Genomic DNA, 72,089 nt, shown 5'->3' on the forward strand with positions numbered 1-72,089 from the left:
TAGGCATCTCTTCTTGAAAATGGCCAAGCCAACCTTTGTCTACCTTTTTCCATTGGTTTGGCATCTTTCCCATGGTCTAACAATGACATATGTCCTCTATCAAAATCCCCATCGCCACACAATCCGCTCATCGTATTTATTCTTTTCACACTTCATGCTTCATTTCCTTTCTCCACGGGGTATTTACGCCAGTAGAATGCATCCACTGTAGGGATGATGTGAACATGTTCAGGCCAACAAATTTGAATTCTATGCATAGCACAACAAGCTTGTTGTCATTAAGGCTTCAACCACCATCCACTATTAGATTAAAAAAATTGTCCATATACACATGGTAGTCAATTGGAGGTGGTGCATCGTGACACTTGTTTATGAGCCCCACCAAGAGTTCCTGGTGCCTTTGGTATATGTCCATGAAATCATTCATATCATTCTCGGTGACCCCATGGATATCATTCTTCCATTTTTGTGCCACCCTTTGGAATATTTAACCAAACTAAACCCTACAATTACTTTATGATTCTGCGAAATTGCTTGCTTTATCTTTACTTTCATCCAATTGGTAAATTATACACATGCTCCACACATCCCAATAATTATAACGAAATCAACTATGATATGTCACCTCATTATCCAACAATTAAATACATATATGTTGGCCTTTCCCATGGATATCATTCTTCCATTTTTGTGCCACCCTTTGGAATATTTAACCAAACTAAACCCTACAATTACTTTATGATTCTGCGAAATTGCTTGCTTTATCTTTACTTTCATCCAATTGGTAAATTATACACATGCTCCACACATCCCAATAATTATAACGAAATCAACTATGATATGTCACCTCATTATCCAACAATTAAATACATATATGTTGGCCTTTCCAATAATGTAACGAAATCAATTAGAACACGTCATCCCCACTTGCATGTTAGCCATGCTCACCTCACGAGGAATGTTATCCCACCCTTTTAGTCTTATCCTCCAACTTGATTCCTTTATTTATTGGACTTTTCCAAGAGGGATCCAAAGAAAAATTTCCCCAAAAGAGGAAGGTATGGGATTTGATGTTTCATAGTGTATTCTTTAGTAACACGTTAATTGAAATTGCATTGATATTGAGATTTTGATGATGGTAGTAATAATTCGATCGAAGAAATTATATCAAACAAATTAACTTAATAATTATTTGTTTTAAATATAAATTGTAAGTTAATTGTATTCATACAGAGGGTAATGTTTATGGTCATTTTTATTTTATTTTATTTTATATAATACAATGGCTCAAGCCCCAAGGGTTAGCTCAATCGGTCAAGCCGGGGCCTCGCCAATGGGAGGTCATAGGGTCGAAACCCGAAAGCTCTTGGGGTTAGTTCTGTGATGGCCGAGGGGTGTGACCCCCTTCGGGTGGGGTCCACCCTAGAGACTTCCGATCCTGGACGTAGCAGACCACTGACCATGGTATCCGTGAACCAGAAGTGAAAAAAAAAAAAATACAATGGCTCAATAAAAATTATCATTTAATTTTATATAATATAATGACTCAATAATTTAAAATAAGGTTATGGTTTAATGATAGAGATATAACATTTGAGTTTATTTATTATTAGTCTATATTTATCTTGATGGAATTTAGAGGGATCAAAACTCTTTAGATGTGAATTTCTTCCCAATATAAAATTTGAGGAAAGGTTTACATATATAAATATTTGATATCGGTTTGATCCCTTTCAACACATGGATCTAGAACTAACATGAATCTAAACTAATTCGCATTTTAAACTATAAGTTTTTATAATTTCCTTTCAATATTGAACAATTAATATTTATTCTCTTTTATTTTTCTTAAATTAAATTACAACTACATAATAAACAAATTATAATAGTATAGTATTTTATTGTTGAAATATGTTTGCTATGTTGAGTTGTAATAAATAGAACGTCCATATGAGTAAAAGGGATCTTAACTTCTCATTTTTGTATCTATATCCTTAAATCCCAAGATTACAACAAACCAACATGGATCCATCTTAACCTGGATGGGGCCACACAGGTTAGAGTGTTATCAACTCTAGCTTTATATGTTCTCTTGAAGTGGAATTATAAAAGGGTTGTTTGTCATGTTTTCTAAGGATACAAGCCTAACATTACTTCAAGGTCCTTGGACCAATGGTGGGCAAGCCAAAAGCACCATGTTTATTCATCACATGAAGACTATCATAATTGATGTGCCCAAATCTAGCATGCCACAAGAGATTAGAAGACATTGTACCTTCATCAAGGTGTGAAAAATATGTAGAATTATGTACCTATCTATATGTCCCTTTCAACTTCAATATTTTCTCATCCTCCCATCTTGTCAAGATGACCAACCAATGGTGGGCAAGCCAAAAGCACCATTTTTATTCATCACATGAAGACCATCATAATTTATGTGCCCAAATATAGCATGCCACACGAGATGAGAAGACAGTGTACCTTCATCAAGGTGTGAAAAATATGCAAAGTTATGTACTTATCTAGATGTCCCTTTCAACTTCAATATTTTCTCATCCTCCCATCTTGTCAAGATGACCAACCAATGGTAGGCAAGCCAAAAGCACCATTTTTATTCATCACATGAAGAATGTAAGTGGTTAAATATAGCATGCTAGAAGAGATTAGAAGGCATTGTACCTTCATCAAAGGTGTGAAAAATATGCAAAATTATGTGCCTATCTAGATGTCCTTTTAAACTTCAATATTTTCTCATCCTCCCATCTTGTCAATATGACCATGTTGTTGGAATAAATCCTTATTTCAACTTTCCATCAAACATGTGAATGGAATGGCCTTGTTATTGGATATGCGTTACAGACAACAAGTTCCTCCATAACTTAGGAAGACAAATAACATTATGCTAAATAAAGTTTGGGAATCCATAAAATTTGAGCCTAATGGTGCTACTTTATGTAGGTTTAATACTAGAGCTATAAGCATAATTTACTACACCATTTACATTGTCATTGAATTCTTCAAAATGGTCACTTTGAAAGGTCATGTGGAAAGTTGCACTAGTGTTAGGAAAACAAGCATCTTTCCAAGAAGTAAATGAAGTTTTGAACTAATACTGTTCGGTGTATCATTTTATAAACATGGATCAATATGCATGTATTTTAACATTTTGTGGATTCATAGAAGGAGAAAAACCAAGGAAAAAGTTATTCCATGAATGTAACTCTGACTATGGTGCAACCATGATTCGAACTTCAATTGGATATCCACTGGAAATAGTGGTTGTTTGAGCTCCCCTTTATTCCTGACTTCCATAAGTTCATTCGTAATTTTATCCTATTCACTAATTTGATGGTGGCATGGTATTGTATATTTTTGTCTTTTTACTATTGATTATACAATTTATACTTTTGACTATACATTTTAGACGTATTTCATAGATCTTTCGATGTCTTTATATTTGTAAATTCAATCCTTTATGCTTTATGCACAGAAACAACATTTAGTTTTATTTGAATTCATGAGATTTTCATATGATATGATGATTGAAGTTGGAGCTTAGGTTGCAGATTGGTTGTACATTGGTAAGTACATATAATGTCCCACACTTATTGGGTCCTTCAAAAGATAATGGGAATTTTCTAGCACTAAGGAAATGGAGCGGGTAAATTTTAAAACGATAAGCCCAAGCCATAACCACCTACTTTTTTTACAGATATAGCTTCTAAATGTTAAATTTAGATTATGATTTCTTATCCTTGTGCTATTTTTATCAAGGTTCTTGCTAAGAAAACATTTTTCGTTACCAATAACTAAACAACAGTTTGATGGATGTGTTGGATGTCTATTGATATGTATAAGCTAAATTAATGTCTTTCCCTTGAGTTTTTGATGGTGTTCTAGACATGAAGTTGACCCATATATTAAGTTCTTAATTCTCATGTGGTAATTCAAGAGACAATCAAAATTTGTGCATGATTTATAGATAGAAATGATAAGCCAAGAATAGTTCCAAATCAAGAGCTTATCTTTCAGGGAAGAATTATTGATTATCAACCCTGGAAGGAATGATCAATTCCTAGTGAATTAATGTTATACCATGCGATCAACATCAAGGTAATGTTGTTATTCAAATTTTGTGGGGAGTTACACAAAGGTTGTCTCTTTTACCTATATTGATGAGTATCTCTCAAGACTCTTTTTCAATGAATGTTATTTTCTTCTAGCCAGCCACAAGGCAAGCACACGAAAGCATGTGCTTTTTCTAAATATCCCTTTCTTTCACACTTTCTTGAATTGTGTCTTTGTTGAACAATTAATTCCATATTATGCGACACCGAGACCAACACCATCAGAATGCTAAATCCATTATATTTAATTGATTCCTTAGTATATATGGTCAGTGTTTAGAATTTATTTTTTCCAAGTGTAAGTCATCAATGATATCCAATGTTTCCTAATGCCCACAAAACACTCATGCAAAGGGTTCTTCAATTTCTTCGATTGAAAAAATTTGTTTTGCCCATAGATTTTCTATTATGCTCCCTGGTATTTACTTATGTTTCCATCATCAAATACAGGGATTTGAAGAAGATAAATGCTTCAAGATCCTTGAATATAACTACATTGCAAAGGTTGGAATTCACCCCTCATAGTTGCAATCATTTGGTGTATTTTGCAACAATTTATGTCTTGTTGTGCATTTATTCTTATGGGTATAGGACGAATTTGTGCAAAATAAAATCTTCCTTAGAAGCACTTGCCTGATTTCCTTGTGCATATTGTCAAGGGTACAAATAAATGCATATTCAATGTCTCCTCCTCGACAACAATTAATGAACTATTGAAAGTAAGGGATAAATCATTTGCATTGATTGCACTCTATGGTTTTGAAGAAGGTAATTGAGTGTGTTTGCCTTGTTGTTGAATGGATGTGTATTGAATGTGTGAATAAAGTATTTTGTTTAGGTAATTTTGATTACAAAAGACCACAACAACTAAAGTATTTTCATATAACTAAAATGTTTAAAGAAAACTAGTTGTTTAATTAACACTTTTATTTTTTCATGTTCCAAACTACAAGATAACCAAAGTCAATTTTTTGTTTGTGCTATTGTTTTTCTAATCTTATCCATTAATTTTTTTTTTGGAATATAAGCAATTTTGAACTAGTAAATTGATCATTTTGTCATTCAAATCTTCATCCTACCAAGATTTCCAAATATACTATACTAAATTTGTTATGCAACCAACTCACAAATAGATAGATCAATGCCTTAAAAATTATCCTCTTCGAGGGGGAAACCTCCTTTACATTACATAAATGAAAAAATATTGGATTATTCAAATGAAAAATCCTCATTTCTATATATAGGAGTCCAAGGGGTCATAATATAATCAAAGCCGACATAACAATAATAATGTAAGGGCACAACAATAACAATAGTGGACTTCTATGAGGCATAGTAATAATAATGTGGGGACTACGTGGGAACAATAATAGCAATAAGGGGGCTATACTAACAATAAAAATGAGGGAATACACTAGTATTATAGGGACCTAATATGTCCCTCTCCTTCAAAAAAGTGTTCCCCTCAACGTTTGAGTAGTTATGGATGCTTCTGTATAAATTTTTCATCCTCCCATGTGGAATCTTCAGCAAGTAAGTTCTTCCACTTGATGAGATGCTCTAAAATTGATTGATTTCATAGCTGTCAATTTCTTATTTTCATGACTACTTCAGGTTCCAATATGTTTTTTCCTTCTTCGTCAAGTTCTGGCAATATTCTTTGAACTGGGAGCTTGCCACCAATAACCTTCTTTAAGCATGAACATGGAAAACTAGGTTCACTTGAGAAGATGTAGGAAGCTCCAATTTGTATGCTATAGTACTAATCTTTTGCAACACCTTGTAAGGACCATAATACTTTGGTGATAATTTATTATCCTTCTTAGCTTTCTTGAGGGACATTTGTTTGTATGGTTGTAGCTGTAAAAATACCCAGTCACCTACATCAAAACTTCTTTCGCTATGATGTTGATATACCTATTGTTTCATTCTATTATGCATCAAATTGAGTTTATCCTTTAAGAGTTGGAGAACTTGTTGTTGATGCTCGATGTGATATTCCAATGCTTGAACCTTAAAATTTTCTCTTAAAGATGATGTGTTGGACAGTGGATGATATCCATAAAGTACCATAAATGGGGTCATTTTTGCTAGAGTATGGAAGGAAGTGTTATACCACCATTTAGCCAGAGGTAACCACTTGACCTATTGTGTGTTTTTATCAGATACAAAGAAATGAAGATATTCTTCCAAACATGTGTTCACTATCTCAGTTTGCTCATCAGATTGAGGATGATAATATGAGCTATGAGTTAATTGAGTAGTCAGAAAAGAAAATAATTTCGTCCAAAAATTTCTAGTGAAAATGGGATCTCTATCACTTACAATAATCTTTGGGTTTCCATGTAGCTTTTGAATTATTTCCATAAATGTAGTAGCAATTGTACTCTCTTTAAATGGACGAGATAATGCAAAAAAGTGTGCATACTTGGTAAGTCTATCAACTACCACCATGATGACACTCTTTCTTTCAGACTTGGGTAAACTTATGATAAAATCCACTGAAACCTCCTCCCATCATTGATTTGGAATTGAAAATCCATTGAAACCTCCTCCCATCATTGACTTGAAATGGATAAAGTTTGTAACATACCCGACGTCTTAATTATCTCAACTTTATTTTGTTGGAAAACCAAACATTTCGCCACAAACTTTTGAATATCAGATTTAGGGCCATCCCAAAAAAATTCCTTCTTAACCCTGTGGTAAGTTTTTAAAAATCTTGAGTGCCCTCCTAAGGGAAATGTGTGCAATTCTAGAAGAATCTTTTGTTTGAGTTGGGAATTCTTACAAAGGAATAAGCAATCTTTGTACCATAATGAATCATATTTCTAGCCAAATGTATCAGATGTACTGGGATCTTGTTGCGGCTATTGAATGAGTACCCACACTTCTTTGTCATTCTTCCATTCATCCTTTACTTCATTTATCCAATCTAGTTAGATAATAGAAATGGCACAAAGCAATGCTTTCACATCCTCATCCTTTCTTGAGAGTGCATCTGCAACAACATTTTTCTTCCCTTTTTTGTAGATGATTTCAAAGTCATAACCCAACATCTTTGTGACCCATTTTTGTTTCTCTTATGAAGATAATCTTTCTTCCAAAAAGTATTTAAGGCTATCATGATTCGTTTTTACCTTGAAGTGTCTTCCCATTAGGTAAGGTCAACATTTCTTAAGTGCATGTAGTATTGCTAACATTTCCTTCTCATAAATAGCTTTATGTAAATACTTTCCTTTGATTACATGACTTTCAAAAGAAATGGGTCTTCCTTATTTCATTAAAACAACACTGATTCCATTTCCTAAGGCATCACATTCCACAATAAAGGATTTTGTGAAGTGTGGCATAGATAGGACCGGTGCTTGGCACATTTCCTCTTTAATATGTTAAAAGGCCTTAGTTTCTTCTTGAGTCTAAGAAAATGCATCTTTATTTAGTAATGTTATTAGAGGTGCCACTATTCTCCCATAATTCTTAACAAACTTGTGATAATACCCTAGTAACCTGAGAAATCCTTGTAGATTCTTTATGGATGTGGGGATTTTCCATTCCTTAATGGCTCTAATTTTGTTAGGGTCTACCTTAACACCCTCATGAGATACAATATGACCCAAATATTCCACCTCTTGTACTCCAAAGAAACATTTGGAGGTTTTTGCATATAATTGTGTCTCCTCCAATAGTTTGAGCACCCTATCCACATGTTAAACATGATCCTTCCAAGACTTGTTGTAGATTAGTATATCATCAAAAAATACTAACACAATTTTTCTAAGGAAGGGTTTGAAAATGGAATTCATCAAATCTTGAAATGTAGAAGGTGCATTGGTAAGGCTAAAAGGCATGACTAAAAATTCATAATGACCCTCATGAGTTCTAAATGTTGTTTTCAGAATGTCTTCAGTCTTCTTTCTTATTTGATGATATCCTAAACGAAGATCCAACTTGGTGAAGTAAATTGGTCCATGTAATTCATCCAATAATTCATCAATGATAGGAATGAGAAATTTATATTTAATAGTGAGCTTGTTGAGCTCCCTATAATCTAGACACATGCACCATGATCCATCCTTCTTGTGCACCAATACTATTGGAGAAGAGAAAGAACTTTGACTAGGTTGAATTATACCAGCCTCTAGCATTTCTGCAACCATACGTTGAATTTCACTCTTTTGGGCATAAGGATAACTGTAAGGTCTGATGTTTGGAGGAACACTTCCTGGAATCAAGTGAATCACATGATCATGATCACGAATAGGTGGGAGGCCTTTGGAATTCTCAAACACCTTGGAATGATTGTTCAATACTTTTTGGATATTTGGAGAAATAGTTGATTTCAATGTTTGAACCCCTAGTGAGCATAATTGTGCAATTATACCCCGTTGTTCTTTATTCATAATATTTGTCATGCCATTAGAGCTAATTATATTTCTTGATTTCTTGCGATACCCCTTAATTCAACTTCCTTTCCTTCCTAAAAAAATTCAAGAAAAGTTCTTGAAAATTGAAAGTTATCATCCCCGAAGATTTTAACCATTGGACTCCTATTACAACATCAGCACCACCCATTAGAATGGAAATCATTAAACTATTCAATACATATTCCCCCATGATTATCTTGATATTATGGCACTTTCAAAAGCAATTTATATTTCCTCCATTTGCAACCATCACTTGACACTTTGGAGTTGGATATAGGAAGCAATTCAATCCTTGGATATCTCACAATGAATAAAATTATGGGTACTACCCGAATCAATCAACATTATTACCTTTTTCTTCTTGATATACCCTTCTATATTGAGAGTTTGAGGAGTAGTAATTCCTGCCAATGAATTACAAGATATGGTCATATTCATTTCTTCTTTCTTTGGGGTTGGTTCCTGGTATGTATCCTACTCTTTTGATGTTTCTTGTTCCTTTTCTTCCTCCTCTTCACAATCTATGTAGAATAATTTCTTCTCATCACACTTACAACCTTTAGTGCATTTGATATCACAACTTTAACAAAGCCCTTTTACTCTTTTTTCCTCCAATTTTTGTTGTGTCAACCTTGTAGGTTGTGGAAGACTAGGATTCGCAACACTTCCATCTTTATAGTTGTGAGTGATAGACTTCCTTATTTCCATAATTTTGCTTTCAACTTTTCTTGCCACCTTGAATTCCTTCTCCAATGAATCAGGTTCCCAGAGGCGAACCTCATGTTGGATGTTATCTTTTAAAGTCCCTATGAAAACATTTTTCTTATGCCCCTCTAGAATATTGGTTACCCTAATATTCAATTTTTGGAAGTCTTCAATCAGCTTTTCCATTCAACCCTTTTGTTTGATATTTGTCAATTTTCTAAAGAAGGTGTTGCTCTTTGTATCTTCATAATGTGCTATCATTTCCTTCGTAGAATTGACTAGGTGACAAGTGGTTTATGAGAACAAATTAATTTATACCATACAAACTGATTTGGTTCTAAATATAAGATGCAATACATACCCTTTTGTGAGGGTTGCACACCATGTAGATCAAAATATTGCTCCATCTATAGTATCCAAGTTACTGGATCCTTGTCATCAGACTTCCTCATATCTATATTTGGAATGTGGTGGTTCTTAAATTCCACACTAGAGTCTCTAAAATAGTAATTGGTATTCTTTTTGTCTTCATCATGATTTTGATGGATTGCCTTGTCACCACTGGAACACCTTTCTTCTAGCAACTTTGCCAAACCTTCCTTCAACCCCTCTATCTTAACATTCATCATTGCTTCCATGTCTGCTTTAAAACCATCATTCAAAAATACCACGTCTCTTTTTATACTTTCCATGTCATTCTTCAAACCATCCATCTTAGCTTCTGTTACTTTTTGTGAGAGCGAAGTTTATTGCACTTGGTCTCGTAATTTTGATATATCATGTTGCATTTCTTCCTCTTCTTCATGCGTCATAATAGAGATTTCAAGCTGCTTACTAGGTGTTTCAATTTTCTTTCTTCAGCTCATGAATTAATGATATTTATTCTTTGTTATTCCCTTTGAATCACTTCCAACTAATTTTTCAAACAAAACTTGTGCAAATTTTAAAAAATACACACATTTTTCTTGCTTTGTAGGAGCTTGATATTGAATCTATTATATCATTGTAATTTTAGACCTCCAAGATCTGAAAATACATCATGTGTTAGCCATATGATTCCTCTTTCAAACCCCACAAGCTTGATCGAGATTGTATTCTCCAAGAAAGAGTGATGTCAAATCTCCCACGGTGTCCTGATTATGGACTAGTCTAGTAGAGCGAAGTTGTACAGGATGTTATGTGTCATTGTTTCAACCTTCAACCCTAAAATTGATACACGACAAAATAAATTATGTGCACTTTCAGCCATTTTTTACATAATGTAAATATGTTGCCTAAAACGAAAGTTATGATTATTTTCCCTAGGTCACCTGTTTGAGATAGAATTTTGGAGCCTGCAAAAACCCTAACTTCCTCAGATCATATCTCTGAAAATATAGCGAGACAATATCTGAAATTTGGATACAAAGTTCACCAAGATTTATTCTCCACATGGTTTTAATTTCATCTTCTGAAGCTTCGTAGAAAAAGCGTTATAGCGAAAATTCCACGATGACCGGTTTGAAGTGGCGAAATAGTAGAATCTAAAGCTCTGAAACCAAATGTTATGCAACCAAATCACAAATAGATAGATCAACAACTTAAAAATTATCCTATTCAAGGGGGAAACCTCCTTTACATTACATAAATGAACAATTCTTGGATGATTCAAATGATAAAACCCCCTTTCTATATATAGGAGTGTAAGGGGTCACAATATAATCAAAGTTGACATAACAATAGTAATGTAAGGGCACAAAAATAACAATAATGGGCTTCTATGGGGCACAATAATAACAATATGGGGACTACATGGGCACAACAATAACAACAAGGAGGCTATACTAACAATATCAATGAGGGAATACACTAGTATCATAGGGACTGAAAAAACTTTAACTTACTACCAATATTGTAAGAGCAATGTTGACATGCTCCTTAGTTGATTTTTTATTAGACAAAATTAGGAAAACTTGATTCTACCGAATTGTGTGACCTTCTGGACTCTCTAATGTGGATAGAGAGATGTATTCAAGATGGTTCATACAAAAGGACTAACAGTGGACAATGGTTTAAAGATACAAGCCCATTTGGAAAAACAAAGTTACAGTTTTATCAGCTAAATGATCCTCCATTAAGCCTAGCATTCAAGAAGATCCCTCTCAATGGGTTTTTCAAATGGACTTTATAGTGTTTGTCAAAAATTAGAGATGGTGAAGCATATTTTATGAGGCTACTATTTGTTTTTTACTTTTTATAAGTGGATTTGGAATTCGAACAATCAAATATGTGCAAGGAAATGTTACACAAGGAACCTAGGAAATCAGGTTTTTCCTAGACAATATCATCAAGAAAAATGTGGATTCCCTAGATCTAGAGATTAAAATTTAACATGATGTTTCTAGCATGTGTAACAATTTCATTCCAATCCTATTTAATTATGTAAAATACTTGAACAATTCAATAAAAAATGAATTATCTTATGTCATTGTTGTTAGTCCACATTGAGTAATTGAAAGGTAAGAATCTGGTGTCAAGCCTCTGTTGATACAAGTTGAAAGGCATATTTGTCCTAAATATAAATTGGGCTAATATATCTCTTAGAGATAATAAAAAACAAAAAAAACAAAAAACAAAAAACAAAAAAACAAAAACAAAAAAACAAAAAAACAAAAACAAAAAAAACAAAAACAAAAAACCAAAAAACAAAAAACAAAAAACAAAAAACAAAAAACAAAACAAAACAAAAACAAAAACAAAAAAACAAAAACAAAAACAAAAACAAAAAACAAAACAAAACAAAAACAAAACAAAACAAAAAAAACAAAAAACAAAAACCAAACAAAAAACAAAAACAAAACAAAACAAAAACAAAAACAAAAACAAAAACAAAACAAAACAAAAACAAAACAAAAAAAAACAAAACAAAACAAAACAAAAACAAAAACAAAACAAAAAAACAACAAAAACAACAAAAAAACAAAAACAAAACAAAACAAAACAAAAACAAACAAACAAACAAAACAAAACAAAAACAGAAGTCCAGAGTTTGTTTCATTATTGATATACACTTGAAGTCTCCAACTAAAAGTTAAACTTTGAAAATTATCCAAGGTCTATAGTGATTTCTAGACATTTCTCCATACCTCTAAGTAGAGCTTCTCATGATACCGACATTAATTAAATAGCTTGTTCTATTGAGGCTCAACTTAAACATATTTAGGATACTTCTCTGTCTCCTTTCTCTGCATCCGAATCAACAATAGTTGAAGGCTTGCACTCTTGTTATGCAACTCCAAGTCTTGCAAGAGTCCAGGACCTTGGCACACAATCTTCACAAACATTTGCATCATCAATAGGTGTATCAATTTCAAAAATTCAGTAGACGTACAAAATGAGGCAAAAGTAAATTGTATATGTAGTTTCCTCTTAGTAGAAATTGTCCATTCTAGAAAATCAATATTTATTCACAATGGTTTTAAATATTTCCTTAGTAAAATAAGTGGTAAATTATATCTCAGTCAACCTTCATCCTCTCGTTATTGCAATTATTGTTTTAATTGTGATATTTCGTCTTTATGATTTGGATTTTGAGTTTTTATTTTCTATTTTTTAACACTTTATATTGCAGAAATGCATTCCCTTTTCAAACTTTGTTAAGTTTCCCAATGCAGAAATTCTCAGCTGAAAATTATAGATGAAAAATGTAATGTCCATATTCTCATTCAACAAAATTCGCCATTTTTTAAGAGAAAAAATGTTTGCCCTTATACTTTTTCTCCATAGTGTACACTATGACATTTGTTTAATGTATTTATCAGATATATATAAATATCAAATATATTTAATATGACATTTGTTTAATATATTTATCAAATATATTTAATTTAATATGTAGAAATATAATTTATTGTAATTATAATTATATTTCTAAATAATTATTATGTTCATACACTTTTCCCAATTTAAAAATCATATTGGCATCCCCTTGCACCTTGCAATTATAAATTATAACATATGGTTATAACAAAAGAATTTAATACATACCACACTTACATTATGGTTACAACGCATTATTAGGGTTTTAATATATATGTTTAGGCCGATAGGCCTTCCTTTGAAAGAGCAATTCGTCGTCCTTTTGATTTTTAGATAGACATCTGGCGCATCTGGTTTAATTGACATCTGGCCCGTGTTTATGTGCTCTGATTGACATCTGTTCAAGTTAAATATCTCGCCTGTGTTTATGTGCTCTGATTGACATCTGTTCAAGTTAAATATCTCATACATCGGCATGGAAAGCGGGCTATATGTTAATCGCCATAACTGTGGTATGCAAGGCCTTCCTTTGAAAGAGCAGTTCGTCGTCCTTTTGATTCTCAGATAGACATCTGGCGCATCTGGTTTAATTGACATCTGGCCCGTGTTTATGTGCTCTGATTGACATCTGTTCAAGTTAAATATCTCGCCTGTGTTTATGTGCTCTGATTGACATCTGTTCAAGTTAAATATCTCATACATCGGCATGGAAAGCGGGCTATACTGTTAATCGCCATAACTGTGGCATGCAGGGCACTGTTTCTTGTCAGCGCCACAGCCTGCCTGGTGATTTGTCTTGTGAAAATGGAGCGCAAGAGACGGCGACTGAGAGAAACCAGTGGTGAACAAGAGAATAAACTGATCATGTTCTACAACCCAATTTCTTACGCCAATGCTCTGGAAGCCACAGGGCATTTTGATGAAGAACATGTACTGAGCAGAACCAGGTATGGAATCGTGTTCAAGGCATGTTTGCAGGATGGAACAGTGCTATCAATCAGGAGATTAGCAGACGGACCAATCGAGGAGAGTGTCTTCAGACGAGAAGCAGAGGCTTTGGGAAAAGTGAAGCAGGTATGGAATCATGTTCAAGGCATGTTTGCAGGATGGAACAGTGCTATCAATCAGGAGATTAGCAGACGGACCAATCGAGGAGAGTGTCTTCAGACGAGAAGCAGAGGCTTTGGGAAAAGTGAAGCACAGGAATCTAACAGTCCTGAGAGGATATTATGTGAACCAAGACGTGAGGCTACTGGTATACGATTACATGCCCAATGGAAACCTGGCAACTCTTTTGCAAGAAGCCTCTCATCAAGATGGCCATGTTCTCAATTGGCCCAAGAGGCATCTCATTGCTCTGGGAATAGCTTGAGGCCTGGCATTTCTTCACACCAACGTGCACCTGACCATGATCCATGGCGATGTGAAGCCAAACAATGTGCAATTCGACGGAGATTTTGAAGCCCATCTCTCAGATTTTGGCCTGGATAGACTGGCAGCCATTCCAGCAGATCCCTCTTCATCTGCACCTACCCCTGCTGGCTCTCTGGGGTAAGTTTCTCCTGAAATAAATTCAACGGGGCAGATGACAAAAGAATCTGATGTCTACAGCTTTGGAATTGTATTGTTGGAACTTCTTACTGGTAGGAGGCCGGTCATGTTCACCGAGGACGAAGATATAGTGAAATGGGTGAAAGAGACAGCTTCAAACAGGGCAGATTTCAGAGCTGTTTGATCCAAGCCTTCTGGAACTGGACCCAGAATCTTCAGAGCGGGAGGAGTTTCTGCTGGCAGTGAAAGTGGCTCTTCTGTGCACAGCCCCTGCACAGCCCCTGATCCTCTGGACAGGCCATTCATGACAGAGGTGGTGTTCATGCTTGAAGGTCATCCATGCTGAGGCGGTTTCTTGATTTACAATAAATTAGATCCTCTCAATCCATGTTTCTTGGCTTTTTAAATTAATTCCTCTGAATTAGACCCTCTTCATCGACGCTGAGAGGTGGTTTCTTGTTTTTTTAAATTAGATCCTCTTCATCCATGCTGAGGCGGCAGCATAGATCCCTCGTTGCACAGAAAGCCAGAGAAACCGGGTCTGCCAATGTCACTGTTGAATATGGCTAGCATCGAAGCGTTTTTCTGGAGGAGAAATTCCTGTAAAGTGGAGATGTTAAAGATGGAGTAAACGGCGTAATTACACCTTCGTATACAGTGAGTGCATCTGCTTCTGCTAGAGTCTTTTCAAATTACTGTTATTTCTTTTAAATGAATCTATGAAACCAGCACGTACAACCCGTTGCAAGCCAGCTATTTAGTGCTGGATAATTCCAGTTGCCTACACGTGTGTAGAGCAACTCCACCGTTTCAACCAAGTGAAATTCCTGTTGTAATTGAAGGGATTTGCAATTTGTTTCGGCCTTTTTATTTGCTCTAACAAATCCAAATGTCATAGTAATAAGACTTGCAATCACATAAGAGCGTGAGATTCCTCTGAAATGTGTCATGAGATTATATCTAAGAAGTTTTAACTTTTAACCCAATCTAGGTGCAAGACAGTATGATACAACTACATCTACATTTTCACATAAGCCTTTCCACAATGATCCCCACACTCATCCAGAAATGCTACCACTGTTTTGTAGTGCGCAAGCATAAAGTCACGTTTGGGTTGAGCAATGAGCAGCATGGGGCTATATGCCACTCAACTCACTTGAGGGTGGGAAGGCCGGCTTTCTCTTCGGATAACAGTACAAACATTTTTCAATTGACATGAACATTATCCAGTCAATACCCCATCTAAATTGAATTCATTTTCTGAAATCCCCATCCCGTCCTGTTGCTGCACAATTACATAGCCCGAAAGATATATTTGTTAGCAAGAAAGTGAATAGGACAGAACATAGACCTAGATTGTTTAAATGATAAAACCATCAATCACCAGCAGAAGCATCAGCAGCATACTCTTCTTGTTTTTAGCATGTACCATATTCATTCACAACAAGGTCATTGAAAATATTCTTACAACACAATTCATTCTGATAAGTGAACAAATGTATGCATGTTATAATTGTAGCCGCACAAATTAGGAGGTGCGCATACAAAAATGTATGCTGGTGCATAATTTTGCTTCCAATAAACTTCAATTTATTGTTTTCACAAAAGAAAACAGCCTGACCCAATGCATTCCCCTAGTATGTATGAAGTCCCATGCATATAAATTAATGTGAATGGAACAAGCAAAGTCATGCAATGCAATAATGGGGTGTTTTCCTTTAGAATCTTAGACCAAAACTACTGTGCAATTTTGTTTTTCCATGCTTATATATGACATACATGTTCTAAACTTTCGTTGGTCATATATTAAAAAACAGTGTTCATAGTACTGCTTCACACACAATATGTATGCAAGAAAGTGAATAGGATAGAACATAGACCTAGATTGTTTAAATGATAAAAGTGCACATGGTCAAAGAAGTTCAGCACCATGGTCAAAAATAGCAAGAAGTGATGCAACTTGAGCAATGATTTGAAACTAAAGGGAAAATAATATTGAGGAATACAGACCTGTTTAAAGAGGAGATTCATGAGATCTTCTGAAGGAAAATGGTCAGAAAGTGTGTCACACTCAATTTTTGGAGTCAATCCAAAATCTGATGCACTTTTGTCCTTCAGCCTCAGCCCGCTATCAATTCCTAAAAGTTCACCCTGACTTTGAGCATTACTGAGCATCCCAGGATATCCAGCATTTTGTACCAACCTGCTTGAAAGATTTGGTCCTTTCCCAACAAATCCAAAACTCCTAACCTGTCCTGGATCTTGCACAACAGGAACATTCAAGCCCTGGGTTCTATGAGAAGCTTGGCCATGACATGGGCTCAAGATAGCAGTAGCTGTTTGACTTAAATCTTGATTCATAGACACATTTTGCACTTGCCAACCTTGCCTACCACTCTGGCTTAAATTCTGACCAATACCACTTGATGTGCCAAAACTTATTCCAGAACTACTTAGAGTTGGAGAACCAACTATGTCACTTATGCCACCCAACCTTTTAATTCCTGAAATGTTCATTCCACTTTCAATATCAGATGTTGTTAAAGGGGAAAATAAACAAACAGTACTGGAAATGAAATAATCATTTCCTTGGAGAATGTGCACATTCTAGCTCTTATAGTCTACAGTTGACATCCGTCCAATTCCTGCTGGTACATTAGATTCAGTTGCACCCAGGCCATATGCTGGCATTGGCATACGGTTTAATTGCCCTGAACCAGGAGCACCAATAATATTATTGCCAAGACTGCTATTGCCATTGGCTAGAGAAGATAAAGTAGCCCTCCCCCTAATTTCATTTGGAAGGACTTGTGGCCCAACAATACTGGAAGATGGCAAATTCAGGACTTGTCCACTTTGAAGCTGAGAACCTTGAAGTTGTCCGCCAAGTTGCTGTTGTGCTGCAGATCTCTGCAGTTGTTGTTGTTGTTGGTTTATTTGATGTTGCTGTTGTTGCTGTATCAATTGCATCACCATCGCATTGTTTTGAGGATTAGATGCTCCATTGTTGTTTATCCCACAATCCACACTGCCAACTTCTGCACCTGTATTGTGTTGCTGTTGCAGCATAGAAAATCCTGCAGATGTATCGTTGGTCGGTAAACCCAAATTTCCAAAGGAAGGAATATGTTGCTGTGGCTGGCAAAATTTCTTCAGCTCTATGCTTCTCGGGAGTCCCTGAAGTAAATTTCCCTGACTGTTCATCAATGGTTTCCCAAATTTCCCTCTATTTAAAGGATTAGAGTTTACACCATGAAATGCTGCTTGTCCAGCCTTCCAAGTAAACCCATAGGTCCAACACCTGCTTCTGTAGTTCCCCCAAAAGAAGAGTTCATTCCACTTTGCTGTTGTGCCACTCCACTTAGGCACAACGTGATTGTGATTAAATAGAAAGGATCTAGCATAAACTCTAATAGCAGAGTTTGTGGAAGCTATAGTTTCGCACAATGTGACAACCCTTTAAAAAAAGAAAGAGTTGCTGAAAGGTTCAGCATCAGGTCAAATGAGTTCAATGAAGCCAATTACATCTAAAAAAGACATGCCCACTTCCATATGAAACAGAGAGCAATAGGCATATAAGACAGCCACAAAATATTTTAATCACGTTAATCTAAGATGAATTAGATAGTGAACCATCGAAATTTCCTGCATTTTGCTTATGGTCTTATCCTTTTCTAAATTCATATTGGAAGTGCGGCAGATCATAGTGAGAACGGGATCCTGAAGGATGGCTTAGCACACCTATTTAGCTCAAGACATTTATTTTCCAAAATTTTTTGTACTAGAAGATGCTTTCTTTTCCCCAAAATGGTTATTAAACTAAAGAAAAAGACTTATATTTAAGACCTATCATTTTGAATTGATCAGTACCTTTCAGGTTCTAGGTTTACAAGAAATATATAGTTTTAGGCAGACATATCATGGCTGAATGATATAGCTTTAGCTGTTGCATTTGCTTTCTCCATTACTGGTCATATGTAATTATTAAACCCAGTAATGGGGTAAAAGATAATTTAGTATCTGCAGTTTATATATATATATATATATATATATTGGAATGCTTCACATAAACATACCTCTAGATAATTTAGTATCTGCAGTTTATATATATAGATATATATTGGAATGTTTCACAGAAACATACCTCAAGGGGCTGCAGTGCAAAGAGAGGCTTCCTTTGGCTTAGGTGCCAGGTTTGAAGGTTATTCCATCGAAATTTCCTGCATTTTGCATATGGTCTTATCCTTTTTTAAATTCATCTGATGGAAGTGCGGCAGATCATAGTGAGAACGAGATCCTGAAGGATGGCTTAGCACTCGGTTGATTTAACAATGAACCATTACTTTATTGGCCAGAAGTACTTGTTTTCAAAACAATGGTTCCATTAATGAAAAGATTTTAATCCATTACAACAAGAAATGGGCTGCAATCTGCAATTAAGATAAACTAAATCACACCCTTCACCGGATTCTGCATATTTTGGTTTATATTTAAGACCTATCATTTTGATTTGATCAGTACCTTTCAGGTTCTAAAATCTTTTACGAACACACAATCTTCTATAAAGTTTCTTTGTGTTAAACTTGCTCTTTTTTTGCACAAAAACAGTTAGAATTTATATTCTAAAAAACTGTGGCTAAACCATATAGCGTAGGTTTACAAGAAATATATAGTTTTAGGCAGACATACCCTAGAGTGCACAGATAAGTATAAATTATCCAAAAAATATTGTGGAGGCCTATCCATGTCATTCTACTCTGAATTCTGCATGTGTGCTGCTTAAGAAACTGACATACTAACAATACTATTAGACAAAACATGGTATGAGCACACATTTTCAGAGAAAATTTTGATTGTGCACCCCTAAGGATAGGCAGGAGGCGAGGTCATTCAAAGCCCTTCCTTGCAGTCCATGCAATTACATGGGTTGGTAAAGCTAAAATTATATCGAAACTGCCCACGTTCTTTTAAATATCCTATGTAAAGAAACGAGAAAATGCGAGGTAAGCGATGGAGAAGCCTGGCGACTAAGAGGAAACATGGCCACAAGAATGACCTGGTTCACTTCTGGGGTAAGGAGAAATTGTTGCTGCCACGGTTGCACTGTGGAATCCATCGACAGTATAGACCTGTAGCTTTCCCCTGCAAACAAGGGGAAACGGAAGTTGTATACGATGAGGGTGTGTGGCAGAAGAGGAGATTCATGAGATCTTCTGAAGGAAAATGGTCAGAAAGTGTGTCACACTCAATTTTTGGAGTCAATCCAAAATCTGATGCACATTTGTCCTTCAGCCTCAGCCCGCTATCAATTCCTAAAAGTTCACCCTGACTTTGAGCATTAGTGAGCATCACAGGATATCCAGCATTTTGTACCAACCTGCTTGAAAGATTTGGTCCTTTCCCAACAAATCCAAAACTCCTAACCTGTCCTGGATCTTGCACAACAGGAACATTCAAGCCCTGGGTTCTATGAGAAGCTTCTGGCTTAAATTCTGACCAATACCACTTGATGTGCCAAAACTTATTCCAGAACTACTTAGAGTTGGAGAACCAACTATGTCACTTATGCCACCCAACCTTTTAATTCCTGAAATGTTCATTCCACCTTCAATATCAGATGTTGTTAAAGGGGAAGATAAACAAACAGTACTGGAAATGGAATAATCATTTCCTTGGAGAATGTGCACATTCTGGCTCTTATAGTCTACAGTTGACATCTGTCCAATTCCTTTTGGTACATTAGATTCAATTGCACCCAGGCCATATGTTGGCATTGGCATACGGTTTAATTGCCCTGAACCAGGAGCACCAATAGTATTATTGCCAAGACTGCTATTGCCATTGGCTAGAGAAGATAAAGTAGCCCTCCCCATAATTTCATTTGGAAGGACTTGTGCCCCAGTTGTTCCATTCCCTCCTGCTTCGGTTCCCAGAGTTAAGAAAGGAGCTGATCCGGATCTTGTGAAGGCTACGGAAACCACTCGACATGAGGTTCCTAAAGTGCAGAGAGAAACAGAGATTGATGTCATGTCGCAGTCGCAAGATGCTGATGATGCTATATTGGCCAGGCAGTCACATATGAAATACTAGCTAAGGGAAACCCCTAGACTTGGTAAGTAGTTCTCCCTCTATTTACTGTTGTATATTTTCAGTTGTATGGAGGTTTAAACACTTGCTCATATAAATCTCAGACTCCACTGTACCAATTTAAACCTTTTTCTTTAGTCAGATTTCTCTGGATTACCTCAATTAAACCCCGAAGGTCAAGTAGAAAACATATGTCAAATAACTTTGGTGGAAACTCTGCTACAGAGTAGATGTAATCAATCACCAATTCTCTGCTACCATTTTTAATGCTTTATAAGCCCAAAATAATATATTTTATTCTGAATATGCTAAAAATAAATGTGAATCAGGAATTCCAAGCAGAATGATGATAATGGGTTTTTTTTCCAAGGAAAAACCTGTAAGGTAACCCAAGGGATGCATGGCATATCCAGTAAACTTGTTGGTGTAGATTAGTGCATCTAGCTCGGAGATTTGAACTTGGTACCTGCTGACAGGAAACTAGAATAATGACGATGCATCGCACTGCAAATTCTAATAAACAGGAGAGTATCTCCTATATATTCTAATCTCACAATCAACCCACGTACCATTTACTTCCACAAATGATCCTTTACATTGGCTAAAGGGTCGTAACAGTTGATCAATGTTTACTCATTCAAGACTTTAACAAATGATAGCATTGAACTACCATTATACATTGTGCATTCTAATTAGTGTATACATTTCAAGGTGTTGCTTTAGACTCCCTTGATTGATCCCTTAAACATTTCTTTTCCAAAATTTGAAGCAGGATGTTTAGGGCAGCAAAATGGAGGGTTGAAAGGAACAAGACCAAAGCTGAGTTCAAACTCCAGTTTCAAGTCACTCAAGTATGTGTCCTGACCAAGTTGCTTATCTATTTGCAAAACATTGTAAACAAAACCATTCAAGGACAAGTTCTCACCAGCTGTTATGATTAGGTGAATTTCAATTGTAGCTTCTGAGATGGATAATTGCATATAAATTGTGTTACAAAATGGAGGTTCACTCGCCTTACCAATCTATTAAACGTAGCATCAGGTCTCGGCATTTATCACGTATGGATTTGTTTTCCATTAGTGTCTGAAAGGATAAACTCATGCATTGCATTTTTGATAGTGCTACAAATTATGCAAAAACCTTTGCAGTAAGGTTAGGAATTCTCATTTTGAGTAACTGTGCAAATAATATATAGTTTTTCCTTACCTATTATATATCACGTCCAGACCAGAGAACAATTTACAAAGTCAGGAACATGCCTGAGAAAACCATGTTAGATGAAAATATAGCAGAACAGCTGACCTTTGATTGCAATGGTGCCAATCTTGTAAAATTAGGGTTTACCCTATCCTTAGAGCACAATCCTGTATAATCTGAGTTTACCCTATTCTTAGAGCACAGGTGAACTAATTAACGTCTGTCTTCTTGTAATAAGGCAATTTGGAGCATGACCCAAGTCATCAAGATCGTTTTGCTACATTATCTTGATTATTCAGGATACCTAGAGGAATGGATGCATCTATGTTAACTTCTATTAACTTTGAACTAGCATTGTGTTGATCAGCCTTCTACAGTTTCTTCATAGTTGAAAACTACAATGAACATATATTGTCCTGCTCATTTCAGGTACCACAACCGGGATATGACAAGTTGAGTATATCCCTGATATCATTAGAGACAGGTAAAATCGTAAGCAATACAGGAAGAGCTTCCATCAATAACGGAACTTGTCAATGGTCTGATGCAATTTTTGTAACTACAAGACTCGAGCAAGATGCAAAAACTGGGAATTATCATGAAAAAATGTACAACCTTGTTGTATCAACGGTACTGCCTATTTCTCATCTTTTACATACATTTTAATCCTTTTTAAATAATTGAATATTTACCATTATATTGACTTGAACACAAAAACATTAAAGCAATTCTGATTTGTTTTTCTTTTGTTTAAATATAATTTCTGCAACTTGCCAGGGCTCTTCTCAATTTGGTTTCCTTGGTGAAACAACCATCAACCTCGCAGATTATGTAGGAGCCATCACTCCATTATTTGTTTCTCTGCCCCTTAAAAGTCGTATCACCGGACTATTTTACATGTAAGGCATCCGGGGGTATACCTAAAGTTTTTCTCTCATCAGAGTTTTAACAATAGCTATTTGTTGTTGTTTTATATTTTAATGAAAGTAAAAAAAGTTAAAAGAAAATTTTGAATTCAGCTATCTATACAAAATAAATAGTCTTATTACCTTGTTTGTTTTCAGGTTAGGATTCAGCGGATCAGTGAAAAAAATGCATGCAGGTAAAGATTTGATCTGTAGTTTGGTTGATATGGACCTGAAATACAAACAATTTTTTTCTCTGATAATCATCTGGCAAAACTGCTTCCTTTAAAGAGCTATAGATATTTTCTTTTCTGACTGATTACACAGAGATTTTGAGCAAGAAAAGGATGTCTTGGAAAGAGAGCATCATAACATGAATAATGAAGTTGCTGCTATGACCCTGATGAAAGTGCTATATTTTCTGAAGCGACAACAAATGGCCATGGCAGCGAAGTAAGACCTCTAGGCTGATACAAATGGTTCCTATGTAAACATTCATACTCTATCATAAAATTGTATGTTGGAAGTTTGTGATGGCCAATAATGCTTTTGAATGATACTCTATAAAGTGGTAAACATCAATAAGAAGGGTGTTAATGGTTAGTTTGGACAATCTGGAAAAATTATGCGATAAGCTTTTTTACATCCTACACTGGCACTTGTGCATTCTTTTCTTATATCAGCCTGTAAATTATGTTTGGTGCATATGGGCAAAATATTCATAATTCAATGGCCCTGCCACTATCTGGCATCTAATGAAGGCAGATCAAACAACTCGACTCGAAATTTGTTACAGGTCATGTTTGATGGTTGGCTATTCCAAGACATCAAAGCGAAATGTTGGCCTTCTTATGATGTTGACATCATCAAAGCCTTTGCTAAGTCACCTTCCTTTTACAATTTTCCAACCTTACTGTAACGAACTGTAGAAGAATATGGTACTGCATGGCAATCCAATCTGTATCAAAATTGACAATTTTTGCTGTCAACTTCCCCTCTTGCAGTGAGAAAATATATTCTGAGAACCAAAAAGTACGTACATTTAAATTTAGCATACTTTTACTCGATCCTGTGAATTCGTTGCAGACTCTGGATCTCTCAAACATGTGGTTGCCTCCAACTTGATGAAGTGCTTAGATTTCCATCTCTTATGACTCGGGCCTTAATTGTAAGCCTCCTGTGAGTTGTATAGCCTGAAAATGTCGTAAGCACCTGTTCCTTTAGTTCAAAATGAGATGACATAGCAAGAAAAACAAACATTGCAACAGATATAAATAAAATTATAGCAGGCTGCAAGATTAGCAGCTATATTTAAAATTGCATATTATGCTATTCTTGGATGCTACTGAAATATAGTTATGAATGAGAAGTATGCTCTTTCTCTGGTACCATTGAACGATGATTCTGAAATGGCACACAGAAGGTTTACAAGAAATCTTATGAATCCAAGAGAATGTATCAAATTATTCTACCTTCCCTGTTTCAAAATCATGGCATTGTCTGCACTGAATCACTGATGATGAGTGTGGTGGGCATTGCCATATACTATATATTTATTTCCTATATTTACATATCAACTCTACTCAACTTTGCATCCAACTTAATCATAATAACTATGGTGTACCTTGTGTCAAACTCTTAAACTTGTTTCCAGAAGTGGAGCCCAGAAAAACTCCACAGAAGCATCATAATCCTTTTAAGAGAAAGAAGATTGGAAGACTTCATTACTCACCATATAATCAAATGCACAACTATCCATGGAAACTACATTTATCAGCTTACCAGGGCCTTGAATATTGAAGCTTGTTGACTAACAGTTTTCTTATTGCTAGGAAACACTGCTTGAAGCATGCAGACCATGGATTCCCATTGGTTTTGACTTATTGAGTCTCCAACAAACATTAATCGCTTTCCTCTTAACCGCTCTAGCAGATTTTTGGCATTGAAACTGAAACACCATATACAGAAAAGTCCAAATCCTTTTATTCTCATATACAATATCACCCTGTTTTTTATCCATTTATTTTCATATGCAATATCACCCTGTTTTTTATCCATTTATTTTCATATGCAATATCACCCTGTTTTTTGGCATTTCATTTCCTAAGTCCTTTTAGCATAAATGCAATGCAAAAGAGAACATACTTCTAGGTAGGCTAATTTGTTTGCATTTTTATTTGCAGGGTTTATTTTGATTTCTGAAATATTTTGGAATAGAAATGATTGAGGTAAAAAACTGATATTTTTTATTTTGGAATGGTGATTGCCAAGAGTTTCGCTGCTACATCTCAGTTCTAACAGCTTTGAAGGAAGCATTTCTAAAGATATTGTCAATGCTAGAAATTTATCTAACCTACAAATTGACTGTAATAGATTTTCAGGTAAGCTTCCATCTGAGATTGCCAAGGTAGGGCTTTTATCTGTTTTCAATGCTAGATTTAGTTTCCTAAATCTATCAAACAATCAACTGTCTGGAACAGTCCCCAGTAGCTTGAGTAAATTCAGAGAGGCATTTATAGGGAATCCCAAACTCTGTGGAGAAGATTTTCAAGATATCAAACCCTGTGTCAAGATATCAAAAACGATTCTACATCACCAAGCAATTCAACATCATTCACTCAAGGCAATTTCAAAGGAAGTAGAATATAAATTAAGGATCCATCTCTGCCTCCTGCAACACCAACGTAAAAGGCAAAAGTAAGTTTGTTTGTTTGGGCAGAAAGGAAAATGGCAAGCTGTACTGCAGGCCAGGTTATCAAATGCAAAGGTAACTACTTCAGTTCAGTTCAGTGCAAGGAGTCATGGCCACATTCTTTTTATTTCATGTATATCATTTCATGGCAAAATTGATTTTCAGGGTTAAGCTGGATTTATGCAAATTGTATGTGTGCAATTTATGCTTCTTGAAATTTGATATATTTTGATTTGTACTTTTGTTACAGCTACTGTTGCATGGGGTGCAGGGGAGCCTCTGAAGATTGAAGAAGTGGAAGTGGCTCCTCCACAGGCAATGGAAGTGAGAATCAAAGTGCATTATACTGCCTTGTGTCATACAGACCTTTATTTCTGGGAAGCAAAGGTATGCTATGAATAATTATCATTAAACATCAAGTTTCTGGGAAGCAAACGTATGCTATGAATAATTATCATTAAACATCAAGAAAATTTGAAGGAAGGATATTAATTACACATCTCCAATTGCACTGTACTGTATAACACATACAAATATTGCTTTTAGCAGTGAAATGGAATGACTGATACTGATACTGCTTTGGTTGCAGGGCCAAACTCCTCTCTTTCCCCGCATTTTGGGACATGAAGCAGCTGGGTATGCACTCTGCTCTTGCCCATGAGTTCTATGTATTCAAAAAAATTAGTTAGTCATATTAGTAGGTGTGTGGGATTTCAAAAAAGTTAATTAGTCATACTAGCAGGCATTCAGGATTTCAAAGAAATTAATTAGTCATACTAGCAGGCATGTAGGATTTCAAAAAAATTAATTAGTCATACTAGCAGGCATCATGTAGAATTTCAAAAGGGAAAAGAGACAGTAATTTTCTTGGAGAAGGGGTGACTGACCTCAAGGAGGGTGACAGTGTGCTTCCCTTATTTACTGGAGAATGTGGAGAATGCAGACACTGCAAGTCAGACGAAAGCAACATGTGTGATCTTCTAAGAATTAATACTGACAGGGGGGTTATGATAAATGATGGGAAGTCGAGGTTTTCAATCAATGGGAAACCCATTTACCACTTCCTTGGCACATCCACTTTCAGCCAGTATACAGTTGTGCATGTCGGTTGTGTTGCCCAAATTAATCCAGAGGCTCCTCTTAACAAAGTCTGTATTCTCAGTTGTGGGGTTTCAACAGGTAAATCATTTTCTGGACTTTTTGAGGGTAATTTGTTGATGATTGTGAAAAAGAGATCATTAAAAGGATATAATTGACATTGTATACTGTTTTATCCAATTCCTAAAGTTATGGTTTCCTGGACTGTTAATAATAAAATCATCCATGATCGTTCCCTTGATTGAAATTCTTATTCACAATTTATTTTGTTGTGGGATCAGGCATGGGTGCGACTTTGAATGTAGAAAAACCCAAGAAGGGTTCTCTTTATATTTTGTCATTTCAATTATATTATTATTATTATTAATGTTTAAATAAAAATAGTTACAAAATTATTTATAGATCACAAAATTAATTGTATTTTATTAAACATCACATATGAATACAATAAGTATTGGTTTAAGAATATTATAATTTGACTTTCTAATCGCACTATACAATTACGGGGCCTACCTTATTTCCATCTGGTTATGGTTACCTTCCAGATTTCTATTTCTATGTTTACCTATAAAATAAATAAAAAATAATGTCTTTTAATTCGAAATACATGCAATGGTAAATGTTGACATAATCCAAGTAAATAATGTTGATATTGCGGAATGGTTTATGTTTATATAATCTATTTAAATAATGTTTTTCCAACACTCATGGTTTATGTAAATAATGTTTTTTCTTATTTGAAATTAACCATTGTTGATCTGACCTTCACTTGAGGGGTTATCATTATTAATTAAGGTGGTTTTATATATGGTATAAGTGGACAACAATTTTAGAAATAATTAATGAGTTTACAAGTTGAAGATAGAAATAGATTAGATAATGCGCGGTTATTTTAAAATATTAAATTACAATGTGGAAAAGCATATTACAGTTACTTAATGTTTTAGTAGTAGTGTCAACAAGCAATGTAAGTGGTTTGTTTTAATATTTGCACATCACAAATTTCTCCGCTTTTCATTTATCATGTAAAACAGTGTAATTTATTTTTTATTTAAAAAAATAAAGTGTGTTGCCAATAATCTATTGAGTTTTTAGTATGAATGCGTTTTAAACTTAATATATTGATATGAATGGTTTGGTTTTGGTTTTGTTGTTTTAGTATGAAATCTGCTGGTACGGGATGGTCATGGTGGTTATTGTTTTCGTCACTAGCAAGCTTTGTATATGCTTGACTATCTGTAGAGGTTTCTCGCTTTCAATAATCCTATCGGCCTCTCTTTGTACCTTTTGGGACAATTGCCAGTTGTTAACCATATTTACACTGAAGGTGTTCTCTTTTGAAAGAGCTCACCACCGACTTTCGTCTACCTTTTTATTTTTTTGCCATTGATTTGAACAACACCTGTCATTATTTTTCACCGTTGATTTGACTCCATTTAATGAATACATGGGCAAGGCCAGAATATTATGCAATCGACATTTGTCCCTGATCGTTGAAGCTTCGTCGTTCCTGCCAGATGTCGGAGTCTAGGATACTGATCACCACATCGAAGCCATAATTGGATTCCGCCCACAGGCCTCTTCCATTCGGCGTGTCAATGTCAAGGAAGCTCGGTGACCACATTGTGTGCCGCTGGTGTGTACGATTCGAGATGAAGGTGAGAATGCCTAACATTTTTTTCATCTTAGAGATTTCCTGCTATGTTAGCCTTGCCGAGAAGCGATGCAACACCGAGTTATAAACCTACAACAATGCACACTCTTATTCTGCATCCATCTCAGTGCCCGATTCTGCTTCAAGAGTGTCCTTGGTAGCAACCAAAACTGTTAATTTGTACCAGTGGTCGGGAATCGAACAATGAATGTCTTGCGGCCATCGCTAGGAGATCCCACCACTAATTCTTGACACAGACACAACACCAATAACAACAAGGACCTTGAAATTGCCCTTGAAACCATTGCAGCATTCCTTTTTACTCAATGTAAAAAGGGAAAATAATATAAATAATATTTAAGAAAATCCCACAGTAAAATTTCGTGTGTCAATATAAAAGTGCTGAAACTTCAGCCAAATCAAAAATGATACTTCCATATTGGACGAAATAACTAATCCTCATCCAAATTTGAATTAAATGTAATCTTTATAGCCGTTGGATTCTTTCAGTGCTTTAATCTAAAGATTGAAATTGAATTTTCTTGATCAAATTTGTATTGAATGTAATTTTCTTAATCAGTGCTTTAGAATCTGAGGTGCAACATAATATTCCATCTATAAATTGATTGTCACACTGACAAGAAATGTTATGGGTTGTTTTGGTTCAACATCTGTATGTCCTCTGTTATTTCTCTCTTCACAGCAGTGTGGACTTCATTGGCATTGTTTGTTATCTGTGCATGTTATTTTTTTTGTCATTAATTGTATGAGGTAATGTATGTTTATATGTGTCTCTGTGTGGGTGTTTATATGTTTGAGAGATGATCAGAGAAGTGGGAATGAAGGAGAGGAATATGTACATGTATACTTGGATGAGCAAACTCATGGAAAGGAAAGAAGAGTTCCTCATTTTGTTTTGATCTTGGAATTATATGTGATTTACTTTTTGAACCCGCTTACCATTTAGAGCATCCATCCAAATCTACAGTAAGTTTTCCATATAAAACTGTGTTTCTGGAGGGTTGTAGATAAATCTGTAAATTGCATAAGGATGTTTTTTATTTGGTTTTATCTCGAACTTAGTATGATATGAGATCTATGTCCTCAGATTCGAACATGCCCAAATTGCTTACTCAAAACATACAGATTAAGCATCTATCTGAGGCTTGCCCATCGAAATCTACAGTATGTGTCATCTTTATAACTTTTCTTTTTCACCATCGTTCCGCTAGATCTATTTGTTTCCTTCTATTCCCTTTTTCATTGAGTTTGTGCAATATTCGTTATTCCTCCATTGATCATAACGATTTTTTATGTTCATTAATTTTGGCAGGATCCAAAGGAATGATTACCAGTAAGTGGGTATATCAAACATGGCGGAAGAACAAGAGAAGAATCTAGCTCAGGCGTTTCTTCACGATGAACAAGTAGGTTTCTTTCTCTTTTTCTAAGTTAATTAATTCTGGAATAATCAATCCAGAATTGGTAGATTAGATTACGATGTTTGATTGTTTGTAAGAGCCTTCATAAATACATATCACAAAAGTTGTCAGGCAATAAGGTTTCATATCAATTTGGTTTTATATGAAATGTATCTCGTAAGAATTTGAACTTGCCCAAATCGCCGATGCAGGATGAATGGTTTTATATGAAATGTATCTCGTCAGAATTTGAACTTGCCCAAATCGCCCATGCAGGATGAATAGATTAGGCATCTACGAAGGTTTGCAAGTAATTAGAGTTCTCAGTGCCCATCAAAATTTGTCGTATGTTTAGTCTTTATACATTTTCTTTTTCATTCATCGATCTGTTGGATTTATTTTTTTCCTTGCCTTTCTTTTATTTATGTATGGTGTATGATGCAATATTTGTCATTCTTCCATTGTGGGACAGATATCTGATAATTAATTTTGGTTGGTTACTAGCATGCACAGTTAATATGGCAGAATAAAAAGAGAAAAACCACGTAAATTCAAATTTTTAATGAAGATGTAAATTTTTTTATTTATTTTTTAAATAACTAAATTTCAACCTGATAGAAATGTAGATTCATATTTTTAATGAGTACGTAGGATTTTTTTTTTCTAAAATAACTCAAGTTGAACGGGATAGAAATCTAAGTCTCTTTGTTTTTTTTTTCAAATTATTTGACATTTAATAAAATAGAAATAAATAAATAATACTTAGTTTATATTGATTGTTTGTAATAAATTTAGTAGCTTCTTTCCTCTTCAACAAAATACATAGTACAAAAGTCATAATAAGGTTACGACAATATTGTTCTCATATAGCCATCTTCATAGGAAATCTTGAATAGGTATCCTCTGCCATTCCTATATATAAATCGTATAGGATTACAATATTGTTCTCATATAACCATCCTCGTAAGAAATCTTGAATGGGTATCCTCTTCCATTCCTATACATAAATCCTCATAAGAAATCTTGAATGGGTATCCTCTAGCATTCCTATACATAAATAATATAAGATTGTTAATTATAGCAAGTAATCATAGAATAAGATTTCTAATGTTACATTCACACTGCTACACATGAACCCTATAGGCTAATTTCGAAGGAAGGACTCGATCCACGAGGTCCAATATCTTCATATGACTCTCGTGACACTTTCAACTTGGGTTAAGGACCGACTTACGTCAACAATCACAATAATTAATATGAGTAGACACATAAATAAGGTACTGAGTATTAAGGTTAGGTAACCAATATTTAACAGGTTATAGGTCTATTAGCGGTTCGGATGTATATGTTTATCCGGTCATAGGTCCATTAATGTGGTCGGGTTGTATATTTTAAACTCTATATTTTGAATGTAAGATTTAGAATTTTTTTTATTACAAATTTTTGCACTAAAAATAAATATTTTTTTTAAATCATTACTTTGAATGTAATTAAATTTATTGAGTTGTAAAATTTATAAATAAAAATTTATGAGTATTTGTGTTATTAAAAGGATTTTTGAAATTATGTCACTGATTTCCAATTCTTCTTATGAACTTTGAATTTAGTTATGAACTTAAAATTTAGTTATGAGCATGCATTCAACAATGGGATCTATTTTTAACAAGATGATCTTCCCAAATCTTCTTTACCTTCGGTGTATCTTTACACCTTTAGGGGCAAATTGCTAGTTAACATATAGTTATAACACGTGTGTGATCGATCATCTACTATACATAAAATGGATCGTTGTATATTAATTGATTTTATTATAAAGGTTGGTTAAAACGAATGTGCCATATGCTTAAGTTAATTGTGCACTCGAATTATGGTTGAGCAACATACCATATATAATATATGGTTGTAACCAAAACATTAATACGCACTATATTTGTATGGGCCCAATTGTATATAAACTAAGAGGAATCCATTGTGATAGAGAGAATTTGGTAGAAAAAAACTCAGTTTTGCAGCAGAATATTGGAAATATTTTTTTTTTTAATTGAAATTTTGGGGAGAATAATAAAAGAGGTCACTTTCTTCGAGGTAGGATCGAGAGAATTAGTTTATATTGGATAAATTCTATTATCAATTGGTTTTGTGTTGATTTTTTCTGGTCTCGATTTTTTATATTTCGTTTTAAATTAGAACTTCATTAAATTATTTCTTGCTTGATTTAAGTTAATTGTTGGTTTATTTTTTATTATTCACACTTGAACATTTTTACAAGCCAAGTCACTTTAAAATATCTTAAAACAAGTTCAGGTCACAACTAGAGTCTTACGCACACAAGGTTTTTCTATGCAAATTTTTCTATTCAGAGGTCTATGCACAAGTCTAAGTGAAAATTGTTTTGTTACATGTTTTACTATATTAAAGAGTTTGCAGAGTTGGTGAAGGAGGTATGGCAAATGCAGTGAAGGAGGTGTTCATGTGTGTCACACATGTGGCATCAATCGCAATACATGTGTGCTCAAGCGGTGTGCTTGCAAAATGATGGAACTGAAAAACTTATGGAAAATAGATCTTTGGATATGAATATGTATAGATATAGAAAAGTCAAGCCGCAAGTGACCTTGGATATCAAGCAATGTTTGATATCTTTAAAACTCAAGGAATTTGGATATCAAGCAAACTTTTTATATCTTAAAACTCAAGTGACTCTGGATATCATATCTTAAAAAAATTAAAAACATTACATATTAATAGAATTGTGGATATCTTAATTTCAATAAAATTTTGGATATATTGCTTTGAAAAGATAAATGTTTTGAAAAGTGTAAAGCTCATAATAAAGCCTCAATCTTGTTAGTCCAATCCAATTAAATTAAATAATTTCAAATATAATGATTGAAAATGACCATATGAAAATGGTCAACCCAAATTGAACATAGTATAATGCATTCTTTGTCGAAGACAAAAAACAATAATCTAAAAAGAAATCAATTCTTAAAAATATATATTTATATATATAATTAATTAATTAATTAATTAATTAATGTGTCACATCAAAAAATTTAGTACAAACACTCTCACATCCCAAGAATAAAGGTATAAGAAGACCCCTATAAAGCAAAATAAGGAAATAAGAGAAAGTGCATATTTAATGATTAAAAAGTCATTCCACTTAATGTGGATATTCATTCTATGTGGAAGAATAATTTATTAAGGTGATTAGGGTAAATATTAATATAGCTATAATTGTTATAGTGAAAAAAATGTTATGTTCTAATGGAAATATATATATATATATATAGTTTTCTTGAATTAGGTTGAGTATAGGTTAGGGTTGATTTTAATGTTGGATGGAAAATGAAAAATGATTTGTTTATTAGTGGGATGCTATCATCAGGATTGCGTGAAGCTCAATCGAGTTTGGATGCCCCTTGGGATAGTTTAATTCCCCCCAAAAGTGGCTCCTATCTTGATCAAAATCCTAGTCGAAATTGATACTTGGTTCTTTAACTTTTTAGAAGTGTTTGCATGTATTTAAAATCACCATTAAAAAGAGCTCAATTTAACTAACATAAAAAACTTGAAAAAAAAATAGCAACAAATAAACATCAATAACAAACCACCCAAGAGAAAATGGAACTAGCAAATTGATAACGAAGTTTGGCTATCTCCAAACATACATCTCCGAACTTAATCTTCAATAAAGATATTTTTTTTATTAATTAATCAAAAACAACAAAGTACATCAATTTTACATCAAAGTAACTCCTCACTAATACACAAGCTCAAGAACCCAACACTACTTTCGGCTCTCAAAAAAACCTACTAAAACTCCTACAATAAACCTCTAAAATTATGTTATCTCGCATGTGCTCTCTGCACAAGAATATTCTGCTACATAAAAAGTTACATGTCCTTCCTCTAACCCATTAGTATAATTTTATAATAAAAAATGAGAAATCAGAGGTCAAATCTCAACCTCCCCACCGCTATAATGGTGATACATTCCAATATAACAAATAAAATTTGATGTTATATGATTTAATAACTATATCATAACGACTTCCCATCATATCCCATTTATTACAACTTATCACTCCATGGTCCTCCCTCGTAACTCCTTTTTTTTTTAACATTTGTTTTTGTTGATATGGTTGGTTTAATAACCATATCCATCACAATATAACATGCCATAATTCTTTGATGGTATAACATATAGTGGAGTCGAAGGTTTTGGCGGAGTTTGGATATAGTATTTAGAGCCCCGATGAATATGGCGGAGACGTGTTACGTTGGCGGAGGTAGGGCAGGGGCCGCTCATCTTGGCTATATCCCTTAAATATATGCGGCTGGAATATTATAATAAGAAACTTCATGCAGTATAATGGTAAAGAGTTGATATTGGTTGTGGGATCAAATCTTGTATAGTTTGCTAATTTGCTAACAATAAATTTTGACTACTCATAAAAGGCTACATTTCAGTCTTTTATAAGACCATGTGTTACTTTGGGATTGTTTCACATGTCAGCAACCAGAAACTAACGCTTATCTTGTTTTGGATGTGCCACTTGTCGAAATTTTATTGGTGCTAAAACCTTGGCTACGGAAGTGGAATCTTGTTTGCTGGAACCATGACCATTCACTTTGACCAACTTGACTTTGACTTTTTGACCCCCTTTAACCAGAACTTTGACTTTTAATAACTTTTGCATATGGAGTTAGCTTTTTCCCATTCAAATTGTGTTGGAATCATTTTCTTGAGCTCTACACGATGGAATGGGTTTCACTCAAATCCAATGACTTTAATTTTTTGGCCTTTTTGGATCCTATTTGGACAATGGAGTTGTCTTTAGTGTGATTTTTTGGAGTTTTTGGTGCCAGAATTCGGCGGAAAAAATTGTGGTGAAATCTTGATTTGTGTTATTTAAACTAGTTTTTTTATTGTATATATGGATTCAGCACCCTGAAAAACCCCTAGGGCACTTCTATTGTGCAGGTTTACCCATCAAACTTGTGATTTCAATGATTTCCTAGCAGATTTTAGAAAAATTAGACCGGAAAAATCCACCAAAAAAGCTTCCAAAAACTCAGACTAAATACAACAATATCCTCAACCCCTTCCCATGAGATTTGAACTTATAACGGAAATAAGCCCCACACAAACCAATTTTTTGGCCTTTTTGGATCCCATTTGGACAATATCCTCAACCCCTTCCCATGAGATTTGAACTTATAACGAAAATAAACCCCACACAAACCAATTTGTAACATACATTATTTTAAAAAAACTTACTTTTAAAAGGTTACTGTTTTTATAAACTTATCACATATTTAAATAATTTGTTTTTTAATTAATTTTATTTTTATTTTTAAATAATGTTATATATTTATTTGAATAAGAACATGTACATTTCCGCAGTCCATAATCATAATAGTATGGTTGTTTCTAGAGTTTATTACTGTGTGCTTGGTGAGAGAATTGTGTGCAATGTTTAGAGTGGACACTCCACCATCATCACGATCACGAACTTCCCTAAAGATGGTGGAATATCCACCCAAAAAGTTAGACACTGCACCATCATCACGATCACAAACTTCCGTGAGGATGGTAGAATGTCCACCCAAAAGGTTAGAGATTATCCTCCCACCAAACGCATAATCCACCCAAAAAGTTAGACATTATCCTCACACTAAACACATCGTAATAAGCTCTAAAAACAACACTACTATTATTTATTTTTATTAGTTATATAAATATAATAATTAAAAACATCATTTAATAATTAATTTTAAATTTAATGAATTAATTTCATAATTTTTTAACATACAATATTAACGACACAATGATACAAATAAACATTTGTTAAAAATTCTCACATTAATTATAGATAATTCATCTAGATATCAGTCTTTCGAATTAATCACATCGTTAATAAACATTTGTTAAAAAAATCTCACATTAATTATAAATAATTCATCTAGCTATTAGTGTTTCAAATTAATCACATCATTAGGATTTGGTCAACGTTTTGAACCAACTAATGTGGTTCATCCTCAGGAAAAGGTTCGAAACGTCTACCAAATTCTAATGATGTGATTAATCTGAAAGACTAACATCTACATTATAGATCACAAAAGTCTTAGATCATCTATTAATTATAAATAATTCATTTAAAAATATTTGTTTGTTATCATTAAACAAGGTATCCACTCTTTATTTATTTTTCCTCGTATTTACAAATACGCTAATTATTATTATTATTATTATTATTATTATTTAACTAATAATAATATAAATTTTTCTTGAGTCCTCAGGGTTAGTTCAAGTGGTTCAAAGTAAAATGTTGAGGGTCGGACCAACACTTTACTCGATTAGAGTTGTCTTTAGTGAGACTTTTTGGAAGCTTTTCCGGTGGGTTTTTCCAGTCAAATTTCTCTAAAATCCAGCAGCAATTTATTGAAATCGCAAGTTTGATAGCTAATTTCTGCACAATCAAAGTGTCTTAGGGGTTTTTCAGGGTGCTGAATCCAAATATGCAGTTAAAAACCCATTTTAAATAATACAAATCAAGATTTAACCTCAATTTTTTCCGCCAAATTCCGTCACCGGAATCTCCAAAAAGTCGCACTAAAGACAACTCCTTACTCAATTTACTATCCATGAAATATGGAGAAGAACTATGAGACTTCCCATGCTTTTATTCTTAATAAAAGATAAATAAATTATATTAAATTCCCTTATTATGAAATAAATTTAAGTAAGTTATTTGTATTTTTTTAAGAGGAAATATTTTTGTTATCGTTAAACAAGGTATCCACTCTTTACTTTTTCTTCCTCGTATTTACAAATACACTAATTATTATTATTATTATTATTATTATTATTATTATTATTATTATTATTGAATTAATAATAATATTAATTTTTCTTGAGTCCTCAGGGTTAGTTCAAGTGGTTCAAAGTAAAATGTTGAGGATCGGACCAACAGTTTAATCGATTTACCATCCATGAAATATGGAGAAGTACTATGAGATTTCCCATGCTTTTATTCCGAATAAAAAATAAATGAATTATATTAAATTTCCTTATTATGAAATAAATTTAGATAAGTTATTTGTATTTTTTTAGGAGGAAATATGCGGGCAGATCCACCTGAAAGGATCACATCTTGTATTTTTTTTAAATAAGTTATTTGTATTTTCTTCTCGAGGAAATATCAGGGTGTATCCACCCGAAGGGATCACATCTTATATTTTTTTAAATAAGTTATTTATAAGTTTTTCCGAGGAAATATTAGGGTGTATTCACCTGAAGGGATCATGTCATGCCCCTACCCTAGCGGTAACCTTCCAACCGCATGATGGGGGGTGCGGCACCACCACTCACTTTCTTTTTAACAATACTTGCGAATGTGGACTATGCCTACTTTCTATACTTAGTTTATTTTTCAACTTTACCAAGTACTTATCTTTCGTTTAGACAGCGGAAACATTCATAACATCTTCATTCATACATTATCATCATCATTAAACACAAGTGCATAGCGGATATAACTTGAGAGGGGCAACTCCCTGTAAATAGAATCTGCCCGATAATAATGATAATCTTCAATTTTACAAATTTACAACAACATTAAAATTTTTACACTCAATCTGCACCACCGTGCAGCCTTAACCAACTCGTCATTTAGGTTTGGCACCCCGTCATTCAGCTGCCCGTGTAGCACTGTCGGTTCATGTCGCCCACCTGACGCACACCTGCAGCTCATTTTCCCGTCGCACCGACCACTCGCATTTCTCCTTTCACCCATCGCATGAAACTGTCACATGAGCTCGTCACCCGTTCATCGGCACCCCAGCTCGTTGTGCCAACCTCCGCACGCACCCACCAATTCGACGTTTCAACTCACTGAATGACTCATTGTTCAACTCGTCGCAGCCACCAACCTCGTGTCGCTCGCTCAGCTGACCCGTCTCAACGTTCGCACTTACCCCCGACACCTGTTTGCCTTGACTTTCCCACTGGACGAGTTCACCAACATGCCCGTCCATTCATATTTCCCGAACGCCAACTCGCCTGACGTTCGTTTTGACTCCCGATGCGTTTTCCCAAGCTTGGCCCAGCTCGCCCGGCAAACCGTCTTGTCGGCCTATCATTAAGCCTGTGCCCTTCGCGTGTGCCCGCCTAGCTTGCAGCCACCCCATGACCCGATCGCCATTTAACTTCATCCAACCTATGATAACTCGCCGCCCATTCTACAATAAGACTCACCACCCGAACCAGCAAACGATCCATCACCTGACCTACTCCTAGACGTGTCGACCCATTCTATGGTTTTGTTCATCCTACGGCCACTGAACGTTCTTCTCGATTTTTGCGGCTAGGTGCTTCAGCCCCAAAGCTCCACCTGCACCTTCGCCAAGTTTCAGACCTCCAACCTTTTAACTCGCACTCTTTGGCTCATATGAATACTTGGAGCTCTTCCATGATGTCTCCTCCACCATTCCTCCACGTGTATATATACGATGGTTGTCCAAGGTAGGGGCTTCAGCCTATGACCAAGCTAACCCAACCTTTTAACACTTCGCCATATTTTTAACCGTCGGCCATGGTGAGGGGCACCCACACCCGAGACCGTTCACCACATAATTTCGCCACCACTCAAGACTTAGTCACTTTTTCAAATGACTTTCACGTTTCTCTCGTTTAGCCTGACTCGTCGTACCGTGCAGGCGCGCCCAAATCGCCAGTTACCCCAGCTCATTGCCCGCTCGCCCATCGTGCACCCTTCAACAAACGCACCATGACTCGAGGGCTTTACATCCTCCCCCACTTCAAGCCATTGTCGTCCTCAACAATTATCCATCCCAGCAACCCCCTATTGCCAAGACCGCCAATCAACTACTGTCGTAAAGTGCTACCAGCTCTAACATCCAAGATGCCTATACTACCTGCCTTTACTCCAATGCCACACAAACCATCGGTCTATGTATCCATAATTAGGAACTCTCCTTGATCCATGACTTCAATCAGTCCATATATCACAAACATCCCTGCAACATATGTACTACGACTATCTCCACCATGTGTCGTCCATCATGTGAACTTCTGCATAATACTCCAGCCAACACAACACCTTAGTCGAAACCAAGATATCTATCTGATACAAACTCGATGCACTGCATGACCCCATGTCATCGAACTAGTTGGGTAGTTAATCCAACCATAATGCTCAACCCATGAGAATGTACCTTCTCCATGCCACCGTTGGTTGTTTGTTAGCATCTTGCCACAATCTCAACTCGATCAAGAATCTGTCCAAAATAAGCCATGCTCAGGTCCATGGTATGCCCATCCCATCTGCAACATGTTGTCCATGATGCTAATGCCAATGTGCTGCTATGCAGTCGCATTCATTCCTGCATCATCAACCTGTCAAATAAAGAAGCCTCCTCCCAAGGCCCCTTGTCAAGTTGGTGCAACCCTTCTAAATGTTAAGGCCACTGCACCAACCCATCTCCAAGGTTGTCTATCGAGAAAGGAGGGCCAGGAAGTTCCCTCCCTAACTCTCATCCACCCATGTATCAAATTGATGTTGTGTTCTCAAGTACTTGTTCACAGCCTCAACCTCCTCATGTGTACACATGTTGAAGCCCCAAAAATCGGGTCTACAACAAGGGGGATACCCACCCGGTCCGGACCTTGGTTAGCAGCTCCTTTTCCATTTGGTATAGTGGGTCCAACTGGGGATATGGGACCAGTTTCCCAATTTATGTGTGTGTGTGAAGAATTGATATTTCCCTTTCTAAAAGTTCCTAAGTGAGATGCTCTAGTTCTAAATCTAATCTAATAATATGAAAATTGTATTCTAATAAGCAGAAATATCTAAGTCTACACTAACTCGGGGTGTAATCCTTCTGTTATGCAATCTAAAATGATTTCAGATAACAATTAATAATAAAGATCATTCAACTATTGTGAGAAAAAAATTCAATAAAGATGAACCACTTCGTATAAAAAGTTAGACGAAACAGTTGTGAAAGGCATATAGCATAATAATCTACTCATACATTAAGCATAAATAAATAGCTATCACCGTACAAGAGTGCCAAATGATAACTCAAGCATTCACGCATCAATATATAAACAGCTGAACATGAATATCACTTTTAACACAAAGGCAGAAATAGTTAAGAGATAAAAGTACCATTTATAACTAGTCCTACTCATGAGCTTCAAGAGATAATGATTTATCTCTTCTTAATCCAACATCCACTAAGAGTACAGAAGTGCAACATCAATAGCAGATATTAAATGCAGATATCAATAAATCTTGTTCCATTCATTCATCAAAACCTCCTCAGAGGGTACAAAAGTGTATGTTCTGGGGATGAGTTTTTGATAAATTTCAGGACCCTTCTCTAAATGCATGAGAAGGGTTTAAATGCTACTAACTATGTCTAAAAATAACTTATTACAACAATGTAGGATGCGGTTTAAATGACCGTCCTCATTTTAGGCAAAAATAAAACAAAATTTAAACTAAAATTGAATCTAACATGAAAACTACTAACTAACTATTTTTGTATCTGCTCCTTGAAATCGCACGCATTCAGCATCTGTTTGAGAAGAATCGGTTGGCTGACATCCAATTGTAGCCGTGATGTGAAAACAGAATCGGCAAGAGCTGGCACCATCTTCTCGGTAGAATTGATGATACACTTGAGAGTCATGCACTGGCTGTGTGGTTTTACCAAGTATGCCCAGTAATAATTCCAATTCAACTTGGTTAACCTTTGGATTGATTATGCCTTTTCTTGAGCCTTCTATCTCCTGTCTGTTTGCAATTGTTGTTCACATGTACATACCATTTTGAAGATATTTCTGACAAATACGACTAGTTTTAGGATTCAAGTTTTAGTTTTTACCTTTATCGTTCATAGCATCCTGCGTACTGCTTTGTATCGTTCTCTGCTCTCCTCTCCTGCAATTTACAAGTAAAGTGAGAATAATGATAAGGTAAGGTGACGGAAAAGTCTTAAATGCCGAAGATGTATAAAATATACCACCTTACGTGAAATGACTTCTTGATAAGCACAAAACCATATTCCATTAATGACTGGCAACTAACTCATTAATTAGCATTAAAGCACATAACCAGGTATCGGTTTATGGAAAATACTTCTTTTTGAACAACGAGCCCGAAAGATCTGCGATGAAGCGATTTTGCGATTTGCTTCGCAATATTGCAGATCGCAACATCACAACATCGCTTTATCGCTTGTTTGCTATATCGTAATGTCGTTTTATCGCATTATCGCTTTACCACTCTATCGCAATATCGCAGGACCGTGGCTTATGAAAACTTTCGTTAATCTGTTTTCTGCAAAATGCGATTTGCGATATGTGCCATCGCATATCGGCAGTTTAAATTTTTTCATCGTAAGTGATATTTGATGCATGTGATGCGATATATGTTTGTAGTCTCGCATCGCGATCTCGCAATCTTGGAATTCGGCTTGCAAGGAGGTATCCATGATCCTTTTGTGATGCGATATTTCCTAAGGAATAATCCTACTTTATCATAAAACTTAGGCTTTTTTATTTTTCAAGGGTATTCTCCTAAGCTTATGACGGTAAATTTTATTGAAAAAGGAAATACAAGCACTAATTGATTTTTTTTAATTTTTTGACTAAGGGTCCCCACTTATTGAGTATTAGGAATAACACTAAATAAGAAGGGGGGTTGTTGTTGGCCACAACAATTGGCGATTCACTTGGAAGAACCAGTTATCTTTGCTTTTCTTTTGAATTTTCTAAACTTCCAAAACAGAAAATTTCCCAGAAAATTAAACTTTATTATAGCAAGACAAAGTACATTATGCTTTTACCTATCAATGATATTTTGTTTCTTCTATTTTTAACTTTGATTATTTACTCCCTCAAGCTAGTCCTTGTATCTATATCAGTCATTACTTGGTTTATAAAAATAAAAACAAAGCCTTCTCTGTAAATCAGTTTTGAATATGCTTATTTGTCGTAGGTAGAGCCTCTACTGCCAGCAGGCGTTTATAACCTCAACAGGGTTACCTGTTACCCAGCAATGATCCTATATCCTACTTAGAGAAATTAACAACTTTCAAAGAGAAATCCATATCCACACTTATTGCTTTCATTTTCTTTTTTAACCTTAAAGCACAATGTCTTGGTTTGGTAGCCAATTTATGACACGGTCATCCACTAATTTATAGCTTTGTTGAACAAGCTAGCTCGTGATGAGACCCCTTGTCTTTTGATTGCAACAATCTTGAGTCCTTGCCCTGTTGTAGTATGTAGTATTGGCAAAGTCAGCAAGCCATAATATCTATGATCATGATAAGTCGGCTCGTGATGAGACCTCTTACTCTAAGTTAAAGTGTATCTTTGGATCATTCTCTGAACATTGTATTTTCCTAGGTGGGGAGGAAGTCATTGTTTCCTTAAGACAGATCTGGACAACAATGGTAGAGTTTTTGGAAAGAGCTTTTCTACACAGAATCTTCATTTTTGTTATTGATACCCTTCATTGGACTGATACAAAACAATTTCTTACTAAAATTCATTTTTTGTCAAAGTTTATACAGTTGAAACTAGTATCATTTCTAGGCGTAGAGCCTTTAACTGTATCTTTCAATGATAATGATCAATTTCCTAAAAGAATTATATTTATACAAGTGAAAAAAAAAACAAAATCTAAAAGAGAATTTGTGTCTTTTTCGTGAGTTCCTAATGTAACCATTTACAACTGGTTTTATTATGAAACTAAAACAACTACTCTACAAAATAGAAGAATGATCTCCTATGGAAAATATTTTTTGAGGATTTGTTCGTTAACAGGGAAAGAATCTCTTTTTCCTATTAAATCCTGTAACATAAAAGTAGACGGACCTATGACTTCTACAATTTGAAAAGGGCCAAGCCACATTCGTTGAAATTTTGTATGTTTCCCTTTTTCTTCATGAGCCTTGTCCCATTTTAGAACTAAATCTCCCATCTGAAAATCTTTTTTGGATATCATGTTTGAATCAAAAGAAGCTTTCACTAATGCTTGGTGATGAGCATGAGTTATTTTAGCCTGTTCTCGTTGTTCTTCTAACTTAATTATTTCCAGCTGCCTTAGTTGTAAGGAGGAAGTTGGTGCTTCATCAATATATTGAACCAAGGCTAAAGAAGGAATTGCCAAATGTGATCAGGTGCTCATGTCCTAAGTGTCGTAAAATGCTCAAAATTTGAAATGCTCCGAACTGGTTCAAAGTGGAACGACTGAAATTTCTTGTCCTCCTGATTCCAGTGCCACGAACGGTTCGAAAAACGATCGCCGTATGAGAAAGTTATGGCAAAAAGAAGAATTTCTCAGTAACATTAGAAATTTGAATTTTTCAAAAAAAACTAAAAAAAGAATATTCCCCAGAATATTCCAGGGAATATTCCTTTTCGGAAACCAATCACAGGCTGCCACGTGGCAGGCCCGGAGGCTGCCACGTGGCCTAGGTGACGTCAGCAAATCTCTGTGGAGCGCATGTTAAAATTTTGGGAGTGCGAAGTTTTGAACCCGCGACCTATACTCTGCAACAAACATGCCTTACCAACGCGCCACCAGGGTTTCATTTGTTATATGGGCGGAGAAAATTGTTAATAAAGTTTGACTTTTCAGTTGGGCAGGGCCCGAAGGGGGCCAGCCCCCATACCATATGACCATGTGCAGAGAACCGTGGGCTTAGAACCTAACCGCCCGGCGCGAAATCCAATGTTAACCGCCAACCGAAATTTTTGGTCACATGCGCATTTATTGTAACTGCAGTCAAGTTGGCGGGAATAATGGCAGAGCGCCAAATTTGGCGGCCGCTCCAAAATTGGCAGGCTTATCTGGCCTCCAACTATAGTTAGCTGGAGTTTTTCTAGGGGCAGATTGGAGAAACTTTAATTGGCCATAACTTTGGCTAGGAAAGGCGGTTTTGGACGATTTTTTTTTTTTTTTGGGTATTTTCGACCTTCTGAAGCCATTGGTGTAGGTCTTACAGCCATCTAAGGTCATTTGCAGAGGTTTTGGAGCCGTGAAAGTTCTAGGAGCCACTAGGGCCCAGTATTGTGAAGACTGTATAGGGTTGCAGGTATCCATTAGAGGTGAACGAGTAGTCAATCTTGAAGGATTCAAGTGTTCTGAATCCATTTTTACCATCTATTCCACCTGTAGATGCTTCTATTCAGTTGTATATTCAATTTGAGCATTTAATTAAAACAAGGACAAGCCCATTTGAGAGCTTTGGACCCAGCAGACGTAGCCCAAGAGGGGTGAACTGCTTTATCAACTTCTTTTGCATCTGTGTTTGGTTTATTTTGCAGAACAAATTCGTTTTAGTGTGTTAAACAGTAAAAGGAAATAAATCTTCTATGCTTAAATCGGTCATGAACAACTAAAAATTTCATTTGTTTTCTTTCTGCAAGACATGGACATCTTTTAAACATGTATATTTCTGAATTGAATAACTTGCAAACAAATTACAAGTAGTTTCAAATTCATATCATGTTGGTATCAGAGCAGGGTTTTGTGCAAAGATCTTCTAATTGTCTTGCAAGTATTGATGCTTACCAGGTTGAAACTTAAAAGAGGGGAAGTGTTGTGGGGAAAAGTATCCGATGCGGATGACCCTATCCCTACTCTAAAGGTGACAGTCTTTAGCAACAACTGAAAGTAAAGCTTTGATGTTTTCCTTTATGAAAGTACAGAGAGGGGGAAGAAATGATCAACCAACCTGGTATCCTTCGCTTAGTCGATCTTGATCCTCTCTCTTTGTCTCTTGTTCCCAGCTCCTTGATCTCTTTGCCGGTCCAGCTACACACAAGCCCTGCACAAAACGAGAGAGGAAACTACAAGATACAAGTACTCATAACTGATGCATGGATTAGAGTGAATCAAATATACATGTAAATACAATACATCAATGCAATACAAGTATATAGGAGAACATGCAAAACTTTATTGATAGAAGTAACAGGGTTCTGAGAAGGTTACAACCAATGATGGCTCCAATCCAGCAGCACCTCCCCAGCAGCAAGAACTCTCCTCTTCACCTCTAGTAAAACAATCACCCAATAGCTCTAACTGTAATCCAACAGCACCTCCTTGCTTTACACAAAATTCCAGCCTCCTTAGACCTCATAGAAGAGCTCTATATATAGGAGGGAAGAGGAAAGGATGAGTCAGCTGGAGGCTGGCATATAGCTGACTAGTGTCCTCTCCATCTTCAGTTAATCTTCAGTTCTTGAGTCCACTTGGAGATCCTTGCTTACACATGGTGATCAAGTACCTCTTACTCATCACAGGGCGAATCTCATGAACCAAGTGTCAGTTTGGAAGCTTCCTGGGCAATTGACACCTTGCAGGATGACTATGCCACTTGGCCAATCTCGCCCAGCGCAGGTAGCCTTCATTACTTTTGACTTCCAGCGCAGGTACAGAGTGGGACAGTTGCATTACAGCGCAGAAGCTCAGTTAGGCAGCTGACATGATCCAAAATAAGCCTGTTTTGAAGTGTTTTCAGGTGGAGAACTGATTGGAAGTGCTGTTGTTTGATGACCTTGTTCTTTTAGGGGTAAGAACAACATGTTTAGGGACTGAGGATCCCTGTAATTATTGACATTCCATGCTCCATGATGCGAGGCACAAAAATGTCTATAACAGTTGCCCCCTAAAGTATGAGGCCGTTTATCGGGTGAAATGCTTTATCTAGAGGATCCGAAGTTCGTTCCAGTGCTGAGGAGAGTGCCCTGTAATACAATACAATACAATACATTATTTTTCATTCATCATTATTCTCATGATCTAGCTGAGGCGGGCATTCCCATGCTCAGCTTTTTATAAATACATTTTGGTACATATGACAGACGATCGTCTGAAGATAGACTGATAATTTTCTGCTGAAATTATCATCCTTTGAGTAGGATGATCATCTGCTGTAATGATGTACATGGAAAATGCTTTTATATTTCCGGAATATATATCGCAGCCCGGATGGATGAAACTAGATCCGGGGTCTTCAAACTCGTTCGATCTTCACTCTAAGTACAAGTCGATCCATGTGAGAATTGCGCTGAAGTCGAACATGAAAGACATCGCTTGATTACCGGTTAATAATGAAAACCGTTAACAAGCGCGAGAGGAATCACCAATAATGACGATGACCCTCAAGGTACTGCAGTACAATTCACGTGGCGTGAATAGAGGACTTGGCGTCGAACGCCACGCAAAATCTTCTGGTCGAAGGTCATTGACGTATACTTGTCGCCGGAAGTGAGAAACTTGCCATTGAGGCATGCAAGCTTCAAAGTACTGATGGGGGTGTTCCTAGATCAACTTCTTGGATAATGAGCTGAAGTCGACAAGAAGCGATCCGTCAAAGGAGGGCCTTAATGAATCCCACATCAATGACACGGAACAGAGCTAATGACTTTAGTGGAGGTGAAAACAAACTGTGAAATATGATTCAGGGTGGCGATCATGAATGGATGAAGGATAATGTATGGTAGTGGATGGGACACGGTTGACACTTTCAGAATGACCCCTCTTGAACATATAACGACACTGATGCGATGGATCGGTAGCATTACCCCAAATGTGGATGGTGTGGCGAGGACCATGGTGATGAGACCGGTGAATGAAACAACCCAACCCGATAAGGTACGGAGGAAAAGTGTCATGTCCAAGAGTAACTTGCTACCTTTAAACTTTGATGTTCTCCCGATTTTTCCCTAGTCATTTCTGACCAGTACCTCTTTATTTTTGTCAAGCTTGAGGAGGATAACATATGCTTGTTCTATAACCTGCCCTTCGGGCAAGCCCATCGCTATGATTTAACGAGCCTAGCGATAGGGAAACTCGTTCTCGTCTAAATACAAGTTTGTCGCTATTTAATCATTTTAACGAGTCTAACGACAAAGAAAACTCGGTCCTTTTCATTTTTAGAGAGTCTAAAAAGGTACAGAAAGTTAACTCCATAATTCCTTTTTCGTCAGCAAATCCCTTAAGTCCGAAAAAGTATAAAACAATACAGAAGGGATGGCTGTTCGGTACTTTTAACGAGCCGAACAAGACAAGCGCTCGATCCTTTTGTGCAATAATCCCTCAGGTCCAAAAAGATTAAAATTTAGAGGAGGGATAGCGTTCCGGTCCTTTAACGAGCTGGAAGGCCAAAACTCGGCAAACTTTTCATATTTTACGAGTCAGTGAAAAGAGCTGAAAGAAGACTCGTCTTTTGAGGAACGAGTGATAAACATGGATAGCTACGGATTCCAGGTACAGGTTGGAATTTTCCAATCACGGCAGTGTCGTAAGGATGGCTAGGTGAAATCACTCTTCGCAGCTGTTTCTCAAAAGAGGTAAACACACAAATGGAAGTGAATGATCGGCCAAATGAACAGTGGAGGTGATGGATGAAAACACGATCAAGGTTCTTATGGCTGATGAATTTACGATCTCAAAAGGTTATTTACCGGTTCATTTTTTCCATGAGCTTGAACTCTGGGGGAAACTTTTGCTCACACTTTTCTATTTTTTAACGAGCTTAAATTCAGGCCTAAAACTGCTCGGATTTGCGTTTATTTTTTAACGAGCATGAACTATATGCTAAAACTGCTCGATATACCAGTCATATGAAGAACGCCTCTCGTAAGGACCAATTTTTATAGAGCTTATGCCTTACCACAGCTGTGCTCACTTTTGGCAAATTTTACTTCTGCCCCACAGGCTTTCTTTCATGCAAGTTCGGAAACGGCTAATCTTAAAACCAGATAAATAACCGCCCCTAGCTTGCACTCCAGAAAGTTTGCATGCCCCCAGGTATAGGATAGAATTTCGAGGCTGCCCCTCCTCTCCCCTACTTCTGTTTTTCTTTGGGTGTTCTTACTTATTTGTCATCTTGCTAATCTAATGTTAACGATACTTGTCTTCTCGTTATTTTAAGGGGTCTTACGCAGTACTCAGACTTCCTGTCGGCCCACTTTGAACAAACAGCTATTTGTGACAATAGAAGAACACTACTCAAAGATAAAACATTGGTATTATTGAGGGAGGCTTGCCTCTTTCTTATTATCCGAAGAGTGGTTCTATTCGCTGCCGCAAATCAATCTCTTTCTTCGGCGGTGTCTATCATTGGGTTGTCCAAAGATGGTTACCCTCTGTTATAACAATACGGTCTCCTTCTTAGTTGACTGCCCCTGCTTATCCTTCAAAACATATGTTTCGATGGGCGAGGCTTGAATTTAAAGATGGTGACTACTTGTTACAATAAGGGAATTCCTACTTGGGCATTGCCCACTTTTTTAGACAAAGGTGAATGATTCCCAAACACATAACTTTAACAAAAGATCATTATTCCAGAACAACCCCACTTCCTTCGGACGGGGTACGGACTAGTCATGTTCTTCTGCGGAAATTCTTCCTTATACCCGGAGTTTCTTCTGCCCGAAGCAGACCAGGGTGCATGCCCCCTGGGTCCTAGTCTTTCTTTCCGAATTACTCGCGCTCATCGGGAAGGAGGACTGGGGGCGGAGGCGAATCTTGAGTGAACAGACCATTTAGGATTGGTATTTGACTATTTGCGATGCGAGATCCCGGAAGTGAAAGTTGGTCTATGAGCTTGACCACCCTTCCTTCGTGCGGAAAACACATTACTCTAAAGAGTGAGGAGACTATCGCTCCCATGCAATAAATATAGTCGCGTCCAAGGAGTAGGTTATAATCCAAGGGTCCTTGAACTACCAACACGTTCATCCTGACGGTCTTCCCTTTCAATGTAACAGGTACATCGGGGAGGATCCCTAATGGTCGACTGGTTCCTTTATCAAAACCTGAGAGATTTCTCAACTCAGGTAAAAGCGTCGGGGAACCCAGTGCTTTCCAAGCAACAGAGGAAAGGATACTCACAGACGCCCCTTCATCAATGATAGTACCAGCCATAATCATTCTATAGATCTGGACAATGATTCTGAATGGTACACTGGCTGGTAACCGGGGTCTGCCTAGTTGATTCCAATCAAAGGATACAACCAGGTTGCTTGGTGGTGGGACCGAATATACGGCCGGATACGACTCTGATGATGTTCCTTCCTGCGATAAAGGAATGGGCGCATTGCCCTGATGCTCATCTGAGTCGGTGCTGATGAAAAGAACCTGGATGGTGTCATCCTTGTTCTCATCAGTGAGGGTGTCGCATGAAGATGACTCTTCGGCGACGGTGTCATTTGAAGACGGGTCTTCAATGACGGGGTCATTGGACAATAGAACCTCTGAAGGAAGAACCGGGCCAACTGCCGTATCGACCTTTAGACTTTCGTCTGGTCTATATTCGGTAGGTTCATTCTCAATGACCGACACTTCAGCTGACCACCTGAGTGGTTCAACTGGATTTTCAACTATCGAGGGATTAGGCGCGAGTTTTCGGTATCCAGGAGGAAGTTGCACCGGTGACACCGGGCGATCTTCCAAAACTCTCTTGGCCTCATCTAAGAATGGACATTTGTGGATGGCATGATGACCTTCACACAATAGACAGGGTGATCTTGGTCCCCTTCTTCGTCCTTCACTCTCGCTAGTTGACGGAATGCAATCAACTTGACAACCAGAGGTTGATGCTACCGGATTGTGCAACCTTGGGGACCAGTCCCTTAGTATCCGGGGAATACAAGGACAATCACGATGGAAGTGGATCCCTTTGCAAATGACACATGGCGTTTTAGGCCCGGTCGGTGCAGTGTGTGGGTTTTTGTCAGCTTTCTTCTGCTTGCCCCCAGTCGCCTTCGCCAGAGGCTCCTTCTGCTTCTTTTCTCTCTTCTTCTTTTCCTTCTTCTCCTTGGGAGGCTGACTTTTGCCAGCTCTACCTTGCGAAGATGAAGGATCAGAGGAAGTATTACAAGAAGTGGAAGGCTGGTGGGTAGTTCTAGATTGTTCTGACTGTTGATTCGAATGCTCAGGATTAGTGGCGATCTGGACTACATTAGTTGAAAAGAGCCATACAGGGAGGCCGATTGTCAATCCTGGAAGCGACAATGTAGCCATATGAGGCGCACCAACATCTCCCCAAGAGGAGAAGGGATTTGGATTTCCGCCAAGGTTACTTCCTTGGTTGGTAGGCTCCATACTTTTCAACTGAAAGATCAACGTGGGAATAACAGGTGATTATGTTCCGCTTTAAAATAAATTTTATTTACGACGCTTTTAGACACAAACTTGCTTTTTCATGTTTTAAGAGTCGAGAAAAAGCTAAAGATGACTCTAGTCGCCTTCGATGTATTAACGAGCCCGAAGTGACAAATGCTCGGTTGGACCTTTTCAGTTATAGAGTTTGAAAAGGGCCAAAAGAAACTGCTCTGGAGATCTAGGCAGAGGGTGTGCCAAACCTTTCGCGAAACCACAGAATACGTTTTACGGTACGGGTGGTCGATCTTCGTGAATGCTGTGTTCACTGCATCGCGATCAGTAGGGCGGCCGACACGATTTCCTAAGGATAAAGGATAAAAGCCTATAGGGGTCTCCCAATATACGCGACGGTACGCGGGAGCTCAAGTCCGTGTTAGTGCCACCGACTCTCAGGAGGAATCACCCACCTTCGTAGAGATCGACAGTCACTATGTTTAACGACGCCGGAACACGTCTCTACCTAGACCTCTAGATGTTTGCGTTAAATTCCAAAGCGTTGTTATGTAAATTGAGTTTATTTTAATGTTGATCTTTCTTAACAGTTTGCCTTTCAGGTTCGCCACGAGATGTATATATACAACTTCCTATATGCAATCTAAGAATGAGAAGCAAATCTTTTCAATCTTTCAACTTTTGAAAACCTTAATCTACTTGAGGGAAAAGAAAGACACAACTTTTTCCACAGATCAAAGAACACACACTAAAATGCACATTTTCCTAAATCGTCAAGCACACAGTCAAATGCAAAATGCACAATGCATGTATTTCTTTTCGTTATCCTTAATGTTGATGCTAACAAAAGGAAACTGTTGTATGATTTTTGAATCAACTTTCAAGTAGAAATAAACAAGTTTGTCCACAATCAAAAAGACACCTTATGATAGACTTGTTTAAACACAGGAAAAGTATAGATTCAAACCATAAAAGTGAAAAGCAAACAAACTCAAACAGCCATGAACAGTAATAAAACTAGCTCATAAGATCACAAAGACACTTTTACAGTTCAGGATCTAAGAGGTCACAGCTATACTGGTTCGCTTTTCACAATGGGAAACTGTAACTGAAGTAAGAAATACAGAAAGAACATTCACAGTTTCATCACACAACTGAGGCGGAATAAAGTCAAGGAGAAGTGGTCTACAGCAAATACAATGACCAGCAAGCAATCAGCCAAAAACAAGTGCAAACAGGGCCAAGACACAAAAGGAAGACTGAGCAAGACAAGGGCTAACTGGACCAGCGCAGGTTCTGGTCTGCCAATCTCACTCTCAGCGCAGTTCCCGAAGGGAGCACCTGCGCTGTAATGCAGACTGCCTGTGGACAGCCTGCACTGACTTACGAGAGTTACGTCTGCTAAGAATTCCGGGTCATAAAAAGCTCAAAAATGCACTGTATTTGCTGAAATAAAAATCTATAGGTCAAGTACAGGTTAAGGGATGATCAAGAGGATAAAGATCTATCACAAAGAGTAAAGATTCATCTGTAGATTAGCTCTTTAAATCTTGAATTTGCTCAGCAAAGGAGCAAGAGTAGCAGTCCCTCTACTTCGCTCTTGATATAGTCAAAAGCTTTTCGATTTGGTACTCTTTTCTTCAAGAAATGAATAGCAAAATACTACAAACAACAACAAGATACTAGGTTCCCCAGTGGAGTCGCCAGTTTGTTGTGGGGAAAAGTATCCGATGCGGATGACCCTATCCCTACTCTAAAGGTGACAGTCTTTAGCAACAACTGAAAGTAAAGCTTTGATGTTTTCCTTTATGAAAGTACAGGGAGGGGGAAGAAATGATCAACCAACCTGGTATCCTTCGCTTAGTCGATCTTGATCCTCTCTCTTTGTCTCTTGTTCCCAGCTCCTTGATCTCTTTGCCGGTCCAGCTACACACAAGCCCTGCACAAAACGAGAGAGGAAACTACAAGATACAAGTACTCATAACTGATGCATGGATTAGAGTGAATCAAATATACATGTAAATACAATACATCAATGCAATACAAGTATATAGGAGAACATGCAAAACTTTATTGATAGAAGTAACAGGGTTCTGAGAAGGTTACAACCAATGATGGCTCCAATCCAGCAGCACCTCCCCAGCAGCAAGAACTCTCCTCTTCACCTCTAGTAAAACAATCACCCAATAGCTCTAACTGTAATCCAACAGCACCTCCTTGCTTTACACAAAATTCCAGCCTCCTTAGACCTCATAGAAGAGCTCTATATATAGGAGGGAAGAGGAAAGGATGAGTCAGCTGGAGGCTGGCATATAGCTGACTAGTGTCCTCTCCATCTTCAGTTAATCTTCAGTTCTTGAGTCCACTTGGAGATCCTTGCTTACACATGGTGATCAAGTACCTCTTACTCATCACAGGGCGAATCTCATGAACCAAGTGTCAGTTTGGAAGCTTCCTGGGCAATTGACACCTTGCAGGATGACTGTGCCACTTGGCCAATCTCGCCCAGCGCAGGTAGCCTTCATTACTTTTGACTTCCAGCGCAGGTATAGAGTGGGACAGTTGCATTACAGCGCAGAAGCTCAGTTAGGCAGCTGACATGATCCAAAATAAGCCTGTTTTGAAGTGTTTTCAGGTGGAGAACTGATTGGAAGTGCTGTTGTTTGATGACCTTGTTCTTTTAGGGGTAAGAACAACATGTTTAGGGACTGAGGATCCCTGTAATTATTGACATTCCATGCTCCATGATGCGAGGCACAAAAATGTCTATAACAGGAAGGATAGTTGACTAGAGAACGAGAGAATCCTCAGTCAAGGAAGGCCAGAGAGCCATCACCTCCACCTTCAATTTCACCCTCAAGAATCTCAGCAGAAGCTTCAAGAATGTCTGCACATGAAGGAGAAATTCCTGCAGACATGGATCCAAAAGAAGAAGAAAGAGTCTTCGGAAAGGCTTTCTTGGACCTCACTGAAATGGTGAGGATATTGTACCAAGAAAGAAATGAGAAATTGGCTGGAGAAGGGTCCAAACATCCACATGAAGGAGAGGGCTCTTCAGGAGGTAAGAAGGATGATGATAATTCCAAGAAAGGACATGGAGGAAATGGTGATCCACCACCCCCATCGTCACCTTCTTCCTCTTCATCCTCGTCTTCTTCTTTTGTGCATAAGCATAGATCCTCTGGAAAAAGTCCTTTTTTGAAGCTTGATGTAAAATTCGAATTACCTATGTTTAATGGTGAAGTGAATGCAGAAAAGCTTGACAACTGGATTAGGCAGTTGGAAGTTTACTTGAGTATCCAGAATATGCATGATGATGCCACAAAGATTCAGTTGGCTTCGTTGAGAATGGATGGAGCAGCATTGGTCTGGTGGGAGGCCAAGACTAAAGAGGAGATCAAGAAATTTGGTAAGGTTACCTTAACATGGCCTGAATTTCTGTTAGCCATTAAAAAACAGTTTTATCCTCTTGCTCACATGCAGAAAGCCATTATGAATTGGCAAAATTTCAAACAACTTAAGGGTCAGAGTGTCCAAGGCTACACCCAAGAATTCAGGAGAAGAGCTTTCTTGTTAGGGGTAGATTTACAGACCCAGGAAACCTTGCTGAAATACATTGGTGGCTTGCATAGTTACCTTAGACACACCATCTTGATGTTTAACCCTACTATCCTGGACGAGGTTTGTGTCCAAGCTACCCATTTAGAGGCAAGGGGAAAAAACACATTTGAAGAGGGTAGAAACAAGCCCCCCAAGGGGAAAAACAAAGAGAAAACCTCCAAGGGAAAGGGAAAAAAGAATGCATATGTCAAACAAGAGAGTGAGAAAGTGATCTGTAAACACTGTTCTAAATCTAGCCATGAGGAGAAAAACTGTTGGAAATTACATCCTGAAAAAAGACCTCAATTTAACAAATCCAAAGGGAAACAGAAAATTGTTGCTACTACATCTATACCACAGGATTTAGGGGATGATTCAGGTGATGAAACCAAAATTGCAGCCATGGGTTTGAAAAACTTGAAGGGAAAAGAAATTGAAACTCAAGCCAGCACTAGTACCTCAAACTGCCATGTACAAGCTCCTAATGAGGAAGAAAGAATTGAACTGTTTCATGTGAGGGTGATTTCAAAACATACTAAAATTGACACACTTTTTGATAGTGGGTCACAAGCAAACCTTATATCAGAGGACTTGGTCAAGCAGCTTAAACTTGAGACCGTTCCACATCCGAAGCCATATCCACTTGGATGGATTTGCAAGGATGCAAACTTACAAGTTTCAAGAAAGTGCACATTGCGCTTTGCAATTACTGCACATTTTATTGACACAGTTGAACTTGATGTGGTACCTTTTGATATAGTAGGAATCGTTTTGGGAAGTCCTTACTTGTTTGACAGGAAAGCTATCTTTCATCGCCATGAAAACAAATATCATCTTTTCAAAGATGGCAAGGAGTTCATTGTTAGAGCTCATCGCAAGAAGACAAATATAGCGATGGTGAATGCAGGATAGGTAAAAAGGCTGGTCAATTCAAGTAAGAATTTTTTTCTTCTTATGATTAAGCCCAAGGTTGATGTGAATCATGAGTCATTTGACAATTGTGATCCAAAACTTAAGTTAGAATTGTATGATGTAGTTGATGCATATCATGAGATGTTTCAGGAGCCAACAGGTTTGCCTCCTAAGAGGGAGATTCAGCATGAAATCCATTTGCATCCAGATTGTCCTCTTCCAAACATAGGCATGTATTGCATGTCTATTATGGAGAATGTTGAAATAAAGAAGCAAATCAAGGACTTGTTGGACAAGGGTTTCATAAGGTCAAGTACTTCGCCATGTGAGTCACCGATTGTATTGATTCCAAAGAAAGATGGCATTTGGCGTATGTGTGTTGATTTCAGGGCCTTGAACAAGATAACGGTAAAGAATCGTTACCCACTTCCAAGGATAGATGATTTGCTAGACCAGCTGAAAGATGTTCGATATTTCACTAAGTTAGACTTGCGTAGTGGATATCATCAAGTAAGAATTGAAGAAAGTGACATTTGGAAGACAGCCTTTAAAACCAAACAAGGACTCTTTGAGTGGCTTGTGATGTCGTTTGGTTTGTGCAATGCACCTGAAAATTTCATGCGGGTAATGGATGATGTCTTGCGTCCTTTTCTTGATGATTTCGTTATTGTCTACTTAGATGACATCTTAATTTTCAGCAAGTCTAGAGAAGATCATGTCATGCATGTTAGGAAAGTACTTGATGTTTTGAAGAAGAATCAGTTATTTCTTAAAATGTCAAAGTGTGAATTTGGAAAGACTTCTTTGGTTTATTTGGGACACATAGTAGGAGGAGGTGCTTTGAGAATAGATCCTGCTAAAATAGAGGCTATTGTGAATTGGCCTACTCCCAAATCCATAACAGAGGTAAGAAGTTTTTTGGGTGCAGCTCAATATTGGAGGAAGTTCATCTCTAACTTCTCTTCTATAGCAGCTCCTATGCATGCAGTGACAAGTGTGAAGCATGCTTTCCAATGGGGAGGCAAGCAGCAAAAAGCTTTCGAATCTTTGAAAGAAAAGATTAGTTCAGCTCCGGTCCTTGTATTACCGGATTTGAGACAGCCATTTGAGATACAAACCGATGCTAGTGATTATGCCATGGGTGCAGTTCTTCTACAACATGGTAAGCCTATTGCTTTTCATTCTGAAACTTTTAATGGTGCTGTTGTAAATTATCCTACATATGATAAGGAGTTGTATGCATTGGTGCAAAGCGTCAAAAAGTGGAAACACTATTTGATGGGCAAAGAAACTGTTATACATACCGACCATCAGCCCTTACAGTACTTGCAATCACAAAGCAAGTTACAACAGTCACGACACTTCAGATGGATGGGCTTCTTGCAACAGTTCCATTTGGTAATAAGGTACAAGAAAGGTACTTTGAATAAGGTTGTTGATATGCTTTCAAGGCCTATTATTGGTGTTGTTACTTTACTTAAGAATGATTCCATTGTACATGATAGTTACATAGAACAATATGCATCTGATGATGACTTTAAAGATGTGTATGCTAACTTGAGTAAAGGGAATCATGTAGAGGAAAATGACTATCACATGCATAACAATTTGCTGTTTCATTTGGGAAAGTTGTGTATACCACAAGGGGAGAGAATAAATGTCATAAGAGAAGCTCATTCTTCTCTTATTGCTGGCCATTTTGGTGTGAGCAAAACAGTTTCACATCTACAGAGGTATTGCTATTGGCCTCGCATGGTAGATTCTGTTTCAAGGTTCATAAGAGGATGTTCATTATGTGCTACAAGCAAGCCTAGCAATAGGAAGCTTGGCTTGTATACTCCTTTGCCGGTACCTTCTAGACCATGGGAAAGCATCTCTATGGATTTTGTAGGAGGTTTGTCAAAACATAGAAAGCAACATGATTATTTATATGTAGTAGTTGATCGTTTCAGCAAAATGTGTATACTTATGCCTTGTAAGAAAACTATAATTGCTGAACAAACTGCTGAATTATTTTTTCATCATGTATGGATTCACTTTGGTTTGCCTACTTCCATTATTAGTGACAGGGATTCCAGATTTGTGGGGAATTTTTGGTCCAACCTATGGGAGATGATGGACACAAAGTTGAAGAAAAGTACTGCTTTCCATCCGCAAACAGATGGACAAACAGAAGTTGTGAACAGAACCATTGTGCACCTCTTGAGAGGATATTGCAGCAAGCATCCCAAGCTGTGGGATGAACATTTGCACTACATACAGCATGCTTACAATCGTGCCAAGCACTCTTCCACAAACACCTCACCGTTTGAAGCTTGTTTTGGTTACTTGCCAAAATCACCTCTTGATTTCATTCTTGAGAAAGATGTTGCCATTGAGGGACATAGTGATATTGACAAAGCTCGTTCATTCATTGAAAGAATTCAGCAAATACATCAGCAAATTCAAGAATAGCTTGAGAAGAGTCAAGGCAAGTACAAGGAAAGACACGACAAGCATAGAGTCGATCACAAGTTTCAAGAAGGGGATGAGGTATGGTTGTACATTAGTAAGGAAAGGATGCAAGGAGAAGGTAAAAAGTTGAAGCCTATTCGTTATAGTCCATTCAAAATCCTCAAGAAGGTTGGAAATAATGCTTTTCAATTAGATTTTCCTTCCTACATGCAAATGTATTCTGTTGTCAATGTGGATAACTTACGTTTGTATGAACCTCCTTTGATTACTGATCATGAAAGTGTTGTTCAGCTGCCATCTATAGAAGATTTCTCGCCAGAATTCTTAGATGAGCTGAAAGAAGATACAATCCTTGACAGAAGGACACACACTTCAAGGAGGGGCAGTGTAGATTATGTTCGGGTTGGTTTCAAAGGCAGCAAACCGAACAAGGCAAAGTGGATGGAGGTGGACAGAGTGAGGGAGCTGTACCCTCACCTATTTAACAGGTAGTTGAAGGCTTTTTGGGTCCAAAAGCTTGCCAATGGGGAGGCGTGATCAGGTGCTCATGTCCTAAGTGTCGTAAAATGCTCAAAAGTTAAAATCTTATAACTGGTTCAAAGTGGAACGATTGGAAAGCACTCATCCTCCTGATTCCGGCGCCATGAACGGTTCGAAAAACGGTTGCCGTATGAGAAAGTTATGGCAAAAAGAAGAATTTCTCAGTAACATTGGAAATTTGAATTTTTCAAAAAAAAATTAAAAAAAAAATATTCCCCAGAATATTCCTTGGAATATTCCAGGGAATATTTCTTTTCGGCAACCAATCACAGGTTGCCACATGGCAGGCCCTAAGGCCACCACGTGGCCCTGGGTGACATCAGCAAATCTCTGTGGAGCGCATGTTAAAATTTTTGGAGTGCGAAGTTTTGAACCCGCGACCTATACTCTGCAACAAACACGCCTTACCAACGCGCCACCGGGGTTTCATTTGTTATATGGGCGGAGAAAATTGTTAATAAAGTTTGACTTTTCAGTTGGGCGGGGCCCGAAGGGGGCCAGCCCCTAAGGGCCAGCCCCCATACCATATGACCATGTGTAGAGAACCGTGGGCTTAGAACCTAACCACCCGGCGCGAAATCCAATGTTAACGGCCAACCGAAATTTTTGGTCACATGCGCATTTATTGTAACTGCAGTCAAGTTGGCGGGAATAATGGCGGAGCGCCAAATTTGGCGGCCACTCCAAAATTGGCAGGCTTATCTGGCCTCCAACTACAGTTAGCTGGAGTTTTTCTAGGGGCAGACTGGAGAAACTTTAATTGGCCATAACTTTGGCTAGGAAAGGCGGTTTTGGACGATTTTTTTTTTTGATTTTGGGTATTTTCGACCTTCTGAAGCCATTGGTGTAGGTCTTACAGCCATCTAAGGTCATTGCAGAGGTTTTGGAGCCGTGAAAGTTCTAGGAGCCACTAGGGCCCAGTATTGTGAAGACTGTATAGGGTTGCAGGTATCCATTGGAGGTGAACCAGTAGTCAATCCTGAAGGATTCAAGTGTTCTGAATCCATTTTTACCATCTATTCCACCTGTAGATGCTTCTATTCAGCTATATATTCAATTTGAGCATTTAATTAAAACAAGGACAAGCCCATTTGGGAGCTTTGGACCCAGCAGACGTAGCCCAGGAGGGGTGAACTGCTTTATCAACTTCTTTTGCATCTGTGGTTGATTTATTTTGCAGAACAAATTCGTTTTAGTGTGTTAAACAGTAAAAGGAAATAAATCTACTATGCTTAAATGGGTCATGAACAACTGAAAATTTCATTTGTTTTCTTTCTGCAAGACATGGACATCTTTTAAATATGTATATTTCTGAATTGAATACCTTGCAAAAAAATTACAAGTAGTTTCAAATTCATATCAAAATGAGTTGGAAGGACCACTTCTTTCCCATAAACTAAATTAAAGTGGGAAGTGCCGATGGAGGCTTTCTGCATTATTCTATCTGCCCATAAAGCATATATTAAAGATTTGTGCCAATTTTTATGATTTTGATCAATGGTTCGTGTTACACAGTAATTTGTCACCATTGGTCACCGTCCCTGTTACCCCTTTCCCGCACTTTGGAGGACTCATTCCGGGACCTATGAGCAGTGACATAACTTAAAAACACTTGAATTATGTTCCCCTAAGTATGGACTTCATGTGCCTTGAAGACATCTCCTGCAAAATATCCCTAAAAAGTGTCTTTTTTCCATTAGCGCGGGTCCAAAATGTACTACCCGCGCCAATGAAGGAAATCCTCAAAAGAAGGCGCGCCACTTGGCGCTCTGTCTTAGAGTTACACCCACGCCAACCAAGTTTGGAAAAGATTTTTAACAAACGCGCGCCCGAATGTTTTTTCCCTTCAAATCATGAAGTTTTTGAGGATAATGCTAATCTCTTGGATGTCGAGATTCATCATCTATCCCTTACATCTATCCACAATGGCTTTTTGGGGATAATGCCAATCCATAATGGGTGTCTTGATTCATTGTATCTTCTTCCCCTCCATCTATAAAATCTTGTCCTCATGCATTTGACAAGCTAGTGATGGTGCTAGTTTTTGAGTGAGAGTAAGAGTTTTGGAGCATAGGGAGATTATATTGTCAGAAGTCTGAGTTGTGCATTCATAATCAAAGAGAGAGAAAGACTTATTGCAAGACATATGTAGCTTTTTGCCCAGCCAGAGGAGGGATTCAATGTCAGAACCTTGGTTGTACTTTTCTCTGTTGATTACTCATTAATAAACGACTATCATTATGGTTCCGATCTTATTGTTCATTATGATAATGTTTGATCTATATCTTTTCTGACCGATATATGGTTGTATTTAGTGGATTTTATGCTTGTATTCGCTTCGTTCTTTGCATGTGCAGGTATCCATTTGCAGAGATCGTGAGGATCGTGACCTGCTGGAGCAAGGGAATGGGAGTATCAACTCTTCCACGACACTAGCATTGGACTTCAAGTTGGTTCTCATAATCCACTTTCAATTTGCAACTAGGAACTTGCATGGTAGCGTTGATTGATTGTTGCTAGACCCATTTTGGGCTAGTGGGATCGCCTCTGTCCGTAGAGGGGATTTACCTCTCCAACAATTTGGCGACTCGACTGGGGAGGCTATTTGTTGTTTGATTCGTAAACTTTGGACGGAGCCTGAAGTACGGCCAGGTAGCCTTCGAAACGCTATTGCTCAGATACATTAGCGAAGTAGATCAACGCCACTTCAATCAATCTCCGGTTTGGTTTACGAACCGAACAGCTTGGAGTTTGTCTTGCACTTTGGTTTTCTTTTGTTTTCTTGCTTAAATAAGATTTCTGGGTTAGATTTTTAAGTTGTTTCTTGCTACTTGATCTGTCTGGATACTGTCGATCAGACCCTGGACTGCTTGATTTATTTTTAAGCCAGCAAACTTTATTAGCGCGTTTTTCTACCTGACAGTCGCGCCAGTGGGCGCAGGTTGCACAAAAGCAACTCGCGCTAATCCTTTAATAGCGCGAGTTACAGACTGACAGTCGCGCCAGTCCTGTGAACTTTGCCAGTTTGTTTGTTTGGAAGCCTTCTAAACTCAGATTTCTATCTTTTCACATCTTTTTCAACTACTGGAGTGTGTCAGAGCTCTGTTTGACTGGTTTTTGACCTTCATCCTTCGGGTGTTTGCCTCTTTCCATCGATCTCATATCCCAGCCCTAGAGCATCTAGTGGCTTTGTACATCGAGCCTTCCGTGGGAGTTTTTGGTTCTTTGATTGTCCAGTCGACTTCTTGGCTGTTTTTTTTCACTTGTCTAGTGGTTGTCAGAACTTTTTATTGTGTGCTTCAAGCAATCCACCTCTTGATCGTTTGGATTTCACTTGGCTTCGTTTGGGCTTAGATCACATAGCTCATTGAGGTCTTTGTGATTCTCCTTGGCTTGACAGATTGTCTTGGTGTTTCAGACTTGGTTCTATTTTCATTGAGTGAAATTTGTCTGTTTACTCTTTGTTATCATCTCTCAAAATTTGTTTAAGTGCATTATGCCATTAAAAAAAAACAAACGATCTTTTTGCATTGCATTAGTTAGCATTCTTCACTGTTATTAGCAATTAGTCACTTTTAAAAACAAAAGAAAAGAAAAAGTTTCATTTATTGCTATTAGCTGCATTAGAATCTTTGTTGATTATTTGATGATCATTTTGTTTATTTGAAAGATCTCAACTCTTCTGTAGTTAGCATTCATTGAATGGAATGATATATTTTGGCATATAGCTTGCATTTAGGAAATTGTGAGAGATCACATACGGTAGGACCTAAAAACTGAAACCTAATCAAAGATCAACTATAAATGAACTGAATGAATCTAAAAACGCATTGGAACTTAACGCATACATTCTAGAGGTCTAGGCTAGAGACGTGTTCCGGCGTCGTTAAACCTAGTCACTATTGTTTCACATTATGGTTGGGTGATTCCTCCTTTTGTGACTCGATAGTGGTCTAGCACGGATTTGTGCTCCCACGTACCGTCGAGTATATGTGGAGACCCCACTAGGTTATCATCCTTTATCCACAGGAAGCCGTGTCTGCCGCCTTACAAGCCGTAATGCACTGAACACAGCATTCGGGAAGATTGACTGCCGTATGGGAAGTCCTTGGTTTTCATCTGATTGCCAAGGTGTATAAGCAGTTTTACGGATTGTTTGGTAAACCTTTTGCCTAGTTCTCCAGAGTAGTCACTTTTGACCCTTTTCGGACTCCCTAAAAGAAAAGGTTCACCTGAGCATTTGTCACTTCGGGCTCACTAAATATTCGAAGGAGACTAGAGTCATCTTTTTGTCCTTTTCTCGACTCTTAAAACATGAAAAGGTCAAGTTCAGTTCCTTTGTCTTAAAATTTATTCGGCCACGATTCACATTTACCCGGTTAGATCTTGTTTGCATTAGTTTGAGTAGGGTCTTGTCTCGTTAGATTCCCTAGGATTTTGTGAAGTTTTCATCCTGGCGGAATTACCAATTTCGTCTTCTTCCTTTGCCGAGATACCGGTTGTGAGTGAAACTCTTCCTGTTATTCTGAGTATACAACCGATTAATTCTCGTGCTCCAGGTGACGAGACTTACGAGTTTCACTGGAACCTTGTTTGGGAACCTTCTGAGGATGGTATCCCTTTTTGGGAATACACTTCCCCTCGTGTTTCAGCCCCACTATTTTCTTCCGACATGGAGGACGTATCCCCTACTTCGATTGAAGAATCCGTTGCGACGAGCGGTGAAATTCCCACCGCAACAGAACCTATACTTGTTAGTAGTACCCCTACTACTGGGAGACTACCTCCCGGCTATAAAGCATTAAAGGATGTTATGTCCTCTGGAACTCCCTTCACGAGTTCTATTTGGTCACAACTCGCTTTTCCCACCACGGAGCCTTTTACTCCACAAAGTCGCAGTACGTCTGTTACCTCAATCCCAACCGTTCCAATGGTATGTGTAGCTTCTTCGACTCCTATTTTCAGTCGTCCTTCAGCCTCTTTATTCGGAGTCTTTGATCCTACGTCAAACGTCCCAGCAGAGGGGCCATACGATCATTATTTACCACATCTTGGTAGGCCTTTGTCATCTCAACCGACTGTTGAGATTTCAGTTCCGCTATCAATTGATTGGGGCCCCACCTCTTATCATGGTGGCCAAGTATCGTCTGCGCAATCTCAAAGACCACCTCATCAAGACCAACAAGGACAACCCTTCCAGGGACAACCTTTCGCCTCTGGTGGTCCGTCTTTCACCTCTTATGCTCAACCTTCTGGTAACTCAGGTCAATCTTCTGTTCCACAAGCCCAACCTAGTATCCAGCAAGGTTATCCTATTGGACAAATTGGTCAATCATATGTTCACCCAAACCAACCTAATGTCCAGTATGGTCCAATATCTGGACAAGCTGCTCAACCACATGGTCAGCCCATCGTCCAGTATAGTCAACCTTCTGGGCAAGTCGGCCAGCCTCAAATCCAATCAGGCCAACCAACTGCCCAGCCCACTCGGCCATCTGGTCCGTTAGGACAACCTTCAGTTGTGCAACAACAACTCCACCCCCAGCAAGTACAACCTTCTGGGCAGGTGGGCCAACCTCAATATCAACAAGGTCATCCTTCCGGCCAGATAGCCCAACCTACAGGACATCCTTCTGGCGCTGCTCAACCCGGTTTTTTGCCCCAGGCTGGACCCCAGGCCCCATCCGGTCTTCAAATGCAAGTTGGAATTCAATCCCAACCAGTCTATCAAACTCAGCCTGTTTCTCAAACTCAGTTTGGAGTCCAGCCACCGTATGGTTACCAGCAACCTCAAGGGCAACCTTCGTTTGCCCCATATCAAAATTATCAACAACTGCAGGCGAATCCTTATCAGAATTATCCGCAACCGTATGGTGCTCCTGCAGGACAGTTTGGTAATCCATGGAACGCTGGGGGGCAGAACCTAAATCCCTACGGACAAAACCCTATGGGGCCAAATCCGTCTGGACCAAGCCCATGGGGGCAACCGCTAGTTGGTTGGAACCCTGGTGCTCCATCTTACCAACAACCCCAGATGTCCTTCAATCCTCAGTTACCTTTCTTAGCGACTTTAGAATTACCGAATGTGTCCAAACTGACCAATGATCCTATTCTCCATAATCTGTATTGGCCTCTGGTTCCAACGAAAATTCCCGGTGACTGTCCAAAATTCGATGGTAAAGCTAATGAAGATCCACAAGCTCATGTCATGACCTATCACTTATGGTGTTCATCCAATTCGTGGCTTGATGATTCGATTCAGCTTTGCCTTTTTCAAAGGACTCTCATTGGCTCTACAGCTAAGTGGTATATTGAGCTCACTCACAGATCCTTTCAAGATTTCAACTCGTTGGCTATGGCATTCCTCACTCATTTTCAGCTGCCCATTTAATATGAAACGGGTACACACCTCCTGACATCCTTAAGACAGACAACGACTACGCATATCTCTGATCATATCCATGAATGGAGACGGCGTAGACGTATGATCAAATTTTGGATTCCCGACCAACTTCTTACCGATTGGTTTACAACTTCGTTCGTTCCTCCAATAGCTCGGGACATTGCCATGGGAGCGTGTGTCACTGAAGAGCAAGCTATCGCACGCGCTCAGTACCTTGACTTGGTTTATTCTCAGTCTGGTACATTGTATGATTATCTGGCTGATGCCCCGAGACCAGGAACATCCAAAGCCCCACCAACATCAACTGTTGACGGTATTATTGGTTCTGTTAATTCGTCCTCGAATAAAAATTCCGCGAACCCTGGGAAGCAAAAATCAAATGCTTCGAATGAACACACTTCTCAGGTAACACCCACTTCGAATATTACTTCCGAGGTCAATGCCGTCCAGTCCACTACGGCAAACAAAGCCTCGAAAGGAAAGAAGAAAGGGAAAGCGAAGAATAAGCCAGATCAACCTAAACAGGACCCCCCTAAACCTCCGCCCAAGGAAGGTGCCAAGCACAAACCCAAGTATCCTTGTCTTATCTATGATGAATATCACTATACCAAAGACTACCCTAGGTGATCCGAAGTTAGTCGTTTGTTGAAAGGCGCTCCCGGGACTCCTGCGGTGCTCAAAGAACCCTTTCCCTCGCAACAAACTCAAATGGTGGCTGACCCCTCTCAACCTCCCTCTTCCTTCGGTTCTCAAGTATTTATGGCTGGAATGATACCTGTCCACATCAGTACTCGAACAAAAGATTATCCGTCATCTGCCGGGAAAGAGCCTGAGGTCCCCTCTAGTGCTCCTCCGTTCAGTTCAGGCCCGCTCCACATCGAGAGACCTAGTACTGAGACGCCTATTCGACCCCCTCCAAAAGGAGTACTCCGGAAATCTTCTTACAACCCAAATGCTCATGCTGCACAGCACTACAATATCGTTGAGGACTTAGCTCAGACTCCATCGACTATGTCTGCTTTAGAAGTTCTCCAGAGCTGCCCTTCTCAGAGGAAGTCCTTGCTATCCGCTATCGGTGGCATAGACCCGGCCGACTCGGATTTGATTACTTTTGACTTGGAACGCCATACACAAAGACTGCCTCCCCAAATCGCATTCCTCATACAGGTTATTATTAATTCCAAAACGATTCATCGTACAGTCATTGATGAAGGTGCTTCAACTTGCATCATGTCTGTTGCCAGTTGGAAAGCTATTGGATCTCCGACGCTGAGCCAGTCTCCCACAACCTTGGAAGCTTTTGATGGAAGAGCATCCCGTCCTTATGGTATACTCCAACATTTGCCCATCTCTTTGGAAGGGAAGACGGTCGAAATGGAAGTTGAAGTTGTTGATGCTAGTCTTACCTACAACCTCCTTCTCGGACGTAGCTGGATATATGTGATGCAAGCTGTAGCTTCATCTTTGTTTCGTATCATCCGTTTCCCTCATCAAGGGAAGATTGTTACCGTAGACCAGTTGTCATTCTTCACTTCCTCTTCTGAAGGCAACATCCCTTTTGTGGAGCATACCTCCAAATCATCTGAAAGTCTGGGAGCCAAGCTTTTCAAAGATCCCGCCCTCATGGGTGTTTTTCCGCTCCCACCTCTTAACGTCGCTTCCGTCAATATGATTACTACTTGTTCTGATCTATGGATTCTCCCTCCCACCGACCAAGTAGATTCTTGGGGCGACCAGATGCCGTTGAGTCCTGCTGAGCTCAACTATGTCGAAACCATTGCTGCATCGGCTCCCTCTTCTGAACTTGCTCCTTTGAGTAAGGTTCTCCACTCGTTCACTCCATCCTCATGGCCTGTAGATGAGACTTCTTCGGACCCTTTAAAAGAAACATTCCCTTCCGACGAAGCCATTATTGAGACTATGTCTCTCGAGGAACCTCCTTGGCATGATTCTCACCATCGTTCCTCGTTTCTTCCCGCCCATCAAGATATGCTTACTTGTCTCGAGTGGTTTGCTCCTTGTCTCCCATTTCAAACCCTTCAAACACCTATCCAAGTTTATCAAGTGTTCTCTGAAGGAAATATGGCAAACATTACGCAAACCCAGCCCATCGACATCTCTGTGAAACCAGGGATTGTTGAACATCTTCACATTGGAGTCACTTGTACTCCGGAGGAGATTCGACTCTATACCAATCTTTTTTGCGAATTTCGTGACGTCTTTGCATGGTCCTACGAAGAAATGCCCGGCATTGATCCTAGGATAGTGGTGCATGAGATAATCACGTACCCAAGTGCTAAGCCTGTTCGTCAACATTTACGCCCTGTACACCCCCGAAAGGTGCAGCTATTAAGGCGGAAGTAGAGAAGCTTCTTAAAGCCAGTTTTATTTATCCTATCCCACTCACAGATTGGGTCTCCAATATCGTACCTGTGAATAAAAAACAGGGTACAATCTGTGTTTGTGTCGATTATCGTGATATTAATCGGGCCTGTCCTAAAGATAATTTCCCCACACCATTCATTGATCAAATTATTGACGAGTGTGCTGGAAGCGAAATGTACTCTTTTATGGACGGTTTTTCTGGATATAACTAGATCAATATTGCTCCCGCTGATCAACACAAGACCACTTTTATCTGTCCATGGGGCACTTTTTCCTATAAGAAGCTCCCTTTCGGTCTCAAAAATGCTGGTGCTACCTTCCAACGTGCAATGTCCTATGCTTTTCATGACATTCGACACATTGTACAGCCATACCTGGATGATCTCCCAGCTCATTCAGCCAAACGTCAGGACCACCCTACTCACCTTCGCGATATCTTTCTTCGCTGTCGACACTATCGAATCAGACTCAATCCTCACAAATGTGTCTTCTGTGTTGAATCTGGTCAACTTCTCGGGTTTGTCGTCTCCCGCGAGGGCATCCGTTTGGATCCCCTTAAATTCGAGGCTATAGTAAATCTTCCTCCCCCTACTTCTTTACAGCAATTTCAAGGCTTGCAGGGTAAAGCAAATTTTCTAAGACGATTCGTTCCAAACTATGCCGAGGTGGCTAAAGGTTTCACACGGTTACTAAAGCGAGATGTCCCTTTTCATTGGGATACCATCACTCAGGAATCTTTTGAGCGTCTCAAGGGTCTCCTTGTTTCTGCTCCATTGCTCCGTCCTCCGAACTATCATCGTGACTACACTCTGTATTTGGCTGCCGCCGACACCACTATCGGCATGGTTCTCGTTCAAACTGACGATGATGACACTGAGCATGTTGTATATTATCTCAGCCGCAATCTTTTAGACACGGAAACTCGATATGCTTATGTCGAGAAGTTGGCTTTGGCCGTCATTTGTGCTGTCCAACGCTTCCGTCATTACATTCTGCTGCGCACTACCACCGTGATTTCTGATTGCAACCCCATGACGTATATTTTGTCACGCCAGTTGCTGGGGGGCAAGTACTCAAAGTGGATTGTCATCCTCCAAGAGTTCGACTTGGAATTTACCACTGCCAAGTCCAAGAAATCCCTTGTATTTGCTGAGTTACTTTGCTCTTTGCCATCTTCTTCCCCGCCCTCTCACTCAGAGGATCATATTCCGGATGAGACTTTATTTCTCATTAGCACCCTCGATCCCTGGTACGGGGATATCATTATATATCTGCAAACGTCCTCCTTTCGCCCCGGCGTGTCCAAAGACGCTCGGCGAAGGATTCGTCATCAGTCTCAACCATACCGTATCATTGGGGACACACTTTATCGCCTCGGCGCCGACTCTGTTCTCCGCCGATGTCTAACTCTCGAGGAAGCTGAGCGTGTCTTGAATGACTGCCACTCTAGTGCCTGTGGTGGTCACCTGTCCAGATATGCTACTGCCCAAAAAATCCTCCGTGCTGGCTACTTTTGGCCCTCTATCTTTAAGGATTTCATTCTTGCCGTTTGCTCTTGTCATGAGTGCCAGATATACCAGCGGAAGATGCGAGCGCCTCCCGCTCCATTGCACCCTGTTTTCACCGTCAGCCCTTTTGCAAAATGGGGCATTGATTATACGACCTGTAACCCTCGCTCGGCCGGGGGGCATGGGTTTATTATCGTTGCCATCGATTACTTTATTAAATGGGCCGAGGCGATGCCTACATTAACTGAAGACAGTCACACAGCGGCACAATTTTTATTCAACCATGTTATCTCGCGATTCGGCGTCCCTCAAGCCATCGTCACTGATCACAGGAAGCATTTCCGTAATCATATGATGACGGAACTAACAACCCAGCTAGGCTTACAGCACGATAGTTCGACTCCATACTACCCTCAGTCCAATGGCCAAGTTGAAGCTATCAATAAGATTTTGGTTACAATGCTTCAGTGTACCGTTGGCATGCATAAGTCTAACTGGCATTTGATGTTGTTCCCTGCCTTGTGGGCCTACCGAACCTCCGTGAAGGATGCCACCGGTTTCACTCCATTTCAACTAGTTTATGGACTAGAGGCTACCCTTCCAATCGAGTGCGAAATCCCTTCATTAAAATTGGCTGTCAAGCTACTTCCCAACACTACTCCGTTAGAAGAACACCTTCTTTACCTGGAACGGCTAGATGAGACCCGTCGCCTAGCCTTTTTGGCCATCGAAACACAAAAGAAGCGAGTCAAGACTCACTTCGATCAGACTGTCCATCCACGTTCTTTTGTTGAGGAAGATTTAGTCCTGCTATATGATCAGGCAAACGATAAGCTGGGAGCAGGAAAACTCGAGACTATGTGGCTAGGCCCTTACATTGTCAAGAAAGTTTTGCAAAAAGGGGCCTACGAGCTAATTGATTATGAAGGGAACCCTCTCGGGAAGCCCCGAAACGGGCTGTACTTGAAAAAGTACTATGCATGATGCTTGTACACTTTATTTTGTACATACATGTACTTTAGCAGGTGTGTTGTGTGTATGTGTGTCAGTTTTAAAGGCGTGACTGCCGCTTATTATGTCTTTCGCTTCTTGTGCAGATGTCTGACGCACCTCATGTTGGTTTCGCTAATGGTGCCTGCCGCAGTACTCGCAACTTGTCCTCTGCGGTGTGGGTGATCTATGATCCTCATGGCGAGTTGATAGATTTTCAAGGTGTGTGTTTGGGTCGTACCACTAACAATGTCGCCGAATATTGTGCTGTAATTGAGCTACTTGCTGAAGCAATTAATCTCGGCATTCGTGCATTGGTAGTGAACCTAGACTCTCAACTTGTCGTCCACCAGCTCAACGGGCGATATTCCGTCAGAGACCATCGCATTTTAAGGTTGTATTTACGTGTGATATTGTTAGAAAGGAACTTTGATTTTATCACATATCAGCATATTCCACGACGATTAAATACATTATCTGATGCATTGGCTAATCATGTATTAGATAGACATTTGCGTAATTTATAATCAAAACATTATACAAGCAAGCACATAAAAGCACAATAATAAACCATAGGCATATGTATATATATGTGTGTGTCATAATGTTTTGCACCGTGTGCGTTACATAGTCCAAAAAATAATACATGTTCATCGTGATAGATCATGGGACCACATGTCCCTCAAAAATATGCATGAAAGAAGCCTAGAAGTCTAGTCGTGGTGGTGCTCATGATAGCACGTCACCGCACGCACCAATCATCTCAACAAACGATGGATACGAGTCGGCACTCCCACTGTGTGCCTTTGGTATGCAAAGGGCATGTCCGCCAGCCTAGCGTAACCCGGAATCCCTTGGGTGAGTCCCTCGAGATTCTGCACCAGCTCCTCCCCCACGGCACCCCTTGCCTGAGGGTCGGCTGCGGGTTGACCCCTACGCGCTATAGGAGACAAGCCGGCTGGTCGCTCTGGGCCTACATCTGCATGTACATATGACTGTTATCAGAACATGCATGTATTAACAAAAAAAATGAAAATACATAAAACATCAAAAAATGAAGAAATCATACCCAGCTCCTCATCCCATTCCTCTTCCTCTGGCAGTGGGAGGTCTGGGTCCCCCATGAAATTAGTCCCCGTGTATGGCCAATCCTTCACTACGATCAGCTGACGACGGAGCCATATAAAGAACTCGGGCCGCCAAGACATCTGCTGGCCCCCTCCTCCTCTGGGCATCAATGCTGCCCAGCGTGTCATCCTAGGCTCTCGTGGCGATGGATCAGCCACTACAGCTCCCTGCATCTGAAAGAGGGGTAATCGTTCCAAGAAGAACGACACCACAATTGAGCCATACCCGAACTGTTTCACTTCTCCGCGCTTACACTTTGTAAGCTGCCTTTTGATGTTGGTAGTCACCGCTGTAGCCCAGTCAAAGATGGTGGGGCTGAGGCATTCTGTCGCTAGTAACAGATGATTCTTGCTCGCCTCATGGGGCGCCTGTACCCCAGCTGCACGCGTGATGGTGAACAATATCACCTTAAGAGCCAAATCCTGGATGGTGGCGATATCCACCTTGGCACTGTTTCTCCCAAATTGTGCCTCTGGACACACTCGGGCCTTCACTTCACCTATCTTCTCTCCGGAAGGTCTGCTTCTGGTCAAAATAGGGCTCGCCCCTCTCCGTGATAGCCCAGTAATGAAATACACATCGAACACGTCCAACTCTAAGGTTTGGTCCCGTAAGCGAAATACTGGTCATCAACATCCCAAGCATCCACTATGAACTGCAATAACTCAGGCTGAGCTCGCAGATAAGATGTGAGGAAGAACTTCTTGAGACCACAGTCCCTCAAAGCGTTCATACATCCCTCATCCTCGATGGCCAAGGCATCTACAGCATCATGTTCCCGTTCTTTCCATTCCACCACCATTTTAGCTTGTTTCATGCACCCACAAGGATGAATAAGTCATTATTGGAACACTGGTAAGCTTACAAACCAGACAAATTTCAAAAATAATGATGAAATTCAAGGTAAAAATTAGGTCGCGCGGTTGGCACGACTGTTTCTAAAACAGTCGCGCCAATGGCGCGGCACCTTTGGGTAAATCACCCCATTGGCGCAGACCCGTGCCGGATACCCGCGCCAATGGGGCGTGGCCCTAAATTTCAAATTCCTCCTTACAGAGGCTCAATCAGGGGACAAAATGCATAAAAAAGGAATGGAAATAAAGCCAAAGGAAGCGCCTCTTACCTGGAACCGACGAAATCTCGAATGGTTGCACGGATTGGCTGTAATCACCGCCTGAAGTTCGCCCCCCAAACGGACCACCACTACTATTCAAGAGGTAAAAAGTAAAAAGTAATTCTATTTTTACATTTTCACCATATTTATAGACTTTTTGACTCATTTTTAGGTTTAAAAAGTTATTTTTTGAATATTTTAATATATTTGTGGTCGAAAATGGATTTTACGATTGCTTCTTGTACAGTGACAGGTCTTTTACGCAACTTCGATGGTGAAACGAGTTATATTTTATACTTTTTCGGACTCGGTAAATACACGAAAAAGTCACTATGGAGTCATCTTTCAGCTCTTTTCTGACTCGCTAAACATGAAAAGATCGCCGAGTTATCCCTCTTGACTCGTTAAACGTAAATAAGAGGCAGTCGTCTTTAAACTCTTTTCCGACTGTGTAAAAACGAAAAGATCGTCGGACCTTTGTTGTTTCAGGCTCGTTAACGGTTTCGAAACGACGTGGTTTCGATCGCTTTTTTACTTTTTCAGGTCGAAATCAATACTTATGAAAAGTACTCCTCGACCGAAATGGTCGGGCGGTTCTTTCGAGCATTGTTTTATACTTTTTTGGGCTCGAGAGACACAACTTTACGAAAAAGGACACCCTTGGAGTTTTCTTTTCCGCAGTCTTTTCAAACTCTCTAAACATGAAAAGACGCCGAGTTTTTCCTTTGTCAGACTCGTTAAAACTTAATGACATTGGAGTCTGTCAAGATGACGTTACAAGCATATGCTATCCCCATCAAGCTTGTAAATAAAAATAATTGGGGTACTCGCCAGAAATGGTAGGGGAAAATGGAACCATAATTATTGTCGTGTCGGCAGTATGTCGCTCTTGAACATGGCACTTGTCTGCTTTCGTGTCTGGGTGGGGATATCTCGTCTCATTTTTCACTTGCCTCCATGGATTTGGGTAATCCTGTTTGACCTCTGATCTGCTCATTGCCTCGTCACCATGACCTCTGATCCATTGATGTCAAATACTGCCAATTCCGCTGTCGTTCCGCCGATATGTTCAAGAGAAGTTGACCTCTGCAGAGTAACAACCTCTTTTTGATAGCTCACACAATTTTGATCCACCACAATATTTTTTCTCTGTCTCGTGTCGATGATGTGGGAAACACTATGGCCCACCTTCGATCAAGGTCACTTCCTGTCG

At 38.4% G+C, this 72,089-nt stretch overlaps 3 protein-coding genes and 1 long non-coding RNA gene across 4 annotated transcripts; 2 read left to right on the plus strand and 2 right to left on the minus strand.

Moving 5' to 3' along the window:
* Positions 1-15,774: 15,774 nt before the first annotated feature.
* On the minus strand, positions 15,775-17,050 carry LOC149200041 (uncharacterized). Its single transcript, XM_089399510.1, has 2 exons — positions 16,619-17,050; positions 15,775-15,893 (listed from the first exon to the last, which is right to left on the minus strand). The coding sequence occupies exons 1-2, from the start codon at positions 16,967-16,969 to the stop codon at positions 15,831-15,833; spliced, it is 414 nt and encodes a 137-aa protein (XP_089255636.1). The 5' UTR covers positions 16,970-17,050; the 3' UTR covers positions 15,775-15,830.
* A 4,107-nt stretch (positions 17,051-21,157) lies between these two features.
* LOC149200042 (uncharacterized) lies at positions 21,158-23,254 on the plus strand. The gene is made up of 4 exons (XM_089400821.1): positions 21,158-21,546; positions 22,322-22,522; positions 22,670-22,791; positions 23,125-23,254. The coding sequence occupies exons 1-4, from the start codon at positions 21,469-21,471 to the stop codon at positions 23,252-23,254; spliced, it is 531 nt and encodes a 176-aa protein (XP_089256947.1). The 5' UTR covers positions 21,158-21,468.
* A 589-nt stretch (positions 23,255-23,843) lies between these two features.
* Positions 23,844-24,803, minus strand: LOC149200043 (uncharacterized). Its single transcript, XR_016253329.1, has 3 exons — positions 24,580-24,803; positions 24,422-24,490; positions 23,844-23,990 (listed from the first exon to the last, which is right to left on the minus strand). It is a non-coding gene; the product is annotated as an uncharacterized LOC149200043 (long non-coding RNA).
* A 721-nt stretch (positions 24,804-25,524) lies between these two features.
* LOC149200044 (alcohol dehydrogenase 3-like) lies at positions 25,525-26,954 on the plus strand. The gene is made up of 5 exons (XM_089400822.1): positions 25,525-25,564; positions 25,740-25,876; positions 26,079-26,125; positions 26,343-26,668; positions 26,869-26,954. The coding sequence occupies exons 1-5, from the start codon at positions 25,525-25,527 to the stop codon at positions 26,952-26,954; spliced, it is 636 nt and encodes a 211-aa protein (XP_089256948.1).
* Positions 26,955-72,089: the final 45,135 nt, after the last annotated feature.

This window comes from Pinus tabuliformis, chromosome 2_1 (genome assembly GCF_031772625.1).
Source record: "Pinus tabuliformis cultivar Carrire ecotype Pingquan chromosome 2_1, CPIR1, whole genome shotgun sequence".
NCBI lineage: Eukaryota > Viridiplantae > Streptophyta > Pinopsida > Pinales > Pinaceae > Pinus > Pinus tabuliformis.

What these genes read in the sequence shown, in the direction of transcription:
- LOC149200041 (XM_089399510.1), bottom strand. Translation starts at nt 16,969, where the DNA reads ATGAATCAAGATTTAAGTCAAACAGCTACTGCTATCTTGAGCCCATGT. An exon ending in TGAATCTCCTCTTTAAACAG is followed by an intron (nt 15,894 to 16,618) that starts GTCTGTATTCCT and finishes GTAATTGTGCAG; the next exon opens with CAACAGGACGGGATGGGGAT.
- LOC149200042 (XM_089400821.1), top strand. Translation starts at nt 21,469, where the DNA reads ATGTTTAGGGCAGCAAAATGGAGGGTTGAAAGGAACAAGACCAAAGCT. An exon ending in TCCAGTTTCAAGTCACTCAA is followed by an intron (nt 21,547 to 22,321) that starts GTATGTGTCCTG and finishes TGCTCATTTCAG; the next exon opens with GTACCACAACCGGGATATGA. An exon ending in ACAACCTTGTTGTATCAACG is followed by an intron (nt 22,523 to 22,669) that starts GTACTGCCTATT and finishes GCAACTTGCCAG; the next exon opens with GGCTCTTCTCAATTTGGTTT.
- LOC149200044 (XM_089400822.1), top strand. Translation starts at nt 25,525, where the DNA reads ATGGCAAGCTGTACTGCAGGCCAGGTTATCAAATGCAAAG. An exon ending in CCAGGTTATCAAATGCAAAG is followed by an intron (nt 25,565 to 25,739) that starts GTAACTACTTCA and finishes CTTTTGTTACAG; the next exon opens with CTACTGTTGCATGGGGTGCA. An exon ending in TTGGGACATGAAGCAGCTGG is followed by an intron (nt 26,126 to 26,342) that starts GTATGCACTCTG and finishes AAAAGGGAAAAG; the next exon opens with AGACAGTAATTTTCTTGGAG.